Here is a 71,056-nt window from a genome sequence, read left to right on the forward strand (position 1 = left end):
TTATCACAAGGGCGGGGAGGGTGTATTGTCACAAAGTCAATTGATCAGTTAGGGTGGGGCAGGAACAAATCACAATTGTGGAATGTCATCAGTTCAGGCAGGAACTGGCTATTTTCACTTCTTTTGTGGGTCTTCAATTGCTTCAGGCCATCTGGATATATGCGTGCAGGTCACAGGGGATATGATGGCTTAGCTTGGGCTCAGAGGCCTGCCAGGCACTGCTTGCTCATTGATGAGTCTCCGTTGGGGCTTACTTCCAGGATTCCCTCAGCTGGGGATTTTTCTGCTTCAAGGGCTCACGCTGGGCACATACAAACATCTACATGAATCTGCTCTGGTTCCCATAACAAGATGACACCCACGGTGCAGGTTAGACAACAGAATTTTATTCTCTCCCAGTTCTGGAAGCCAGAAGTCTGGGATCAAGGTGTTGGAAGGGTTGATTCCTCCTGGAGGCTTTGAGGGAGATGCCTCCAAAAGGAGGAACTGACTCTCTTTGACCAACATCACATGAGAGCAACCTTCCAGGAACCAGGAACCAGAGGCAGCTATCCAACCAAAAGGCACCTGCCTCTTCCCCAGCTCCTGCTGGTTTGTGGGGCAACCCTGGGGCTTGTAAATGTGTTGTCTAGCTCTCCGCCTGAATGAGGCGTCACCTGCATTCTCCACCTGCGTTCTTTGGGAGAGCTTTGCAGCCTCTCAGGAGAGCTGCTCACCTGTCCTCCGTGCCCTGCTTATTGCCCAGTTGCCACGCAAACCAGTGTCCTGCAACGCTCCCCAAAGGCTGGTCCCTACCAACCCAGGTTGCCTCTTATTTCCTGCAACAAGAAAGCAAAAGAGGCTGCAGAAGGATCGCTTACCTTGTTTGGAAAGAAAGCCCACCCTTTCACCTCACTGGCAAACATTTTCTTGTGTCCTAATGAGAACCCCAAGGAATACCCCAGGATGTGAGGAGAGGGAGCGTCCGCCCGGCGGCTTGCCCCAAGGAGCCTGAGGCTGTCCTGCACACATCACCACACACACTGTCTGCATTCCAGTCCCATGTTTATAGAGAAGATTACAGGTGAGTTTCCAAAATCCCAGCCCACACTGCCCCTACCTGATGATGTTTGATTTCCGAATTTCTTTAATTTGGGCAAATGGATACTGGCTGTGGGTCAGCATAGATTTTTCCGGTTATTTAAACAACGTTTCAGATGCTTTTCCTGGCATCATTAGCTTAACGTTTCCACTGACAGCTGGAATCATTCAAACGCCTGAGACAAGAGAGTGAACCAGATGTTCGCTTGTTACCGCGTCTCCTCGCTTCTCAACCATCACCCCTGAAATTTGCAGAGTGCCACCCTGGGGAGCCTGTGAACGTGGCTGAACGCAAATGGATTTAAAACTTGACAGGTGTTTCAAGCACGGAAAGGAACAAGGACTATCACCACGAATAATAATAATAATAAAAGATAAATTAGGGATCAAGATCCAGTCTGTTTTTGTCTCATTTACAATCTTTTCTCCAAGAAGTTGTACGCTGGTTCCATTTCACTAGGTTAAAAGCTTACAGTGTCAAGAGGCGCTAAGCTTTGCTTCTGTCTCTTGCTTAGCAAGTCAAGCTCTGAGTCTTTCTGGAACCAACAATTGTGTGTGGGCATTTTCTTGTTTCTGGGGTTCTTTGCATGCGTAGGGGGTGATCTTTGATATCTGCTCTGGACTCCTCTCTGCAAACCTCTGGACATGCCACGGACAGCAGCTGCAACGTAGTGAGGTCAACCTGCTTACAACCCACATACCAACCCCATGGAGGTGATTGTGGTATGATGAAGAGCAGGCAGTTAAGGAGAAAGTCATGCTTTACAAACGAGTCTGTGACTAGAAATCACAGGACCTGGTGAATCCCTCAGAAACCCAAGAGGGATGGACTCACATTGAGGGGGTTGTGGACTGTGCAGCTGTGCAGGGACAGTCTCCAAGAAGCAGCTTTAGACACAATGGTGAATTCTGCAGGCACTAGTTTGCATGCATATTTACGGGTAGATATTCAAATGCATGAAGGATGTCAGTTTTCTTTTCTTTCTTTTTTCCTCCTTCCTTCCTTCTTTTCTTTCTTTCCTTCCTTCCTCCTTTCTTTCTTTCTTTTTCTTCCTTTCTTTCCTTCCTTCCTTCTTTCTTTCTTTCTTTCTCTCTCTCCTTTCTTCCTTCCTTCCTTCCTTCATTTCTTTTTCTTTCTTTCTTTCTCTTTCTTTCCCTCCTTCCTTCCTTCCTTTCTTCTTTCTTTCCTTCTTTCTTTCTTTCTTTCTCTTTCTCTCTCTCTCCTTTCTTCCTTCCTTCCTTTCTTTTTCTTTCTTTCTTTCTCTCTTTCTCTCTTTCTTTCTTCTTTCTTTTCTTTCTTTTTTTTTGAGAGTCTTGCTCTATCATGAGGCTGGAGTGCAGAGGCACGATCTCGGCTCGATACAACCTCCACCTCCCGGGTTCAAGTGATTCTCCTGCCTCAGCCTCCCGAGTAGCTGGGATTACAGGCGCATATCACCACGCCCAGCTAATTTTTGTATATTTAGTACAGACGGGGTTTCACCATGTTGGCCAGTCTGGTCTTGAACTTCTGACCTCGTGATTCACCCACCTCAACCCCCCAAAGTGCTGAGATGACAGGCGTGAGCCACCTTGCCCGGCCAAGAGTACCAGTTTTCCAAACATGGGCACACATTTTATTTAATCTACAAATGTTTAAAAATGAGATGTGCAGCCTGGCACGGTGGCTCACGCCTGTAATCCTAGCACTTTGGGAGGCCGAGGAGGGTGGATCATGAGTCCAGGAGATCGAGACCATCCTGGCAAACACGGTGAAACCCCGTCTCTACTAAAAATACAAAAAAATTAGCCGGGCGTGGTGGCAGGCGCCTGTAGTCCCAACTACTTGGGAGGCTGAGGAAGGAGAATGGCGTGAACCCGGGAGGCGGAGCTTGCAGTGAGCCGAGATCGGGCCACTGCACTCCAGCCTGGGTGACAGAGCGAGACTCCGTCTCAAAAAAAAAAAAAAAAAAAAAAAGAGATATGCAATAGAGTTAATAACAATTTACTGTGTTCTTGAAAACTGCTGACCATAGATGTCAACTGTTCTCACCAAAGGAAAGTGGTAAGTATGTGAGCAAAGGCCGATGTTAATTAGCTCAATGTATCCGTTCCACAATATTTATACACATCAAAACTTTACGTGGGGCCAGGCATGGTGGCTCATGCCTACAATCCCAGTGTTTTGGGAGGCTGAGGTGGGCAAATTACCTGAGGTCAGGCGTTCAAGTCCAGCCTGGCCAACAAGGTGAAACCTCGTCACTACTAAAAATACAAAAATTAGCCAGGCATGGTGGTGGGCACCTGTAACCCCCAGCTACTCGGGAGGCTGAGGCAGGAGAATCTCTTGAACCCGGGAGGTGGAGGTTGCAGCGAGCTGAGATCGTGCCACTGCACTCCAGCCTGGGCGACGAAGCAAGACTCCATCTCAAAAAACAAAAAAACAAGAAAGCAAAAAATAAAATTATGTGCTGCACCTGAACATATGCAATTTTTATCTGTCAATTAAAAAATGAAGTGTGCTCAGGAGGCTGAGGCAGGAGAATCGCTTGAACCCGGGAAGCAGAGGTTTCAGTGAGCCGAGATCACACCTCTGCACTCCAGTCTGGGCGACAGAGTGAGACTCAGTCTCAAAAAAAACAAGTGTGTAAACATTTCCAAAATGTACCCAGTTGCAGGGAGAACTGTTGCATATGTTTAATCCCAGCACTTTGAGAGACTGAGTCAGGAGGACTGCTTGAGCGTAGGAGTTTGAGACATAGCAAGACTTCATCTCTACAAAACATAAACAAAAACATTAGCCAGGTGTGTGGCTGAAGTCCCAGCTCCCCAGGAGGCTGAGGTAGTGGGACTGCTCGAGCCGAGGAGTTCAAGCCTGCAGTGAACCACGATCATGCCATTGGACTCCAGCCTGGGCAACAGAGCCAGATCCCATTTCTACAAAAATAAAAAATTTAGGCCGGGTGCAGTGGCTCATGCCTGTCATCCCAGCACTTTGGGAGGCTGAGGCGGGTGGATCATGAGGTCGGGAGTTTGAGACCAGCCTGACCAACATGGTGAAACCCCGTCTCTACTAAAAATACAAAAATTAGCCGGGCGTGGTGGCACGTGCATGTAATCCCAGCTACTCAGGAGGCTGAGGCAGGAGAATTGCTTGAATCCAGGAGGCAGAGGTTGCAGTGAGCCAAGATTGTGCCATGGCAATCCAGCCTGGGTGACAGAGAGAGACTCTGTCTCAAAAAAAAAAAAAAAAAAAAATTTTAACCAGGCATGGTGGTGCATGCCTATAGTTTCAGCTACTTGGGAGGCTGAGGCAGGAGGATGACTTGATCCCAGGAGATGGAGGCTGCCGTGAGCCATGATCAGGCCACTGTACTCCAGCCTGGGCAACAGAGCAATACCCCATCTCTACAAAACTAAAAAATTCAACCAGGCATGGTGGTGCATGCCTGTAGTCCCAGCTACTTGGGAGGCTGAGGCAGGAAGATGACTTGAGCCCAGGAGTTCGAGACTGAAGTGAGCCATGATCAGGCCACTGCACTCCAGCCTGGGCAACAGAGCAAGACTCCATCTCTACAAAATAAATAAATAAATAAGTAAATAAATAAATAAATAACCAGGCATGGTGGTGCATGCTTGTAGTTGCAGCTATTTCGGAGGCTGAGGCAGGAGAATGACTTGAGCCCAGGAGTTTGAGACTGAAGTGAGCCAGATCAGGCCACTGCACTCCAGCCTGGGCAACAGTAGAAAGACCCCAACCCTACAAAACTAAAAAATTTAACCAGGCATGGCGATGCATGCCTGTAGTCCCAGCTACTTGGGAGGCTGAGGCAGGAGGATGATTTGAGCCCAGGAGTTGGAAGCTGCAGTGAGCCATGATCAGGCCACTGCACTCCAGCCTGGGCAACAGAGCAAGACCCCATCTCCACAAAACCAAAAAATTTAACCAGGCATGGTGGTGCACACGTGTAGTTCCAGCTACTTGGGAGGCTGAGGCAGGAGAATGACGAGCCCAGGAGTTGGAGGCTGCCGTGAGCCATGATCAGGCCACTGCACTCCAGCCTGGGCAACAGAGCAAGACCCCATCTCTACAAAAATAAAAAATTTAACCAGGCACGGTGGTGCACACCTGTACTCCCAGCTACTTGGGAGGCTGAGGCAGGAGGATGACTAGAGCCCAGGAGTTGGAGACTGCCATGAGCCATGATCAGGCCATTGCACTCCAGCCTGGGCAACAGAGCAAGACTGTCTCTATTAAAAAAATAATAAAAATAAAGATAAAATGTACCCAGCTGATGATATTCCACAATCACTTCAGTGAAAATCTGGTTTCCTTTGAGCAGCCTAGATTTCTTTTTCTGACAGAATCCTTCCTTTTTCCAACATGCTTACTGATCTGACTGAATTCTACATAAAACTCTCACCATTTTTTGTTTGTTTGTTTGTTTTTTTGAGACAGAGTTTTGCTCTTGTTGCCCAGGCTGGAGTGCAATGGCTTAGGGCTTGGAGGGAAGCTCCTAATGAAATATTCTTAGAAGCTTGTCAGTAGCCTGGGCAACCTAAGATAATTGTGTGTGTATATACATACATACATACTGCATATATGTGTATATATATAATTGTAAATAATATATAGTAATATATAGCATATATTATAGATAGATAATATAATTTGCATATAAATTACATATATAGTGTAATATACTATACATAACATATAGTATATACAGCATACATTATATATAATTATTCACATAATTATGCACACATAATATACGCTATATGTACTATATGTTATGTACAGTATATTACACTATATAATATGTTATATTCTATAGTGTATATACTATATATTATATATACAATATAATAGTTATATATTATATATTATCTTATATTATGTGTATATTATATAGAATAGTTATATATACTATCATATAATATATACTATATATTATATATAGTATATATTATATATAATATATAGTATATATTATAAGATAGTATATTATACATAATATATTTTATATATAATATACATTATTATATATTATATATTATATATTATTATATATAATATAGTATATACTATACATAATATATAGCATATATTATATGTATACACACATATATGTGTATGTGTATATATACAATAATTACATATGTAATTCCAGGCTAATACATAATATATATGTTACATATATAATTATATATAATTCTAGACTAATATATGTTTGTATAATATATACAAATGTTTGTTCTGTTTTTTCTATATATAATATATATTCTAAGCTAAAATATATTTCTGATATATAATATTTTATATATGTATATATTATATATTTATAGTATATAATTTATCTACATAGTATATATTTATAACATATACTTAATTTAATTTACAATATAATATACTTAATTTACAATATATAATATATTTAATTTCTAACATATCATATATTTACATATTAAATATATTTATTATATATGTAGTAATATATATATATTTCGGCCTAGAGGACAATTATCTTAGGGCGCCCAGGTCACTGACAAGTCTCTGAAGATATTTCTCATATATATATACATTTATCTATGATTTGAGACAGGATCTCACTCTGTCCCCCAGGCTGGAGTGCAATGGCACAATCGCAGCTCACTGCAGCCTCGACCTCCCAAAGCTCAGGTGATCCTCCTGCCTCAGCACCTCCGAGTAGCTGGGATTACAGGCACCTGCCACCACACCTGGCTAATTTTTGTACTTTTAATAGAGACGGGGTTTCACCATGTTGCCTAGGCTGGTCTTGAACTCCTGACCTCAGGTGATCCGCCCACCTCGGCCTCCCAAAGTGCTGGGATGACAGGTGTGAGCCGCCTCTCTTGGCCTGGGCTGAACTATATTTCAGGGTCTCTGCAGTTCTGCCTGAGGATCAGGAAGACAGCTCAGTTGAAAAGCCATGGGCCAGCGTGCATCTCTCCAGATTTCCAAGGCTTGGGTCAAATCTCTGCAGAAACGTTTGTCTGTTTTTTTTTCTGGAATCTTCTTTTTCAGCTGCTGTCCCCAATCTCAGGCCTGATTTCATGCACTTTTATGCACTTTTAGAGGTGCACGAAAGGGACCAAGAGAAGTCTCATTTGCAGCTGAGGACAGCCCTCAGCAGCTCATTAAACACCCGTTTAATGCCCAGTGGTTCCAAATTTGATTATGGCTCGAAGTGGGGGGATTTATGCTGTGAAGGCACCATCCTCCCTTAATCCAAAGCTGTCACCTCGGATGCTACGACGGTGTGTGAAAGTCACTTGGGAGCGACAGAACCCAGGGCCACACGGTCGGCAGAAACGAAATGAAGAAATTACAAGAATTTTCTAGTTTAACGAGGTCGCGTTCCTTCTGTTGTCATTCACCAGCTACAACGAGAGGAGCCCATATTTTCTGCCCCTGCCATTTTTTTTTTAAACAGAATTTCATATGCAAACAAAAATAGATCACTCTAAAAATGAGTGTTTTGGAGGTTTTCAGTACAGGCAGGTGGGAGGGGAAGAGAGGTTTTCAATCAGGAGAGAAGGCTCACTTTGGAGACCTTGTTTCTGCGTCTCGTGAATGAATTCTTTTTTTATTACCACTTTTCAATTTTTATGGTTTTAGAGACAGGGTCTGGTTCTGTTGCCCAGGCTGCAGTGCAGTGGTGCAATCATAGCTCACTGCAGCCTCAACTTTCCGGGTTCACGTGATCCTCCTGCCTCAGCCTCCCGAGTAGCTGAGACCACAGGCGCCCACCACCACACCCAGCTAATGTTTTGGTTTTTTGTAGAGATGGGGACTCTCTATGTTGCCCAGGCTGGTCTTAAACTCCTGGTCTTAAACAATCCTCTTACCTCAGCCTCCTAAGACGCTGGGATTGCTATCTTTGGCCTGGTTATCTTTTTAGTTTATCAATACAAAGGTATGCATTTTGCAGATACCTGGCTTGTAGCTTTTTGGGGTTATTTTGAGACGGAGTCTCACTCTGACACCGAGGCTGGAGTGCCATGATGCAATCTCAGCTCACTGCAGCCTCTGCCTCCCCGGTTCAAGTGATTCTCCTGCCTCAGCCTCCCGAGTAGCTGGGATTACAGGTGCCCGCCACCACGCCCGGCTAATTTTTGTATTTTTAGTAGAGACGGGGTTTCACTGTGTTGGCCAGGCTGGTCTCAAACTCCTGACCTCAGGTGATCCACCCACCTCAGCCTCCCAAAGTGCTGGGATTACAAGCGTGAGCCACTGCACCCGGCTGCTTGTAACTTTTATAGAGATGGGGTCTTGCTCTATCTCTCCAGCTGCTGTGCAATGGCTTGGAGCTGCTCCAGGTCGTCTCGGTCATCCAAGTCCATATAGCACCAATATCTTCCTGAGCTCAGAGAGCACTGAAGGCAAATAGAGCCACTTCCCTTCCCTTCCCTTCCCTACCCAGCTCTGCCCTTCTCTTCCCTTTCCTTCCCTTCCCTTCCCTTCCCTTCCCTTCCCTTCCCTTCCCTTCCCTCCCCCTTCCCCTTCCCGTCTCCCCCTCCCCCTCTTCTTTTCTTTTCTTTTCGATGGAGTTTCACTCTTGTCGCCCAGGCTGGAGTGCAGTGGTGCAAACTCAGCTCACAGCTTGGGCAACATAGCAAGAGTCTATCTCTACAAAAAAATACAAAAAATTACCTGGGCATGGTGGCGCACACCTGTAGTCCCAGGTACTTGAGAGGCTGAGGTGGGAGGATCACTTGAGCCTGCAGTGAGCTATGATCATGCTATGGCACTCCAGCCTGGGTGACAGAGCAAGACCCTGTCTAAAAATAATAATAATAAAATAAAATGAATGTGTATGTCTTTCCTTTATGTATTTCCCCTTTACATATATATATAATGGAGATATACAAAAATATATAAATATAAGAGATAAATAAATATCTAAAGGATGTAGATATATTTATTTTATATTATTATATAAAATACATATAAAGGATATCTATCCTTTATAGATCTATATTATCTATATTGTACTGTCTATATTATGATCTATTATTATGTTATATCTATAACTATTATAGATATATCTACATTATATTATATCTATATTATCTGTCTGTTATAATCTATTATCTATATCTATTATATTATCTATATCTATATTATCTGTATCTATATTTCTTATATTATTTATATATATGCTTTATAGATCTATCTATATTATTTATCTATCTACCTATATTATCTATGTATCTACCATCTATCTATTTATCTATATCATCTGTCTATCTACCTATATTATCTATCTGTCTTGTCTATCTTATCTATCATCTATCTATCTAGGTATATCTTGATATATCATGTAGGCCGGGCACAGTGGCTCACGTCTGTAATGCTAGCACTTTGGGAGGCTGAGGCAGGTGGATCATGAGGTCAGGAGCTCAAGACCAGCCTGGCTAACTCAGTGAAATCCAGTCTCTTCTAAAAATATGAAAAATTAGCCAGGTGTGGTGGCACGTGCCCGTAATCCCAGCTACTCGGGAGGCTGAGGCAGGAGAATCGCTTGAACCTCGGAGGCAGAGGTTTCAGTGGGCCAAGATTGAGCCACTGCACTCCAGCCCGGGCGACAGAGGGAGACTCCATCTCTCAAAAATATATATATAAATATATATATATGTGTGTGTGTGTGTGTGTATATATATATATATCGTCATATATATGTCATATATATAGATACCTATATATATCATGTCATATATATGTGATCCAATTTGCTAACATTTTAGATGTATCTTTATAGATAAGACACACACACACACATACACACACACACATATATACACACACACACACATGACCCAATCTGTTAACATTTTATGAAGGATTTCTCTCTCTGTGTTTGTGGCTGATGCGGGTTTCCATCTCTTTCCACAGTGTGTTTGCTTTTTTGTGGTTTTGGGGTTGAGGTCCTACGGGCCTCCCAGAATGGTTTAGGGAGTGCCTCCAACCCTCCGCTGCTGAAAAAGTTTGTGAAGGTTTGCTGTGTTTCCTTAGACAGAATTCACTAGACAACCTGTGCCTGGAGATTTCTGTGGGAGCAGACTCTTCATCACAGCCCCAATTTTTAAATGCTAAACAGGACTATCCACATTTTCTACTTCTTCTGATGTCAACTTTGGTGACTTGTGTCATTCAAGGAATTTGTCCATTTCACATCAGTTAAATTCATTGCCATAAGGTTGTGGATGAAATTCCCTTGTCATGTTTTGAATAGTGATGGGATCTATAACTTCTCTCCATCCTAAAACACTGTCTTTCAGAGTCATCTTCTCTTGGTTTTTCTCCTACATCCCTGGCCACCCCCTCTCAGCCTGCTGCATCCCAACCTTTGTCTCACCCTATAAACATTGCACTGCCCCGGGCTCAGTGGACAGACCTCTCCTCTTCCCTATGCACGTTTAAGCCATGGGGGATCTCATCCAATCCAATGTAATAATTCCCAAATATATCCACGTCTATCTCATCCCGGTCTCCTCATGGAGCTCCCACTCACCAATCCAACCAATGACTCCACATCTCAGAGGTCCTGTAACCATCACAAATAAAACAAGCCCCAAATAGGCCACCTTTCATCCCCCTAAAACTCCCCTTCACATCCTCTGCCATTTTGGTGAACGCACAACATTGCATGTGGCCATACACTTAGGTCACTGAAGCCCTTTGGTTACTTCTGAACATGAAAGGTTTATTCCAGCCTCCTGTCTCTCCTTGCTTTTTTTTTTTAATTAAAAAAAATGTTTTCATAGATTTAGGTGATACAAGTGACTTTGTTACATGGATGTGTTGTGTAGTGGTGAGGTGTGGGCTTTTAGTGTAACCATCACCCAAATAGTGAACATTGTACCCAATAGATAATTTTTCAACCCTCAACCCCTCTTCCACCCTCAGGCCCTCTTGACCTTCCTAGTCTCTAATGCCTGTTATTCTACTCTCTGTGATCATATCCACACATGTTTGGACTCCCACTTACAAGTGAAAACATGCGGTTTTTGGTTTTCTGATTCTGCATTAATGCACTTAGGGGCTGTGATGAAAAGCCTGCTCTCAGGTGCATGGATGAAGGCCTCCAGCTGCATCTATGTTTCTGCAAATGACTTGATGCCATTCCCTTTTCATGCCTGCATATAGTATTCCATGGTGTATAGATACCAGATTTTTCTTTTTTTCTTGAGACAGAGTGTTACCCTGTTGCCCAGGCTGGAGTGCAGTAGTGCCATCTCGGCCCACTGCAACTTCTGCCTCTCAGTTTCAAGCAATTCTCCTGCCTCAGCCTCCTGAGTAGCTGGGATTACAGGTGCACACCACCACGCCCAGCTAAGTTTTGTATTTTTAATACAGACAGAGTTTCACCATGTTGGCCAGGCTAGTCTCAAACTCCTGACCTCAGGTGATTCACCCGCCTTGGCTTCCAAAAGTGCTGGGATTACAGGCATGAGCCACTATGCCTGGCCCAATTTTTTTAATCCTGTACATTATTGATGTACACTGAGGTTGATTCCATGCCCTTGCTATTGTGAATGGTGCTGTGGTCAACATCCAAGTACATATAATGACTTCTTTTCCTTTGGGTAGAAACCCTGTCTGAGGATGGCTGGATGGAACACTAGTTCTACTCTTGGTTGTTTGAAAAATCTCCATACTATTTTCCATAGAGGTTGTAATAATTTACATTCCCACTGGCGGTGTACAGCGTTGCCTTCTCACCATATCATCACCAACATCTGTTGTTGTTTGACTTTTTAATAATGGCTATTCTGCTGGTGTGTGATGGTATCTCATTATGGATTTGTTTGGAATTTCTCCTGTCCTTGTTTTATCTGCTTATTAGGAGACCCTTCCCTCCAGGGTCTCATAACCTCTTCCCTCACTTCCCCAAGATTCTGCACTAAATGTCACTTTAACTTCCAACTCTTTCTTTTTTCTTTTCTTTTCTTTTTGAGACAGTCTCAAAAAAAGCCAGGCTTGAGTGCAGTGGTGCAATCTCGGCTCACTGCAACCTCCACCTCCCAGGTTCACGTGATTCTCCTGCCTCAGCCTCCCGAGTGGCTAGGACTACAGGTGTCCGCCACCAGAGCCAGCTAATTTTTTTGTATTTTTAGTAGAGACGGGGTTTCACCATATTGACCAGGATGGTCTCGATCCCTTGACCTTGTGATCTGCCCACTTCAGCCTCCTGAATTGCTGGGATTACAGGCATGAGCCACTGCACCTGGCCTGTTTTTTGACTTTTAAATAATGGCTATTCTGCTGGTGTGTGATGGTATCTCATTATGGATTTGTTTGGAATTTCTAATGTCCTTGTTTTATCTGCTTATTAGGAGACCCTTCCCTCCAGGGTCTCATAACCTCTTCCCTCACTTTCCCAAGATTCTGCACTAAATGTCACTTTAACTTCCAACTCTTTCTTTTTATAAAAAAAAAATTATTTCCATAGGTTGTTGTGAACAGGTGTTGCTTGGTTACATGAATAAGGTCTTTTTTTTTTTTTTTTTAACAACAATCGTTGGCATTTATTGACCACAGATAGTATACCAGGCAAGTCAACAACGGCATCATAAATATTAATGAAGTCCTTCCGTAAACACTATATGTTATCAGCGTTATTTCCCCAGTACATCTCTATGAAGACCAATATTGAGTCATAGCAACGAGTGAGTCAGTATAATTCCGGAGCCTGGACCACTAACGACTTAGCTATAATTAATTTAGTAAGTAAAACAATTTTCCATTTGAATTTGTTTCTTTGGTTATTAGTGAGATGAATACATTTGTAATATTTTAGTAGAATGTTTGAATCTTTTAATAAATGACCCTCTCAACACATTTTCATTAATCTGTTGCAGTGATTGTTCATTTTATACTGACATGAGTAATTTCTTTAGTGGCGATTGGTGAGATTTTGGGGCACCTATCACCCGAGCAGTATACACCAAACCGTATTTGTAGTCTTTCATCCCTCACCCTCTTCCCACTCTTTACCCCATGTCCCCAAAGTCCATTGCAATCTTTTTTTTTTTTTTTTTTTTGAGATGGACTCTCGATCTGTCGCCCAGGCTGAAATGCAATGGTGCGATCTTGGCTCACTGCAAATCCCCAAAGTCCATTGCATGATTCTTTTGTTGTTGAGACAGAGTGTCACTCTGTCACCCAGGCTGGAGTGCAGTGGCGCAATCTAGGCTCATTGCAACCTCTGCCTCCCGGGTTCATGCCATTGTCCTGCCTCAGCCTCCCAAGTAGCTGGGATTACAGGTGCCCGCCACCACGCCTGGCTAATTTTTTGTATTTTTAGTAGAGACAGGGTTTCACCGTGTTAGCCAGGATGGTCTCAATCTCCTGACCCCATAATCCACCCGCCTTGGCCTCCCAAAGCGCTGGGATTACAGGCGTGAGACATCGCACCCTGCCTGGTCCATTGTATCATTCTTATGCTTTGCATCCTCATAGCTTAACACCCACTTATGAGTGAAAATGTACAATGTTTGGTTTTCCATTCCTGAGTTACTTTACTTAGAATAATAGTCTCCAGTTCCATCCAGATTGCTAAAAATGCCATTAATTTGTTCCTTTTTATGGCTGAGCAGTATTCCATCATATCTTTGACTCCCAGCTCCTTCTAAACAGCTCCTGCACCCAATCTCTTTCTCTCTCCCTCCATCTCTCTTTCTCTCTCTCATTTTCTCTCTCTCTCTATTTAGAAACAGGATCTCGCTCTGTCACCGAGGCTGGTGTGCAGTGGTGCAATCACAGCTCACTGAAGCCTCAACCTCTTGGGCTCAAGCAATCTTCCCACCTCAGCCTCCTGAGTAGCTGGGACCACAGGTGCACGCCACCACGCCTGGCTAATTTCTAGTAGAGAGGGAGGGTCTCACTATGTTGCACAGGTGGGTCTTAAACTCCTGGGCTCAAGTGATCCTCCTACCTCAGCCTCCCGAGTATCTGGGACCACAGGTGCACGCCACCACGCCTGGCTAATTTCTAGTAGAGAGGGAGGGTCTCACTATATTGCACAAGCTGGTCTTAAACTCTTGGGCTGAAGTGATCCTCCCACCTCAGCCTCCCAAAGTGCTGGGATTACAGGAGTGAGCCACTTCACCCGGCCCCAATCACTGTCAGACTCCCAGCCTTTGAGTCCACTTACCGCCTTGTGAGATTGTATCTGATTTTCGACTGATGTACTTCCTGATTGGCTGTGTCCTCCAGTAAGACGGGAGCTCGGTGGGAATGGAGAATTTACTTCTGTATTTCCTGCTCGTGTGCCTGGAAGACAAGCAGGTGCTCGTCTAAGTGGGTGGATGTGTTTCTTCTTGCTGCTGTAAAAAGTGATCCTAAATGCAATAGTTCCAAATGGCACCTCTTCATCATCCTACGGTCACCGTGAGTCAGACGTCAGGCACAGCGTCGCCCGCTGCATCCCCTCCTCAGAGCCTCCTATGGCCACAATTACGGGATCCACCCAGCAGGCTCTGACTGGGGGTCCTAAGAGATGGTCCACGTCTGCATTCAGGCAGGTCGTTTGCCAAACTCAGTTCCTTGGGGTTGTAGGACTGAGGCTCCCAGTGCAGGACCTGGCTTTGCTCTTGGAGGTGCTTATGTTCCTTCTCCTGCCCCCACCTGGGGCCCCTGTAGCAAGGGCAGGCTGAGTTTCTCTACGCTTGGAGCCCTCCTGATGCCGTCTTCTCCTCGTCTCTCTGACTCCAGGCACAGAAAGTTCTTTGCTATGGAGAGCACATGTGATTAGATTGGACCCACCTGGATCACGTCTCTATTTTAAGTTTGGCAAACTTAATCCCATTTTTAAAATCCCCTTTGCCATCCAAGGTCATATTGAAGCTTAGAAAATCATACCCTGAATGAAGGCTTCATCAGCAGCCTGAGAGGCAAATGTTTCTCTCTTTGACCTTCTCTTATCCTCGTGCGTCTCAGTCCCATTCTCCTCTGAGACACCACCAGAGAAACTAGAATTTTTCTTCCCCCGACATGGGTCTTAGAAATCAGAACCTCTTTTCCTCAAACACATCATAGAAACTAGAATCCCTCTTCCCCAACATGGGTCCTAGAAACAGGAGCCCCCAAGCCAGGCGCAGTGGCTTACAACACCTATAATCCCAGCTCTTTGGGATACCAAGGTGGGCGGATTGCCTGAGGTCAGGAGTTCGAGACCAGCCTGGTCAACATGGTGAAACCCTGTCTCTAGTAAAAATACAAAACCCCCAGGCGTGGTGGCAGGTGCCTGTAATCCCAGCTACTGGGAAGACTGCAGTACGAGAATGGCTTGAACTAGGAAGGCAGAGGTTGCAGTGAGCTGAGATTGTGCCATTACACTCCAGCCTGGGTGATGGAGCAACACTCAGTCTCAAAAAAAAAAAAAAAAAAAAAAAAAAGAGAGAGAAAGAAAGAAAGAAAAAAAGAAACAGGAGCCCTTTTTCCCCAAAGACACCAGAAAAACTAGAATCTCTCTTCCCAACACGGGTCCTAGAAAGAGGAGCCCCGAAGCCAGGCGCCATGGCTCACACCTGTCATCCCAGCACTTTGGGAGGCCAAGGTGAGCAGATCACCTGAGGTCAGGAGTTCGAGACCAGCCTGGCCAACATGGTGAAATCCCGTCTCTACTAAAAATACAAAATTTAGCCTGGCGTGGTGGCAGGCGCCTGTAATCCCAGCTACTGGGGAGGCTGAGGCAGGAGAATGGCTTGAACTCGGAAGGCGGAGGTTGCAGTGAGCTGAGATTGTGCCATTACACTCTAGCTTGGGTGATGGAGCAAGACTCAGTCTCAAAAAAAAGAAAAAAAAAGAAACAGGAGCTCTTTTTCCCCAAAGACACCAGAGAAACTAGAATCCCTCTTCCCCAACATGGGTCCTAGAAACAGGAGCCCCCAGGCCAGGCACAGTGGCTCACACCTGTCATCCCAGCACTTTGGGAGGCCGAGGCGGGAGGATCACCTGAGGTCAGAAGCTCGAGATGATCCTGGCTAAAACGGTGAAACCCCGTCTCTACTAAAAAATACAAAAAATTAGCCAGGCATGTTGGCAGGCACCTGTAATCCGAGCTACTAGGGAGGCTGAGGCAGGAGAATCGCTTGAACCCGGGAGGCGGAGGTTGCAGTGAGCCGAGATCGCGCCATTGCACTCCAGCCTGGGTGACAGAGCAAGAGTCAGTCTCAAAAAAAAAAGAAAAGAGAAGAAAAGAAAAACAAAAAGAAGAAAGAAACAGGAGCTCTTTTTCCCCAAAGACACCAGAGAAACAAGAATTCCTCTTCCCCCATATGGATCCTAGACACAGGAACCCCTTTTCCCCAAAACCAGCCATAAAACCCAAAAATAAGACTCTAGCTTTCCCTCTATTGTATCTGTATAAAAACTGGTCATAAGGAAATTCGCTGACATACATTGTTCGACTGAAGGTCCTAAGACCCCCATTTCAGAGAAGACCCTGCCCCACGCCTAGAAGAAAGGAATGCTGCTCAGAGAGGCCGAGAAGATTCTAGACAGATAGGCCTGGCTGGGTTTCCCCACTTACTCCACTAGCCTTAGATCAAGCCCTTTTTGTGCAATCTTGTTTCTACGGGGCTTTGTTAAACCAAAGCCCAAAAATGGATAATTTCCCTTGTATCTTTGGGTCTTCCTTCTGAAGGCTCCTGTGTATACACGTTAAATAAATGTGTATGTGTTTTCTCCTATTCTTTTTTTTGGAATCGGAGTCTTGCTCTGTCGCCCAGGCTGGAGTGCCGTGATGTGATCTCAGCTGACTGCAACGTCTGCCTCCCGGGTTCAAGCGATTCTCCTGCCTCACCCTCCCGAGTAGCTGGGATTACAGGCATGAGCCTCCACCACGCCCGGCTAATTTTTGTGTTTTTAGTAGAGACGGGGTTTCACCATGTTGGCCAGGCTGGTCTCGAACTCCTGACCTTAGGTGATCCGCCCGCCTCGGCCTCCCAAAGTGCTGGGATTGCAGGCATGAGTCAGCGCGCCTGACCTCTCCTAGTCTTCTGCCTTTTGCAAATTAATTTTTCAGCAAATTTTCAAAGGGCGAAGCTCCCTTGGCCCCCACAGTAAGACAGTCACAGCTTCTGAGGATGAGGGTCTGGACGTCTCTTTTTTTGGGGGGGTGGGGGAAATGGGGGCTGGAGTGATTCCATCCCCCACAGCGCTCAGGTACTATTTCATCACTCGCAGAATCCGCAAACAGGACCCTTTCACAGCTGGCTTGGTCCTGATGCCTACCTGGGGGCAGTGATGGCTTCAGAGCTCAGTGAGTCTTTTTCCTCCGGGGGACACAGGAGTGTCTCCAGCACTCTGGGAAATCAGATCCTCCTAAAGCACCGCAGCCCATTTTGCAGCAGAAAGGATTTTGGAAAGCAAATGAGCAGAATAAAAGCTGCAGAGTATCAAAATGATGGCGTCTCCCTCCAGACCGCAATGGTGTCGTGTACCCTCCAGACCCCCAGGTTGTCACCTCCCCTCCAGACCCCCACGTTCTCATGTCTCGTGTCCCCTCCACACGCCCACGCTGTCATAGCCCTGGGCATCGTGGCCTGTGTGCAGAAGAACCTCTCGTCCTTGGAGACCCAGAGTCCCCAGGTCACCTGGCCACACGGGGGACCCCAGTCTACCTGGTCCAACCTGGCTGTACCCTGAAGTCACGGAGACCTAGAGACCCCAAAACATGTCCCCCAAAGACACCTTACTGAGCCCTGGTGCAAGAGGCCTCACTCCCAACCTGGAAAGCTGCCTTCCTGACTCCCACACAGACCCCAGACCTGCTGAGAAGGCCCTGGGCGTTTCAGAACCCCCCTGGCCGAGCTCCTGCAACTCCAGGAACTCTGTGACTCCTCTGAAAACAGGGGTGGGGGTCACTCCCACCTCCCCGCTGCCAGACCCAGGGCTACAGGGTCACGGAGGCAGCCTCAACAGGTGTGAGAGGATGACAGCTGAGGGACACAGCAAAATGAATGAATGAACGGATGGATGAATGAATGGATGAATGGATGAATGAATGAATGGATGAATGGATGAATGAATGAATGCATGCATGAATGAATGAATGGATGGATGAATGAATGGATGAATGCATGAATGAATGAATGGATGGATGAATGAATGAATCAATGGATGGATGAATGGATGAATGAATGAATGGATGAATGAATGAATGAATGACTGGATGGATGAATGAATGGATGACTGGATGAATGAATGAATGGATGAATGAATGATGAATGACTGGATGGATGGATGAATGATTGAATGAATGGATGGATGAATGGATGAATGGATGGATGAATGGATGAATGAATGAATGGATGAATGAATGAATGAATGACTGGATGGATGTATGAATGATTGGATGAATGGATGAATGAATGGACGAATGAATGAATGGATGGATGAATGAATGAATGAATGGATGGATGAATGGATGAATGAATGGATGGATGAATGATGAATGAATGGATGGATGAATGGATGAATGAATGAATGAATGAATTGATGAAAGAATTAATGAATGAATGGATAATGAATGGATGAAGGAATGAATGAATGAATGGATGAATGAATGAATGAATGGATGAATGAATGAATGAATGAATGGATGGATGAATGGATGAATGAATGGATGAATGAATGAATGAATGAATGGATGGATGAATGGATGAATGAATGGATGAATGGATGAATGAATGAAGTGAACCCAGGGCAGTCCCCTGCCTGCAGTATCTCCTCACACACCCCAGGGCTTTTTTAGCTCCGGGGAGCAGACGAGGTGCCATGAGCTAGACTCCTTGAGTAACCAATGCAGACAGCTGTCTGCTCAGATCCCCCGGGACCCTCAGCCAGTGGCACACAGTAGCTCTCCTGCCTACGCCTGCAGAAGAAGACATGCCCGGGTGGTTTATCCTGCGTGGCTGGGGGTGTGGGGGTGGCTGGACTGTCCCTTGCTCCCACCCCTACCCCGGGTACGCCCCCTGCCCCGTGCGCTGCGGGGGAGAAGCGCGGGGAGGTGCAGAGCGCAGAGCTGGGCTCCGGGCGAGAGTCCAGCCGGGTCGAGCTCAGGTCTCTCGCCCCAAGCTTCGCCTCGGGCCAGGAGGCTGAGCTGCGGGTGGAAACCCCCCTCCCCTGCCCCGCCCCGGGGCCCCCTCCCCCGCACTCCGGCCCGGGCCGGCGACGGAGCTCCCCAATTAGTCCGGCTGCACTCGGACCTCCCCCAAATCCCTCCCCCGGATCCCTGCCCCGCACGCTCCTGCCTGGAGACCCCGCGCCCTCTGCGCTCCCCGCCTTCCCAGCCACCGGGCCAAGTTCCCCAATGCGCGCAGGGCATGACCCGGGCGCATCCCCGGCCCCCCCACAGGCAGCCTTGGGCGGTCAGCGCGGGCCCCTCATTAGTGGGGTAGGATGAAGGGTCCCCCGGAGAGACGCAAGGCGAGCCCCCCCACCCACTCACCGAGGGCCTGAGCAGGGATAAGCGCCCCCAGTCCGGGCACCGTGGGGGAACCCTCGGGTAGTGGCCTCGTGGGCTGGTCCAGGAGCGCCCAGGAGCCAGGGGCTGGGGTGACGGTGGGGGTACCAGGACTGGCACGTGGGGGCCCCAGAGCCCCTGCGCTCACCCGCGGGGTCGAGCTGTCTCTCCAGAAGCTGCCCTTGGTCAGGACTTGGGCCTGGTCCCCACGGAACTTCGGTTCCAGGGCAGCCCCTGGAGGCAGGAGGATGGGGAGGAGGCGGCCAGGTCTGCTGCACAAATTAGGCAATTAATTCATGCCTGCTCCTAGAGAAGGCAAAATTTCTGTCCTGGAATATGTTTCCAAAGACACAGCTTCTGGGAGTGGAAGGCAAAGGATGGAAACACTGCGCCGTGCTGATTCCACCTGACAGGCAATGCTCGCGTTCCTTGGAGTGGGAGGGGTGGGGGCGATGGGAAACCTCTGGGGGATGGGGCAGGTGGACACGCGCGCTCGGAGCTGTCCAAGGCCTGGTCTCCCGGGCGATGACCCTACCCAAGCGTCAGGTCCCCACCTCAGGCACTGCTCGCGTTCCTTGGAGTTGGGGGGATGGGGGCGATGGGAAACCTCTGGGAGCTTGGAGCAGGTGGATACGCGCGCTCTGAGCTGTCCAAGGCCTGGTCTCCCCGGCGCTGGCCCTACCCAAGGGTCAGGTCCTCACCTCAGGCCTCAGCCGGGGAGGAAGGCGGTGAACCAGGCACCTGTGCGCGCTCCTCGCGCCCCGGAGGCTCGGGGGGCCCCCGTGTCTCCGCCGCGCCCCTGGGTGCCATTCGCGTTCTGCCGAAGCTTCTGGTCTTGGGAAGCAAAGTGTGCCTCTTCCTGGCTCTGCGCGGTGGATGTCTTCGTTCCTTTCATCTGCGTTTTGACGTTGGAGAGACGTGGCCAAAGATTGGGAGCCTGTTTGGGAGTCCTGCCAATTTCTTAAGCCAGTGCGTCCTGGGGACGCGAATCCCGGGTGCGGGGCACGGGCAGGAGGAAGGAAGGACCAGTTCTTCTTCTTTCCCCTTGCGGAGGCCCGTGCCAGAAGTGGAAATGACTATCGAAATACACCTCCACGATGTATTCCTCAGAACATGAATGACCGCAGAAAGGGGGCTGAATTTATTCCTGGCGAGGGAGGGCCGCCCCTTGTTTGTGTAGCGTTTGCCTCCAGCAAACGGCCTTCCTGGGTTTCTTCTTCGTGACAAACGCCTTGGCTCCCTGAAAAAAATAACGTTTTTCTTAAACAAATAAGAGTTTTCTTAAATAAAACATAGAGGCCCTGTGATTAAATCCGAAAGGAAAGAGGTCTAATGCCCACCATATGTTGCAAAGTACATGCTAAGGTTTAAAAGAGAGAGAGAGAGAGAAGCAAATTCCACAGAAGGTCCCTGAGAAAAAGCAAACAACGTTTTCTCCTAGGAAGTTTTACTTTAAAAATTGCAAGTTTGCATATGGTGGGGTATTTTAGAGGCACCCCCTCCCGCACACACACACTTAGGTACTAGGACTTGTAGAAAAAATGAGATAAAATGAAATGAACAAAAACCAAAAAAAAAAAAAAAAAAAAAAAACCCACACAAAAACAAAGCTACATTCCCAAGGCAGGTCCTTAGACACATATGGTCAGCCAGGCCTCTAGAGAGAAGAAAAAACCAACCAGGGCCTCTACGTGCCCTTTTTAAATATTATAGACGTTGCGCTTGTCCGCTGGATCAATCTCAGTCATTCAGGAGCCAGATTGACAAACCTCACTTTAATGAAAATCTATTAGCTTCACGCGGGCAACGTGGATGTTTGCGTAAATCAATAAACAGCGTCGGAGGGAGTACAAATCCAGGTTTCTAAATTTAAAAGAAGTGGGGGGAGAAAAAACAACAACAACAAAAACAAGAGTTCGTCTAGGAAACGTGTTGAGACGTCTGTAAAATTCTGAATCCCTAAATCGATCCTTATACATATTTAATGTGCGGGGAGGGGTTGGTGGTTGTTGTAGGGGCTGAACCTTGGTCAAAAACCATTAATAATACCCACCCTTCCGTGCTTATTATTAATAGAAATGGCCTTTCGAATTATGTGGTTAAAAAAAAAGTGGACCGCACGGAAGGGGTATGGCTTGAAATAGCTTTAGGAGAGATATACCTAATGCTAAATGGCGAGTTAATGGGTGCTGCGCACCAGCATGGCACTGTACCCTAAAACTTGAAGTATAATAATAAAATAAAATAAAATAAAATAAAATAAAATAAAATAAAATAAAATGAAATAAAATGAAATAAAATAACAGTGTTTCTTCCCTGGCTGGAGGACCCAGGAGGAGGTCCCGGTTGGCTGGCGGGGGTGGACGTGGAGTAGGGGCGGGGAAGCGATGAGGGCCTTAGGTTCTGCGCTCAGGACGGCTGCAGGCCCCAGAGGGCCCGTACAAATGCCGCTCTGCAATTAAGAGCTCTGGGCGTGAAATTCGATTTAAAGTAAATACATTAGGTTCCAGAGAGCGGAGCTTCGTTGGAGCTAAAACTGAAAAAATATAATCAAAGCCATACTTTTCGGGAGTTAAAGAAATCAAGTGTCCAGTACTTGAACGTTCACGGCTTCTTTTCCCCTTGGTGTTGCAAAGGAGAGAGAGACAGAAAAGAGAGAAGAGAGAGAGAGAAGACAGACACAGAGAGAAAGACAGACAGAGAGAAGAGAGAGAAAAGAGAGAGAGAAGAGAGAAGATAGAGAGAGAGAGAAAGACAGAGAGAGAGAAGAGAGAGAAAAGAAAGAGAAGACACAGAGAGAGAAAGACAGAGAAGAGAGAGAGAACAGAGAGAAAAGAGAGAGAGAGAAAGACAGAGAGAGAGAAGAGAGAGAAAAAAGAGACAGAAGAGAGAGAAAGACAGAGAGAGAGAAGAGAGAGAGAAGACAGAGAGAGAGAAAGACAGAGAAGAGAGAGAGAACAGAGAGAGAGAAGAGACAGAAGACAGAGAGGAGAGAGAAGACAGAGAGAGAGAAGAGAGAGAAAAAAGAGACAGAAGAGAGAGAAAGACAGAGAGAGGAGAGAGAAAAGAGAGAGAGAAGAGAGAGAGAGAGAAAGAGAAGACGGAAAGACAGAGAGAGAAAGAGAGAGAGAGAAAGACAGGGAGAGAGAAGAGAGAGAAGAGAGAGAGAACAGAGAGAAGAGAGAAGACAGAGAGAGAGAAAGACAGAGAGAGGAGAGAGAAAAGAGAGAGAGAAGAGAGAGAGAAGAGAGAGACAAGACACAGAGAGAGAAAGACAGAGAGAGAAGAGAGAGAGAGAAAGAGAAGACAGAAAGACAGAGAGAGAAAGAGAGAGAGAGAAAGACAGAGAGAGGAGAGAGAAGAGAGAGAGAAGAGAGAGAGAAGAGAGAGACAAGACACAGAGAGAGAAAGACAGAGAGAGAGAGGAGAGAGAGAAGACAGAGAGAAAGACACACAGAGAGAAAGACAGAGAAGAGAGAGAGAACAGAGAGAGAAGACAGGACAGAGAGAAGAGAGAAGAGAGAAGAGAGGAGAGAGCGAGCGAGCAGATGACTTATTCCTTAAAATGTACCTAATTCACATACAAAAAGCCAGATTATTTTATAAAGTGGACCAGTCTCCGAGTTCCTTCCTGTCCGCAGCCATCCTAAGCGTGTCCCCCGTGTTTCCCCCCAGGAGACGCCTTCTAGAAAGGGCCGGTCAGGACGCACGGCTGCCTTAGATTTCTTGGGGATGGGAGTGAGAGACGCCTGGACGCCCAAGCGGAACTCTTCGGCCTCCAAGGTCCCAGAACAGATACAACAGCTACCGAGTCTCCTCTCTCGTTTCTTTTCTGCACTTCGGGAGAGAAGAGACAAGGGGAGAAACTTCACCACCCACAGCTGCTCCCAGCCAGCAAGACGCACTGCGCGCGGGGAGGCCGCTGCTGGCCGCCTCCTGCAGCTCCTGAGCTGCGTGTCTGAGCTTCCCAGCCCCGCCTGCGCCTCCAGGGCTATAAATCAAAAGCAAATCTTGCTGGGACCAAGTTCAGGTCGGGGAACTCCGGGGCCTGCAGCCTCAGCCCTGCTGCGCTCCCCGCAGCTTCGGGCCTGTTGGGGGGAACTCAGGGAAGGGGGGGAACCAGGCCGGGATAAGAGGCTCCAGCTTCGTGGGGGCTGCATGAGGGGTGCAAAGGCGAGGAGAAGCCCCTGGGGTCCTCCCTCGTCTGCTGCGGGGCCCCCAGCTCCGGCGGGCGGACCGCGGAGAGCGCTGTCCCGGATCCGGAGATTCGCTTTTCCTTTGCAACTGCGGGGCTGGCGCGCGCGCGAGGGGTCAGGACCCCGGGCACTGGGGTCAATGCAACCAGGCCGGGTCCCTGGGGGGCCCCCAGGAGCCAACAGGGGTGTTCAAATCACCCTGCGGCCGCCTCCTTTTGCCTGGGACCCTTCCCTCGTCCTGAGAACAGGGTCTCCCCACATTTTTTTGGTTTTGTTTTTATTTCTTTTCCGCCTCTCTTTCTACTGCAAACAGAAATGGGACGATGGAGAGCGGGGTAGGAGCGGATCAGACGCCCAGAACTCAGCAGCCCGAGTCCGCACAGGGTTTGCAGGTGGTGGTGACCGCGCTGGGGACGCCAGGACGCGAATCAACCTCCGGGGCGCGCTCGGGGCCTGCGCTCAGAGCTTGGTGAGATCGGTTTTGAAACTTTCCTTTTCTTTTCCAGAAAGTTTTCCTTTCCTCCATCCCTCCCTCCTTCTCTCCCTTCCTTCCTTCCTTTCTTCTTTCTTTCTTTCTCTTTTTTCTTTCTCTTTCATTTCTTTCCTCTTTCTTCCCTCCCTCCTCCCCCTTCATCCTCCCTCCTCCTCCTGCTCCTCCTTCTACTCCTTTTCCTCCTCTTCCCTCTGCCATTTCTCTCTCCCCTTCGCGTTTTTATTCGCAGTCGTTGTTCTTGTCTATCCACTAGCTTCTCTGAAACCTGATTCTTTTGGGACACTTGGCAAAATGCATTTCATACAGGGAGGTAACCACATGCTAACAAGATACGGTGAGATGTAAAAAGTGTCTTTTCATCAGCTTGGTGTGCTGGTCTCTTCTCTCTCTTGCTTTCTCTTTCTGTCTGTCTCTCTGTCTCTATTTTTCTCTGTCTCTCTCTGTATCTCTTTCTATCTCTGTCTCTCTGTCTCTCTGTCCTCTCTTTTTCTCTGTCTCTGTCTCTCTGTCTCTCTCTCCTCTCTCTCTTTCTCTGTCTCTGTATCTCTGTCCATCTCTGTCTGTCTCTCTCCTCTCTCTCTCATCTCTCTCTCTTTTTCTCTGTCTTTCTCTGTCTCTCTGTCTCTCTCTGTATCTCTTTCTATTTCTGTCTCTCTTCCTCGCTCTCTTTTTCTGTGTCTCCCTGTCTCAGGGAAGCATCAATAAAATCTCAAGAGAGGTGCAGACCCTGCCTTCTGCCTGCAGCCGCCTGCTGTAAAATGTCAATGCAGAAATATTTCATAAAATCCACCCACTCTGCAGACTGGAGCTGCGGCCTTGGACAGCGTCTTGAATTCGCAACGAGAAACGTTGTGTGGTGGAAAAAGGTCTTACCTCGATTTCTAACACATTATCAAGCACGCGAATACTAGGTGTTCCCTGCCTGTCTTTAAACGGAAGGACAGGGAAAGAATTTAAGCTCTGCTGAGAGAGGGGAAAGGGCTTTATTTAGGTGAGGGGGTGAGGCCGCCGCCGTGCTCATCCCTGAGAAAGAGTTGGAGTTTTACAGAAAGATCATGTCTTTTACGTTGCCAGAAACTCTTACGAAAAGCGGGTGTTGGGAAGGCGGGAAACTGTGTCAGGAATTGGACGTGCCTGATTTCAAAGCCATTCGTCTGCAATGAGAATCACAACTCGGGCTTCAGTTGAAAAAGGGCCTTTGCTTTTTCTCCGAGGCTGAGGGGCCTTGAATAGCCACAGCTCCTGACTGGTGCCCCCGTTCTCGTTCCTGGGGGCTCGGAGACCCAGGTAGAGGGGAGTTTCCTACGAGGCAAAGGGGTCCAGGTTGCAGCCCAAGAAGGAACCTCAGGTCTGGGAAGGCCTGGGCCTCGCGGGACCCCCGGGAAGGTCTGGTCCTTGGAGTTGGAGAAGACACAGCTGAGCTGGGAGGACGGAGGGTTTTCGGTAGGGAGCCAGAGAGCAGCTTTGAGGGGTTTACTGAGCAGTCCCTGGGGACCAAGTTTCCCAGCAGAGGAACAGATGGGGAGGCCTTTAGAGGCAGGAAAGTTACCCGGCCTGGGAGGACCCCAGAAAGTTGCTCTAACCCAGAGATCCTTCTCCAAATCTCTCTCTCTGTCTGTCTCGGTCTCTCTCCCTCTTTCTCTCCCCCCTGCCTGTCTCCCTCTGTGCGTCTCTGTGTGCCCTGTCTCTCTGTCTCTCTTTGTCTCTCTCTGTATCTATCTCTGTCTCTCTTTTTCTCTCTCCGTCTCTCTGTCTCTCCGTTTCTCTCTCTGTCTCTCTCTCCCCGTCTGTCTCTTTCTTTCTCTCTCTCCATCTCTCTGTCTCTCCCTTTCTCTGTGTCTCTCCCTGTGTGTCTCTCTCTTTCTCCATTTCTCTGTGTCTCCTTGTCTCTCTGTTTCTGTATCTCTCTCCATCTCTCTCTCTCCGTCTCTGTGTCTCCCTGTCTGTCTCTCTCTTTCTCTGTCTTACTCACACCCTCAACCCACCGTCACTCATGTCCCCCCATTGCTCCACCATCTCACCCAAGTACACAGCTCAGCTGTCATCCTGGGTCCCCAGGCCCCGCTGGGGAGGAAGATGCGCCCTGGGGTTACGGGAGGAAGGGGACTCCCGGGCTCCTGGAGCCACACCCGCGCCCCTGTCCCCACCCTCCCGGCCTCTTCCCGACAGCGACGACCCGGCGAGGCGCCTTTGCATAATACATGGAGCTGTTTGTAATTCTCTGTGATATCTGGCGGCCCCCGCTTTGATGCGAGGGCGCAGTGACAAAGACCTGTTTGTTAACTTTCGAGGGCGTCTTTGACTTTGGTTTTGAAGTCTGGGGAGGTGGCAGCCCCCGAATTACTGGGAGGAGAAGGGGGAGGGAGGGGGGAGGCAGAAAAGGGGGAGAGGCAGACAGGAGGGGAGGGAGGTGGAGGCAGAGACGGAAAGAGGAAGAGGGAGCGGGAGAAGGAGGTGCAGGAAAAAAAGGCAGAGACTGAGGAAGTGAGGGAGGGAGACAGATAGAAAGAGAAGAAGAAAGAAAGGAGAGAGAGAGGAAGGAAAGAGGGAGATGGATGGGGAGAAGGATGGAGGGGAAGAGAGAGAAAGGAGGGAGGAAAAGAGAGAGGAAGGAGGGACGGGGGGAAAGAAGAAGGAGAGCGGATGTGGGAAGGAGAGAAAGAGGGGCCGACAGCAGGCCTGGGGGCAGGGGTCTCGGGGAGGGAGGGAGGGAGGGAAAGAGGGACGGAAGGAAGGAAGGAAAGAAGGAAGGAAGGAAAAAAGAAGAGAGGGGAGAAAGGAGAAGCAGGAGAAAGTAGAGAAGGAAGAAAGACAAGAGAGGAAGGGAAAGGGGAGGAAGCAAGGAGGGAGGGAGGGAAACAGGAAAGCACGAAGGAAGGAGGGAGGGAGGAGGAGGGAAAGAAGGACGGGAGGAGGGAGGGAGAGAAGGGAGAAGGGAAGGAGGGAGGGAGGGAGAGAAGGAAGAGGAAGAGAAGGAAGAAAGAAGCAGACAGCAAGGGAAGGAGGCAGGCAGGGAACAGCACAGCGGTTTCTCCGGCTCCTCAGCTCCTCCCCCTTCCCCTCAGCGCCTGACCCCCCAACCTGAACCTGACCGAGGCTGCTGGGGGCCCCTTCCCTGCGCCCTGGGGTCCGGGAAAATGGCTCACTTTCTTTCCGCTGAACGAGACCAGGGCCCGGCTCCCGAGCGCCAACCCCGGGCGCCTTCGAGGCTGGGCGGTCCCTGGAATCTCCCTCAAAAAACAGTTAAGGGAACCTCTCCAAAAATCACACCTCCCTCAGGACACTCCCCAACTCCAAACGCGATGGGAGAAGGAAAATGAGAGCATTTGATAGAAAATGAAAGAAAGGAAATAAGAAAGAAAGAAAGAAAGAAAAAGGAAAGAAAGAAAGGAAGGAGAGAGGGAGAGACGGAGGGACACAGAGAGAGGAAGAAAGAAAAAGAAAGAAATAAGAGAAAGCAAAGGAAGGAAGGAAAGAAGAAACAAAGAAAGAAAGAAAAAGAAAGAAAAGGAGAGAGAGAGGGAGGGACAGAGGGAGAGACACAGAAAGAGATAGAAAGAGAAAGAAAGAAAGAGAGAAAGAAAGAAAAGAAAAGAGGGAAAGGGAGAAAAAAATCCACTTTATTTGCAGAAGGTCCTTGGCAGGAACCGTGACGCGTTTGGTTTCCAGGACTTGGAAAACGAATTTCAGATCGCGATGGCGAACACCGGCTTCCCCTGAAGCACATTCAATAGCGAGAGGCGGGAGGGAGCGAGCAGCAGCACATCCCACCATGAAAACCAAAAACACAAGTATTTTTTTCCCCCAGTAATTACCCCAGACGCCAGGGTGACAGCGCGGCGCTAAGGAAGGAGGCCTCGCGCCGGGGTCTGCCGGGGTCCGGCGCGTGCAGAAAGAATTGATCTTTACGAACCGGATCTCCCGGGGACCTGGGCTCCTTTCTGCGGGCGCTGGAGACCCGGGAGGCGGCCCCGGGGATCCTCGGCCTCCGCCGCCGCCTCCCAAGCGCCCGCGTCCAGGTTTGGGGACACTCGGCCGCTTCTTCTTACTTTCGGGGATCCTCCAGCCGCGTTCCATCTCACCAACTCTCCATCCAAGGGCGCGCCGCCACCAAGTTGGAGCTCATCCTCTCCCAAGATCGTGCGTCCCCGGGGCGCCCGGGTCCCCCCTCGCCATCTCAACCCGGGCGCGACCCGGGCGCTTCATGGAAAGATCCAGGCGCCGGGCTCTGCGCTCCTCCCCGGGGCGAGGGGGGCCGGACGGCTGGGACCCTCCTCTCTCCAGCCGGGAACTCCTGCTGTCTCTGTCTCTCTCTGGAGGAAAACTGGAGTTTGCTTTTCCTCCAGCCACGGAGAGAACGCGGGTAACCTGTGTGGGGGGCTCGGGCGCCTGCGCCCCCCTCCTGCGCGCGCGCTCTCCGTTCCAAAAATGGGATCTTTCCCTCTTCGCACCAAGGTGTACGGACGCCAAACAGTGATGAAATGAGAAGAAAGCCAATTGCCGGCCTGGGGGGTGGGGGAGACACAGCGTCTCTGCGTGCGTCCGCCGCGGAGCCCGGAGACCAGTAATTGCACCAGACAGGCAGCGCATGGGGGGCTGGGCGAGGTCGCCGCGTATAAATAGTGAGATTTCCAATGGAAAGGCGTAAATAACAGCGCTGGTGATCCACCCGCGCGCACGGGCCGTCCTCTCCGCGCGGGGAGACGCGCGCATCCACCAGCCCCGGCTCCTCGCCAGCCCCGGCCCCAGCCATGGAAGAGCTCACGGCTTTTGTATCCAAGTCTTTTGACCAGAAAAGCAAGGACGGTAACGGCGGAGGCGGCGGCGGCGGAGGTAAGAAGGATTCCATTACGTACCGGGAAGTTTTGGAGAGCGGACTGGCGCGCTCCCGGGAGCTGGGGACGTCGGATTCCAGCCTCCAGGACATCACGGAGGGCGGCGGCCACTGCCCGGTGCATTTGTTCAAGGACCACGTAGAGAATGACAAGGAGAAACTGAAAGAATTCGGCACCGCGAGAGTGGCAGAAGGTAAGTTCGTTTGCGCGCGGGCTCCAGGGGGGCCCTCGTGGGGTTCGGCGCCTCCTCGCCACGAAGTCGGCCCCGCGCGCCCCTCGCTCTGCACATTTGCAGCGCCCGGCTCGCCAGGGTAAGGCCCGGGCCGTCAGGCTTTGCCTAATAAAGGAAGCAAGGCAGGAGTGGACCCGACCGGAGACGCGGGGAACTCTTGGGGAGACCGGCCAGGGGTGGCGGGTGGGGAGGTGCGGGGGGACCCAGGGAAGGTCGCAGCGGGGGCCGCGCGCGTGGGCACCGACACGGGAAGGTCCCAGGCTGGGGTAGATCCGGATGGCTGTGCCTGAAGCTGTAGGGCCTGAGATATCTTTTTCATTTTCATTTTCTTTTCTTTCCTTTTTTTGTTTTGTTTGCTTGAGACGGAGTCTCTCTCTGTCGCCCAGGCTGGAGTGCAGTGGCGCGATCTCAGCTCCCTGCAACCTCCGCCTCCCGGGTTCAAGCGATTCTCCTGCCTCAGCCTCCCGAGTAGCTGGGATTACAGGCGTGCGCCTCCAAGCCCGGCTAATTTTTGTGTTTTTAGTAGAGACGGGGTTTCCCCATGTTGCCTAGGCTGGTCTCGAACTCCTGACCTCAGGTGATCCACCCGCCTCGGCCTCCCAAAGTGCTGGGATGACAGGCATGAGCCACCGCGCCCGGCCTGGGTCCTGATGGCTTAGGATGTGGGTTTCTGTCTCTGCCTGTCCGCCTTGTATTTACGGTCACCCAGACGCACAGACGAGGTGTCTCCACGCGCCTTCCCAGCGCTCAGCGCCTGTCGGGCTCCCCGAGATCACGGGAAGACTCGAGGCTGCGTGGTAGGAGACGGGAAGGCCCCGGGTCAGCTCGGTTCTGTTTCCTTTAAGGAACGCTTCATTCTTACTTTCTTTTTTTCCTTTGAACCTCGAGGCTTGATCTTGGTGAAAGCTGTTGGGTCCATAAAAACTACTCCCGTGCCCGCAGGTGGCCGGGATCTGGATGGGGCGCGAGGGGCCCGGGGAAGCTGGTGGCTTCGCGGGCGCGTCCTAACTCAAGGTTGTCAGAGCGCAGCCGGTTGTGTGGGGCCCAGGGGAGCTCCCCTTTGGCCCTTCTTCCTGAAACCTCAGTGGTGGATCGTCCCGTGGTGGAAATCGGGGAGTAAGAGGCTCAGAGACAGGGGCTGGACCCGGGGATCTCCGTGCAAACAGGACAACTGGGCGGCATGCATCTTAAGAATAAAATGGGCTGGCTGTGTCGGGGCACAGCTGGAGACGGCTATGGACGCCTATTATGTTTTCATTACAAAGAGGCAGAGAATCTAGCCTCGGCTTTTGCTGATTCCCAGAGTTGAGGTGCGAGGGTGAATTCCCCAAAGGTAATTCTTCCTGAGACTCTGAGGCTACCTGCTCTCCGGGGCCCTGCATTTTGGGTGAGGAGTGGCCCCGGGAAATAGCCCTTGTATTCGTAGGATGCACCAGGCAGCTTCCCAAGGCCCTGAGTTTGTCAAAGCGGAAAGCTCGCTACGGTTTACAAAGCAGTCCCCGGTTTCTGACCGTCTAAGAGGCAGGAGCCCAACCTGCCTTACCTTAAGAGTTCTTCTCTACACACTGCTGCGGGCACCCGGCACTGTAATTCATACACACAGAGTTGGCCTTCCTGGACGCAAGGCTGGGAGCCACTTGAGGGCCTGCATTTAATTTAAGAGGGTTCGCAGTGCCCGGCCGCCCGTTCTGTGGGGTTGCTTTTTGGTTGTGCTTCGCAGACACTGATTTGCTGCTCTGACCATGTGGCCGCGGACACAGGAGAGCAAAGTGTCCTGCAGGCCTTTCGAAAGTGAGAGGAAAATAAAGACCAGGCCAAAGACCCAGGGACACAGGAGAGGAGACAGAGAGTCCCCGCTACATTTTCCCCTTGGTTGGATGCAGAAAGACCCCCGGGCCAGGACTGCTACCCAGGCTACTATTTATTCATCAGATCCACGTGAAATGGAGGTTGGAGGACAGGGGAGACTCTGAGGGGAGTTTTTGGGAACAGCGTGTCCCCGCCGAGCCTGGGAGCCCGTGGATTTTGCAAAGCCTGCGGGTGCTTGAGGACTTTGAAGACCAGTTTGTCAGCTGGGCTCAATTCCTGGGGTTCAGACTTAGAGAAATGAAGGAGGGAGAGCTGGGGCCGTCTCCAGGAAAAGATTCACTTGGGGAAAGGAATGGAGTGTTCTTGCAGCCACGTGCCTTTTAGGAGGTGAAAGAGAAGGTGAAATCCACTTTGGAATAAGCGTCCAGCACTGAATCTAGCTCGGGGTGGGGTGGGGGGGACCCTGGTGTGGGTGCTGGAAGGAGGGAAGACAGAACAGGGTGCTAGTATTTACCCCGTTCCCTGTAGACACCTTGGATTTGTCAGCTTTGCAAGCTTCTTGGTTGCAGCGGCCTTGCCTGTGCTTCTTTGAGACTGTTTCGAGACTAAACTTCCAACTGTCAGCCCCTTACCCTTGACAGCAAGGGACATCTAATTAGGGCATCGAGTGCTTTTCATCTGTGCTCAGCAGGCCCGAGAGGGGCATTGGAGATGCCACTTCCACCAGCCCTGGGTTGAAGGGGAGCGAGGGAGACACATTTTACTTAAACCCCTGAGCTTCATCAGGGGCTGAATGTCTAAAATGAGGAAGAAAAGGTTTTTCACCTGGAAACGCTTGAGAGCTGAGTTTTCTGCCCTTCTGACTCCCCCAGCCAAGACAGACAGGCCACCATTATTGGAGATGAGAAAGTGCCATTTCTGGCACCCTGGTGGGTTGGGTGCCCGACCGCGTGTGAAAAAGTGGGAAGGAGAGATTTCTGCGCACACGGTTCACCCCCCTCCAGGCGCGGTGGTGCATTCAGGTACTCAGACACGGTTCTGCTGTTCTGGTGAGAAACAGGCTTCGGTAGGGACTCCTAGCTCCGCCAAATCCCGGAGGGACCCCCAGCCCTCCTGCGCTGCAGCGGTGGGGATAGCGTCTCTCCGTAGGGCTAGAATCTGCAACCCGCCCCGGGCCCTCACCGTGTCCTTCCCGGGCGTCCCGCCGGGGATCCCACAGTTGGCAGTTCTTCCTGAAATTCTTTCCCTTAAAAATATGAGTTGACAACCCACTCTCCTTAAAAAAAAAAAAAAAAAAAAAAAAAGAAGAAGGAGAAAAAAAGGTTAGGTTATGTCAACAGAGGTGAAGTGGGTAATTGAGGAAACGATTCGGAGATGAGGCCAAGAAAACAACGCTCGTGCAAAGCCCAGGTTTTTGGGAAAGCAGCGAGCATCCTCCTCGGCTTTTGCCTTATGGATCCCACGCGGTTTTTGCGTCAAAGCGCATTGGTTTTCGAGGCCCCCCTTTCCACCGTGGGATGCACCAAGGGGTTCGCCACGTTGCGCAAAACCTCCCCTCATCGCGCGCCACGCTGCCTGCGCGGAGGACCCCGCGGGCCGTGCTGGGGGAGGCGGGCGCGGGCGGAGAGGACCCCGGGAGCCTTTGGTGAGGCGCTCCCGGCCTCAGCCCTGTGCCCTCCGCTCCCCACGCAGGGATTTATGAATGCAAAGAGAAGCGCGAGGAGGTGAAGTCGGAGGACGAGGACGGGCAGACGAAGCTGAAACAGAGGCGCAGCCGCACCAACTTCACGCTGGAGCAGCTGAACGAGCTCGAGCGACTCTTTGACGAGACCCATTACCCCGACGCCTTCATGCGCGAGGAGCTCAGCCAGCGCCTGGGGCTCTCCGAGGCGCGCGTGCAGGTAGGAACCCGGAGGCCCGGAGCCATCGCCTGGTCCCCCGGAGCGCACAGCACGCGTACAGCCACCTGCGCCCGGGCCGCCGTCGTCCCCTTCCCGGAGCGCGGGGAGGTCGGGTGAGGGGCGGGCTGGGGTTCCTGGACTTATGGAGACGCCTGAGGCCTGTAGGATGGGTTCATGCGTTTGTTTGCACCAACAGCAAACAAATATATATATACATATATATGTTATACAAATAACAAATAAATACATGTTATACAAATATATATATATTGTGTAGATTATAGATATTTGTTTGTCCTTGGTGCAAACACACCCGGTGAACCCGTATATTGGCCCCTGACTGCCTTCGGTTCCCGTGGGATTGGTTACAGGGGCCAACACATGCAAACAAAACTTTCCCTGGATTATACTTGGGAGATGAAGCTACAGATGCGTTCGATGCAGAGTGTTTTACAAGATTTTTCATTTAAAAAAATGTATCTTTTGGCCCCTGATTCCCCTCCGTCTTCCCGTGTGGCTGCACTGAAAAGGTTTCCTTAGGATGAAAGGAGAGGGGTGTCCTCTGTCCCTAGGTGGTGAGAAATAGGGTCTTCTGTTTCCTCCCTTTTTTCACCCACCGTTTCTATCTCCCTCCTGCCCTCTCCAGCCTCGTCCTCTGCTACAAAGCACCCCCTCCTCCCTCCGGCTCTGGGGAGCGCAGGAGCGCGTTGGGCATCTGGATGAGCAGACACCATTAGCGGGGCACGGGCTCCCCGAGGAGCGCGCGAATTCACGGTGTCCCATCAGACCAGGCACTGGGGGGCGGAGGGGCCCTGGGTGTGCGCAGAGGGACAGAGGCCTCCTCGGCACTCTAAACATTAACTTAAAGGTATGAATTTATTTCAGGGGTGCTGGTGGGGGAGCCTCCAAATGGCTGTTTCCAGCCCCTACCTGACAGGTCAGCTCCCCTGGAAGGTCAGCTCCTCTAGTCCTTTCTCCTGGTCCTGGGCAGGACGGAAGTGGGGGGAGACAGAGAGAGAGAGAGAGAGAGGGAGGGAGGGAGAGGGAGATGGCCAGGATCCCCGGACCCTGGGGACCCCGTCAAAAATAAATGAAATTAAGATTGCCGACCAGGGAGAGAACCGTGACAAAGCAAAGGGCGTTCAAAGCAAAGAGATGCATTGAAAGCCCGTTCCCGTAGGATTGGTTATGAGATCAACACATTCAAACACAGCTTTCCCTGGATTTTGCTTAGGAGAGGAAGATGCAGATGCGTTTGATGCAAAGTGTTTTACATCTTTCATTAGATGTGTATATATATAAACTTATGTAAATATACATAAACATACATAAATATATAAACATATATAAAGTATATAAACATATAAATATATATAAACATACATGAATATATAAACATATATATAAAGTATATAAACATATAAATATATAAACACATATAGAATATATAAATATATAAACATATATAATATATAGATATATAAACATATATAATGTATAAATATATAAACATATGTAATATATAGATATATGAACATATATAATATATAAATAAACATATGTAATATATAGATATAGAAACATATATAATATATAAATATGTAAACATATAATATATAAATATGTAAACATATATAATATATAGACGTATAAACATATATAATATATAAATATATAAACATATATACAGATATATATAAGCATATATATAAATGGATATATAAACATATATATAAATATATAAACATATATAAACAGATATATCAATATATATAAACATATATATATATATATATTTTTTTTTGGCCCCTGATTCCCTTTGGTTCCCGTGGGACGGTTATCCAGTCAACACATTCAAACACAACTTTTCCATCGAGGTTGCTTAGGAGATGAGGATACAGATGCGTTTGATGCAGAGTGTTTTACAAGCTCTTTCATTAAAAAATATATATATAGGTAGACATTTTGGCTCCTGATTCTCTTCCGTCGTTCCATGTGGCTGCATTTTGAAAGGCCTCCCTACGATGGTTAGGATTAAATAAACCCTCCCCAGGCATCTTTACCGAGGGCTGTGGTCCCCAAAACGATACAGCCCAGGAGGGAGAGAGGTTTTGGGGACTCGGAGGAAGGACCGTGTCCCTCCTTAGGGCGTCTGTGGCATCAGCGAGGGAAGGAAGCTGCATCAGACAGGGGTTTCCTCGCTGTCCAGCCCTCTGGCAGAAGATGGATTGGACTGCCCCGTATAAATTAATGAAAAGATTAAAGTTTCGCTAAAGGGGACATCAAGTTTATGTCATCTCCTGGTGTCTGTGGGCCTGGGATCTGTAATATATCCCAGCCCTTGATGTACTGTTTCTATAAAAATAAATTACTTGTAATTTAATTGCACACTCTTTCTTTCCGTAGTCTATTACCGACTGGAGCCCCTTAGTTCAGCTGCAGAAAATTGGTTGTGGGGTGTGTGCACAGACCCCGAGAACACACCCTAAAATAAAGACAAATCGGGGACAAGCCGGGGGTTATCGATTCAGGGGCCGCATGAAAATTTAACGACGGTCAAAATAATCATAAAAACAAACATGGGAATGGAATAAAAGACATAATTCTCCATCGCCGCGGGGGAAAATGATCCTACAATAAAGGCGAGCGGGCTTTGAGTGGTCGTAATAATCAATTAGTTCAAACACGGACGTCCCATGTTGAGGGGAAGGGGATGAGCAGGGACAGAAAACCAACCGTATTTTAATCTCATTTCTTCGGGAATGTGTTTCAGGACAGCCTGTCCCGTGCTGTGAGCGGATAGAGTTTCAATTTACTGCGAAAATGTGCTGTAAATAAATTGAGCATCCGATGGAAGCTGTTCCTGATTAACCTTTTATTTTTAGCGTAGCCCTGCAAAGTCCTATCACCCAGCTGTCAGGGTTCTAATCGAAAGTTATGAGACCACGGTGAGGGGCAGCCGGTAATTGAATTACAACAAATATCTTCGGGTTGATGGCGCAGAGCTAAATTAAATATCATTACTCACTGTCTGTAATGGAAATCAAAAGGAAATCGCATTACGGCATTTGTGAAAGAAAGCGGGGAGTGCTGTTTAATGAAGAAATAACTGTCTTAACCAGTGTCACACACTTCACTTACCATATTCGGGCCTAATTGGAACGGATCGTGAATCACTCCAAGACTGATTTATTAGCGCTTAACGCAGCGGCTAATTCATCACTTGGATTCTTCATCATTTTTTTTTTCCTCTCTCCGTGTTGAAGGGAGAGTGAATGAGGCTTTCCACGTTTCAGTAGGATTTTCTTTTTTGAAAAATGCCCTTCCAGAGGGCTTTTGGGTGGCTGGCTTGCTTTCTGGAGCCTGGAGGACACAGGCGGAGAGCGCAGGTGCCCACGGAGGACGCACAGTGACAGTCACTTGGACGGTCAGTGGAGGTGCAGGTCTGAAGGCACGAGCTTTGGAAATTATGGGTGAATTTCGATGTCAGCAGCAGGCAGGGGCCTTTTTGGCGGGGGGTGAGGGAGGGTGACTTTGCTGGGAAACAGGATCAGGTCTTCCAGGCGCGCTGCAGCCCGGCGGGACCCACTCTGGAAATGAAAAGCCACTTCCGAAAGGTGGGCGGGAGGCTCGGTGTTGGGTTCAAGACCAAGCTCACGTTGCGTTGTGTAGACCCCTGGGTGCTCCCAAACTCTGAGGGTTTTCCGAGGTTCCCCTTCATAGGGACACTGGCCCCGGGCCATGCACAGTGGGTAAGGGTGGCTGTGGACCGAGGGACCCAGCACGTGTCTTGCCCACAACAGCTGGAGTGACTAGTTCACTCACTGCCTTGGCTGAGGACGCCTGCCTGTGTACGAATTATTTCTCTTGGGCAGTGACTGCCTTGTGGGTCAGGGTGCAGGTTTTCTGCCACAGAAAACCTGTTAGGAGGAGTTAAGCAACTAAGACTGTCAGGGAGGTGGCCAGATTACCAGGCATAGGCTCAACTCCCTGCATTCTCCAGCTGGTCTGTCTGGGGAGGAGGGGATTGTCAATACTGGGAGAGCGGAGGAGGATTGTAGGAGGTGAGAGGTGGGTGGAATTTGCACGCAAATCTTGACAGGAGGCCTGTGTGAATTTCTCCAGCCTCCTGAGGATCCACTGCTCTATTGCACTCAACTTCTTGATAGCTTCCCCCAAGACTCAGAAGTCTTCAGAGGGTCAGAATACCCCTACCACAAAGCCTGCTATACTTGGGCGTCCTCATGACCTTCGGTCATGAATGGGGACCCTTGGTCATGAATGGGACTCCTTCAGCTCCCCAGGGCTTCCGAGGAGGCCGAGAAGGGCAAGACATTTTCTGGGCTTGGTGTGTCCAGAGCTAGATTGGAGAAGGGGCTGGATTTGGAACTCTTTAGCCATCAGCTCGCCCTCTGTCTTCATGGTTAAAGTCGGAAGGTGGAAAGTTGGGTTCTCCTACAGGGTCTACAGGAGTTGGGGGACGGTGCGCCCACATAGAAAGCTGGAAAGTTCGACAGTCCACTTCCACTGTCTCGGAACTCACTTTTTCACCTTAAATTCATCAGTGTTAACGCACAGGTCTCACTTAGGCAGGGCACGGAGGGTTTAACAATTTCTAGTTCTAGGTCAGGTGCGGTGGCTCACACCTCTAATCCCAGCACTTTGGGAGGCCCAGGCAAGTGGATCACCTGAGGTCAGGAGTTCAAGACCAGCCTGGCCAACATGGTGAAACCCCGTCTCTACTAAAATACAGAAATTAGCCAGGCGTGGTGGTGCATGCCTGTAATCCCAGCTACTTGGGAAGCTGAGGCTGGAGAATTGCTTGAACCTGGGAGGTGGAGGTTGCAGTGAGGCAAGATACTGCCACTTCACTCCAGCCTGGACGAGAGAGCAAGACTCCGTCTCAAAAACAAAAAAAAAGCAAAAACAAAAAACAAGAGACCAGCCTGGCCAACACGGTGAAACCCCGTCTCTACTAAAAATACAAACATTAGCCGGGCGTGGTGGTGGGTGACTGCAATCCCAGCTACTCGGGAGGCTGAGGCAGGAGAATCGCTTGAACCTGGGAGGTGGAGGTTGCAGTGAGGTGAGATCGTGCCACTGCACTCTAGCCTGGATGAGAGAGCAAGACTCCGTCTCAAAAACAAAATAAAACAAAAACCAAAAAACAAAACCCAATTTCCAGTTCTAGGCCAGGTGCGGTGGCTCACACCTCTAATCCCAGCACTTTGGGAGGCCCAGGCAAGTGGATCACCTGAGGTCAGGAGTTCGAGACCAGCCTGGCCAACATGGTGAAACCCCATCTCTACTAAAATACAGAAATTAGCCGGGCGTGGTGATGCACGTCTGTAATCCCAGCTACTCGGGAGGCTGAGGCAGGAGAATTGCTTGAACCTGGGAGGTGGATGTTGCAGTGAGGCGAGATCGTGCCACTGCACACCACCCCTGGTGACAGAGCAAGACTCGATTTCAAAACAACCACCACAACAAAGCAAAAGAAACAATTAAAAAACCCCCCAGTTTCCAGTACCAGGTAGTCAGTGATGCAGGGCTGGAGACAGAGGGGCGGTAAGTGTCTGGGCACCCATCATCAGTCACCTCCCGGCTCCCAGAGGTGCAAAGTGCTTGGTTCATCCTCATGGGAAGGATGCTCTCTGGGGAGGCTGGGCTGGGTTCACAGGGCTCCACATCTCTCTCTGCTTCTCCCCAAGGTTTGGTTCCAGAACCGGAGAGCCAAGTGCCGCAAACAAGAGAATCAGATGCATAAAGGTGGGTGTCGGGACTGGGGGGACCTGAAGCTGAGGGAGCCTGCTCCAGGAGGGATGGGGGGCGACGAGGTGCTGGCTGAACTCAAGACCACCAAACTGACACCTGCTCCCTGTCGACACAGGCGTCATCTTGGGCACAGCCAACCACCTAGACGCCTGCCGAGTGGCACCGTACGTCAACATGGGAGCCTTACGGATGCCTTTCCAACAGGTAGCTCGCTTTTTCTTCCTCTGAGGATCCCTAGGGACCCGCCGCTCCCCTCCCCTTTCCCCTATTTGCTTCCCCATCCTGACACTCCTAGTCCCTCCCTGTCCCTGCAGACTTCTCAGCTGGCCCTCAGAAAAAAAGCAGTAGCTTTTCCAAGGAGCCATTTACAGACACCTTGGCACATATTAAATCAGGCTGGGCCAGGCGGGGTGTCTCACGCCTGTCATCCCAGTACTTTGGGAGGCTGAGGCGGGTGCGTCACCTGAGGTCAAGAGTTCAAGACCAGCCTGGCCAACTTAACGAAACCCCGTCTCTATTAAAAATACAAAAATTAGGCTGGGTGCGGTGGCTCAGGCCTATCATCCCAGCACTTTGGGAAGCCGAGGTGGGAGATCACGAGGTCAGGAGTTCGAGACCAGCCTGGCCAACATGGTGAAACCCCGTCTCTACCAAAAACACAAAACTTAGCCGGGCATGGTGGCGCACACCTGTGATCCCAGGTACTTGGGAGGCTGAGGCACGAGAATCACTTGAACCTTGGAGGCGGAGGTTGCGGTGAGCCAAAATTGTGCCACTGCACTCCAGTCTGGGTGACAGAGTGAGACTCCAAGACTCCGTCTCAAAAAAAAAAAAAAAAAAAAAAAAAAAAAAAAAAAAAAAAAATCAGGCTGTAAAACTCCACTTTTGGGAAGGTGAACACACACAAGCCCAAACAGAAATCTGGCAAAAACCAGAGGGGTGAAAAGTGCACCCAGTCAGGCACCCGCACCTGGCTTGCTGCCTGGTTAAGAAGGGCGGGTGCCTGCGCCTGGATATCAGAGATGGGACAGACACACATTCCCTTTTCACCACCACCCCGGAGTGCCCGAGGGCCTGGGGCGTCTGCCTGGCCCCTGGCCCCTGGCCTGGGCTCTGCACCTCCGAGCTGGAGACACCCTACTCAGCTCCCCTTACTTTGAAGTGAGCAGCGCTTGGGTGCCCAGCTTGGATTTGGGGCTTCCAGGGAGTCACGGGTCGGTCGCGGAGCCCAAGCTTCCCAAGGGCGCCCCAGCCCTGCTCTGGCTTAGTAGGGGGGATAGGATGGGGGGAAGCGGGGAGCTGCGTGGAAGGAGGTGAAGCGTCACAGGAGGAGAGAGCGCAGCGCCCACGTGCTCCCTGCCTGAATGCGCAGGCGCCCCTTGCCCCTTAGGTCCCTAATTTGGGGGTCGGGAGTGCATGCGCGGGCGGAACGGGGTTGGGGGGGCTCTGGCAGGGCGGACGTTCTTCACCTCCGTTCTTCACCGTTTTATTCCAAGGGGACAGGCTGGGGTTTGTATTTGGGAGCGTGTTCGGCGAAGGGCCGGAGGTCCCACCCCTCTGGCTGCAGCCTCAGGTGGCTGAGGGTGTAGGGGCTTGGGGGGTGGCGGTGGGGAGCGGAAGGTATAAACGTATAAATCATAAATGAACAACTCAGAAATGGGCCCCGAGCGCTGGTCGCCGCGAGCTCTCCAGCTGTCCCTGGCCCAGGCCCGAAGGAGAGGGGTCCGCATCCCTCCTCTCCTGGGTACCTGGCCTCGAGGTGGGGGAGCCAGCCCACTTCTTGTACCGTCTCTTGCCGACGGCAGGACCCAGTGAAATTAGGCCGTTGGAGCCCGCAGGCCTGCCTGGCTTTGCGCACCGGAGTCTTGGGGACCTGGTGTTCCGGGAGAGACTTGGGGACCTGGTGTCCTAGAAGAGGCTTGGGGACCTGGTGTCTCTGGAAGAGGTTTGGACACCTGGTGACCCGGGAGAGCCTTGGGGATCTGCTGTCCCGGGAGAGCCTTGGGGACCTGGTGTCTCTGGAAGAGGCCTGGGGACCTGGTGACCCAGGAGAGCCTTGGGGATCTGGTGAACCGGGAGAGGCTTGGAGATCTGTTGTCCCAGGAGAGGCTTGGAGACCTGGTGTCCCTGGAGAGGCTTGGGGACCTGGTGACCCGGGAGAGCCTTGGGGACCTGGTGACCTTGGAGAGGCTTGGGGACCTGGTGTCTCGGGAGAGCCTTGGGGGCCTGGTGACCCGGGAGAGCCTTGGGGACCTGGTGTCCCTGGAGAGGCTTGGGGACCTGGTGACCCGGGAGAGGCTTGGAGACCTGGTGACCCAGGAGAGTCTTGGGGACCTGGTGTCTCTGGAAGAGGCTTGGACACCTGGTGTCCTGGGGAGAGGCTTGGGGACCTGGTGTCCCATGAGAGCCTTGGGGACCTGGTGTCCCGGGAGAGGCTTGGACAACTGGTGTCCTGGGGAGAGGCTTGGGGACCTGGTGTCCCATGAGAGCCTTGGGGACCTGGTGTCCTGGGAGAGGCTTGGGGACCTGGTGTCCCATGAGAGCCTTGGGGACCTGGTGTCCCGGGAGAGCCTTGGGGACCTGGTGTCCCGGGAGAGGCTTGGGGACCTGGTGTCCCAGGAGAGCCTTGGGGACCTGTTGTCCTGGGGAGAGGCTTGGGGACCTGGTGTCCCAGGAGAGGCTTGGGGACTTGGTGTCCCGGGAGAGGCTTGGAAATCTGGTGTCCCGGGAGAGGTTTGGAGACCTGGTGTCCCAGGAGAGGCTTGGGGACCTGGTGTCTCGGGAGAGCCTTGGGGACCTGGTGTCCTGGGGAGAGGCTTGGGGACCTGGTGACCCGGGAGAGCCTTGGGGACCTGGTGTCCTGGGGAGAGGCTTGGGGACCTAGTGTCCTGGGGAGAGGCTTAGGGACCTAGTGTCTCGGGAGAGCCTTGGGGACCTGGTGTCTCGGGAGAGCCTTGGGGACCTGGTGACCCGGGAGAGCCTTGGGGACCTGGTGACCTTGGAGAGGCTTGGGGACCTGGTGTCTCGGGAGAGCCTTGGGGAGCTGGTGACCCGGGAGAGCCTTGGGGACCTGGTGTTCCAGGAGAGGCTTGGGAACCTGGTGTCCCGGGAGAGCCTTGGGGACCTGGTGACCTTGGAGAGGCTTGGGGACCTGGTGTCTCGGGAGAGCCTTGGACACCTGGTGTCCCTGGAGAGGCTTGGGGATCTGGTGTCCCAGGAGAGGCTTGGGGACCTGGTGTCCTGGGGAGAGGCTTGGGAACCTGGTGTCCCCGGGAGAGGTTACGGGAGCTGGTTGGAGGAGAGAACGTTGGGAGCCGAAGTCCCTGAATCCCTGCAAAGAGAGCGCATCTGGAGCTCCCCCGAGGGCGTTCCAGATGTGGGCCCCCCTCCCATGCGCTTTGCAGGGAGCTGTTCGGATTCCCCTGGCCCGGCTCGCATCCAGAGGCAGCGCCAGTTCTGGGCCAGGGGGAAGGAGAAAAGTCGGGTGTGGGGTCGTCTCCAGGGCTGGAGAAGGGGCAACACTCCCTAGGGGAGAAGAGGCACGTTGGGGGTTTCCGGGGGCGCGGGGCGGAGCAGGCCCCCCAGTCCCCATCCTGCGCCCTCACCCCGCCGGGTCCGCTCCTGCAGGTTCAGGCTCAGCTGCAGCTGGAAGGCGTGGCCCACGCGCACCCGCACCTGCACCCGCACCTGGCGGCGCACGCGCCCTACCTGATGTTCCCCCCGCCGCCCTTCGGGCTGCCCATCGCGTCGCTGGCCGAGTCCGCCTCGGCCGCAGCCGTGGTCGCCGCCGCCGCCAAAAGCAACAGCAAGAATTCCAGCATCGCCGACCTGCGGCTCAAGGCGCGGAAGCACGCGGAGGCCCTGGGGCTCTGACCCGCCGCGCAGCCCCCGCGCGCCCGGACTCCCGGGCTCCGCGCACCCCGCCTGCACCACGCGTCCTGCACTCAACCCTGCCTGGAGCTCCTTCCGCGGCCACCGTGCTCCGGGCACCCCGGGAGCTCCTGCAAGAGGCCTGGGGAGGGGGCTCCCGGGACAGTCCACGCACGACCCAGCCAGACCCTCGCGGAGATGGTGCAGAAGGCGGAGCGGGTGAGCGGCCGTGCGCCCAGCCCGGGCCTCTCCAAGGCTGCCCGTGCGTCCTGGGACCCTGGAGAAGGGTACACCCCCGCCTCGCTGCGTCTTCCTCTGCTATACCCTATGCATGCGGTTAACTACACACGTTTGGAAGATCCTTAGAGTCTATGAAACTGCAAAGATCCCGGGGCTGGTCTCCGAGGAAAATGCCATTTCTTCGTTGCCAGCGATTTTCTTCACCACCATACTCCTTCCTTCATCCCCAGAGGCTGCGGAACGGGTGTGGATTTGAATGTGGACTTTGGAATCCCAGGAGGCAGGGGCCGGGCTCTCCTCCACCGCTCCCCCGAGCCTCCCAGGCAGCAATAAGGAAATAGTTCTCTGGCCGAGGCTGAGGACGTGAATGGGGGCTTTGGAAAGGGAGGGGAGGGAGACCCGAATCTCCCACGCTGTGAATCCCACGTTCCGGGGACCCGAATGAGGACCATGATGCTCGTGTACACGTCTGGCCCCACACAGCACCGGACAGAGCTGGGATGCCTTGTGGCATAGAACAGGCGACTTTATAACTTTTCCAGTATTTGATTCCCAAATTGGGTTTGGTTTTGTTTTGCATTGGTTTTTTTTTGTTGTGTTACAGGATTCAGACGCAAATGACTTGCATAAGAGACGGACGCGTGGTTGCAAGGTGTAATACTGATGCAGCATTAACTTTAGTGACATGGAATGAAGTGCAATATTATAAATATTATAGATTAAAAAAGAAAAATAGCCGTGCACTCTTGACCCCGTCAGCGTCCAACGTGTAAAAGGCGTTACCTCTTCTCGCAGCGCTGGCCGCCTGGCCACTGAGGGCCCCTTGCAAAAATCACGGGTGTAGAGATTGCCGTGGGCGCGGTGGCAGTGTGCTTGTGTTTCTGAAGGGAGATAAAAGAGAGCAGGGTGGTGTCAAGATATCAGTTTGGTACCTGAGCTGTTTGTGGTTGGGAAGAGTAAAAGCTAGGGAGAGATTCAGAGAGTTTTAAAGTTTTTGCAGATGGAGGTGGTTCCAGCTTTTCTTTCTCCCCTACTCCATCTTCTGCATTCTCCAGTTTGTTCTTTTGTTTGTTTCTTTGTTTTTTATTTTTGAGACAGAGTCTGGCTCTGTCACCCAGGCTGCAGTGCAGTGGCCTGATCTCGGCTCACTGCCACCTCCGCCTCCCGGGTTCAGGCGATTCTCCTGCCTCAGCCTCCCAAGTAGCTGGGATTACAGGCACCCACCACCACACCCGGCTAATTTTTTGTATTTTTAGTAGAGACGGGGTTTCACCGTGTTGGCCAGGCTGGTCTCGAACTCCTGACCTCAGGTTGATCTGCCCGCTTTGTCCCTCCCAAAGTGCTGGGATTACAGGCACCTGCCACCAGGCCTGGCTAACTTTTTTGTATTTTTAGTAGAGACAGGGTTTCGCCGTGTTGGCCCGGCTGGTCTCAAACTCCTGACCTCAGGTGGATCTGCCCGCTTTGTCCCTCCCAAAGTGCTGGGATTACAGGCGCGAGCCACCGCACCTGGCCTGAATCTGAACTTTTAAAAGGGAGTTACTTATTCTCAACTGTGTGGGGACGCTTGGGCCTTCAGGCCTGCCAGGAGGAGGCCTCCTTGTTTCAGTTTGATTTAATATGGAAAGAGGGCCAAGTTTCACCCTCACAAATGGGTCCCCGAAGCAGATCAAATGCAGAGAACTGTGTGGGTGGGACCCGAGTGTCTGTCGAGACCGGCTGTCTTTGGCTTTTCTCCTGCGAGAGAAGTTGGGTGAGTTTCTGTAGGTGGATGAGTGATCCCCGAATGAGTGCGGGGTATGTGTATGCTAGCTGCTTCTTTCTCCCTGAAACTCTGGGATGGAAGAAATAAGAAATTCAGCCTGGGCTGCGACCAGTTCTCACCACCAACGTCCTCTTCTCTCTCCCTTCCCTTCTCCTTCCTTCCTTCTTCTTTCTTTCTTTCTTTCTTTCTTTCTTTCTTTCTTTCTTTCTTTCTTTCTTTCTTTCTTTCTTTCTTTCTTTCTTTCTTTCTTTCTTTCTTTCTTTCTTTCTTTCTTTCTTTCTTTCTTTCTTTCTTTCTTTCTTTCTTTCTTTCTTTCTTTCTTTCTCTTATTTCTTTCTTTGATGAAGTCTCACTCTGTCACCCAGGCTGGAATGCAGTGGTGTGATCCCAGCTCACTGCATCCTCCGCCTCCCAGGTTCAAGCAATTCTCCTGCCTCAGCCTCCCGAGTAGCTGGGATTACAGGCACCTGCCACCATTCCCGGATAATTTTTGTATTTTTTAGTAGAGACGGGGTTTTGCCATGTTGGCCAGGCTGGTCTTGAACTCCTGACCTCAGATGATCCACCCGCCTCGGCCTCCCAAAGTGCTGCGATTACGGGGTGAGGCACTGCGCCCGGCCTGCTCTCTCTTTTTCTGGGATGTTTAGGAGGGACTGGGGTGATGAGGACCCTATGTATGCGTTGTGCGTGGGTTTGGTTTCCTGGAAGGCCCTCCAGAGATACGTCTGCGTGAAGGTTCAGTGTGGAAATGGCACACATTTCCCCACAGGATGTGAGAAATTGAATTTACGGGGTGGGTGTACGTTGGCAATTCTTGGTGCTTTTTGCTCAAAACAAGGTTCTTCTCAAAGTCACGTTCCTGCTTTCCCTGTAGCTTTCTGGTGAGCTCGCTCGCCAAGCAAGGAATAGCACGCAGATAGCAAAGTGGGCTGTGTTTCATTGTAACACGCCATTGCAGAGAGAGGGTTTGGTCTGTGAGATCCGTAGCAGCTCTAGCATCTCCCCTCCCCAAAACTTGGCCAAATAGTCTGTGGAGGGTTGTCAGTCGCCCCGGTTGAGCAAAACACACTTCTTCCTTCGTGTGGGTGTTCTGGTGAAATCTATTTCTGACATATCCACTTTTCTCTCTCTTTTCTCTCTCACTGTGAAGCACCCACAGGCAGAAGGAATTGGATGTATGGGATGTTGGTATTAGATTTGCTTTCTCCGGTCGAGTCTCTGGCTGGTGCATACTTTGAAAAGGTCTGCTCCTGGAAATTGCCAAGAGTTAGAAAAATGCACCTTCTCTGGTGGGGGTGGGGTGGGGATAGGGGTGTGACTTCACAGTCAGTGGTGACAGGGACCCTTGACCGTGGCTTTCTTCTCCAGCGCCGTGAATAAAGAGATGGGACAGATTCCGTGCCTGTACGATTTAGAGCGTAACTGACCACATCCAACACCCATTTTTCCAGTGACAAAGTTGGTGGTCCGATGGGCTTGGCGTCTCCCGTACGGGAAGGAGGCCTTTTGGCTGCTCCAAAGACGCCCTGGCGTAGGAATGGCCTCTCCACCCCGCCGAAGTCCAGCCAGGCCCATTTCCTTGGAAGCCTGAGTTTCTGTTCTGGTCTTGCTGCTGTCCTCGGCCACGTCAGCACGTGTGACCGTCTGTGGATACTGCAGAGTCTGGGGACAGCTGGGCTTTTAACTGAAATGAAGCCGAGACGGGTTTCAGGTTGGTGCCAAGCTCTGCTCAGGATGAAAGGAAAATACCAGAGTCCTCTGTCCTCACCTCTGGGTTTCATGCTGACGTTTCTAACATTTTTTTTCCCGTAAGAACAAGCAGAACCCTCAGCTCCCTTTAGCTCCAGAGTTTTCCCGGGGACATAGAGAGGATGACGCACGGCGGCGACTGCAACAACACACGTTTCGGAGGCACTTTGCTGAAAGTCGCTTGTCTCCTCCAGCTTTGGGAGCTCTGGGGGAGGAGAGAGGCTTTTGGTGGACACGTTTGACATTAAAAAAAAAAAAACAAAAAAAACTGGTGCCTAATTTATTAAAGAGAATTAGCTTAGCGAGTTTGCTGATTCTTCAACACACGTGGATACGTTGATGCAATTTATAAATGTTTTATTGAAATTTGATATTTAATGAGAAGCCGGTTAAGGAATGTAGAGAATATCAAGTTTCAAAGCTATGAAATGTGCTATTTATTGAAAGGGGATGGCTTCACGAGTTCAGCCCATTGTATGTGCAGGTCCTGTGGGAAGGAGGCAAAAACCCCTGCTTCTTACTTTGTGATGTGTGTGCATTTGTTATTTATTTTTTTCCTTGGTCGGACATTCATAAATATGTACTATTTTAATTATGTCGAGTGTAAATTTGACATCGCGTTGCATTTATTTTTATATTTCTGAAAACTGTTGCTTTTTTCTCCCCCCCATTTACGAGGAGCCCGTTATGATTTACGACATAGCAGCCCCCGCGTTCGGGTTACGAATGCATCTACAGATATTTTCAGGGATTGCTTCAAATGAAAAGAAATCACGCACCGTTTCCCAAAGCAACAGTCTTCACATTTCTATCCCTCTGTTATCGTCGGCGGGCAGTGAGGTGTAGGAAAAAAAAAACAAAAAACACCCTGAGTTTCTCTGGTGACGCCGTCATTCTCCTAACATTCAATATCCTTAATGTTGAGTTGCAGCAACAGACTGTATTTTGTGAGGCCCCGTGGTATGAATGTACATCTTGTAAAACTGAGATATAAATAAACTTATAAATATTTGTATTCAAGTGTTAAAAAAAAAAAATTCTCACCTCGCCCCTGAGGACAGGCTGATTGGAAAAAAAAAATCCTGAGTCGGCCGTAGCTGAAAACAGAGTGTTGTTCTGGGACCAGTAGCCCGGGGTGCTCCGTGCATTTCTGGGGGGTACCTGGTGTTACCCCCCCAGCCTTACATTGGGAGGTACCCTTGACTTTTGCTTGTATCCCATCCCCTTTCTTTACTGAAATGTACCTCCCGGCTTCTCAGCCACGTTCCCCCAGAAGGTGGGAAAAAACCAGAGGAAAAAGCCCTCGTTTGAATCAAGTCAGAGCTGCTAATTTTCCACTTTATTTAATTAATTAATTTATTTTTTTTGAGATGGAGTCTCGCTCTGTCGCCCAGGCCGGAGTGCACTGGTGCAATCTCGGCTCACTGCAACCTCCGCCTCCCGGGTTGAAGCGATGCTCCTGCCTCAGTCTCCGGGGTCGCTGGGATGACAGGCACCCGCCACCACCACGCCCGGCTACTTTTTGTATTTTTAGTAGCAATGGGGTTTCACCATGTTGGTCAGGCTGGTCTCGAACTGCTGACCTCGTGATCCACCCACATCTGCGCCCGGCCGGTGATGTGCTTTTAACTTTTATTTTGTTCCAGTTTTCGACAGTGGCACGGATTTTCCAGCACGGTCTCGCAAGGATGATTGAGTCATTTTTGAGACAAATAATAATAATAATAATAAATATTATTATTAATAAATATTAATATAATTTAATATTATTATTAAAAGTCGAAAAAGAAATCGACTTTTAAAAACGACAACTTTTTGGGGGGGGGTGCACAGATTTTTCTCTCTTTCTGTAAAGGAAAGTTCATGATTGGATTTGGCCGGCCTGACTGCTTCCCGGCTGTGATAAAAAACACATGTGAGCTGGGAGGGAAGTGGGGGAGGGACACAGCCGCCCACACAGGGTTCCCACCGCAGTGACAGGGTGAGCAGCGCTGGGGAAGCTTTCCTTGTGGGGGGCTCAGAGCCTGAGCACAGGTGAGCCTCTCCGATACCTCCCCAGTTGCCTTGAGTCTAAACGGTCCGTTGTCTGTACCGTCCGTTCTTCCTGCTGCCTCCTGGTAGTTCGTGAAAGCTTCTCTCGGCCAGAGAAGGGGTTTCGGAGGCCGTGTGTCCAGGCCACTCTCTCTCGGCCGGAGAAGGGGTTTCAGAGGCCGTGTGTCCAGGCCACTCTCTCGGCCGGAGAAGGGGTTTCAGAGGCCGTGTGTCCAGGCCACTCTCTCGGCCAGAGAAGGGGTTTCAGAGGCCGTGTGTCCAGGCCACTCTCTCGGCCGGAGAAGGGGTTTCAGAGGCCGTGTGTCCAGGCCACTCTCTCGGCCGGAGAAGGGGTTTCAGAGGCCGTGTGTCCAGGCCACTCTCTCGGCCGGAGAAGGGGTTTCAGAGGCCGTGTGTCCAGGCCACTCTCTCGGCCGGAGAAGGGGTTTCAGAGGCCGTGTGTCCAGGCCACTCTCTCTCGGCCGGAGAAGGGGTTTCAGAGGCCGTGTGTCCAGGCCACTCTCTCGGCCGGAGAAGGGGTTTCAGAGGCCGTGTGTCCAGGCCACTCTCTCTCGGCCGGAGAAGGGGTTTCAGAGGCCGTGTGTCCAGGCCACTCTCTCTCGGCCGGAGAAGGGGTTTCAGAGGCCGTGTGTCCAGGCCACTCTCTCGGCCGGAGAAGGGGTTTCAGAGGCCGTGTGTCCAGGCCACTCTCTCTCGGCCAGAGAAGGGGTTTCAGACGCCGTGTGTCCAGGCCACTCTCTCTCGGCCAGAGAAGGGGTTTCAGACGCCGTGTGTCCAGGCCACTCTCTCGGCCAGAGAAGGGGTTTCAGACGCCGTGTGTCCAGGCCACTGTCTCGGCCGGAGAAGGGGTTTCAGAGGCCGTGTGTCCAGGCCACTCTCTCGGCCGGAGAAGGGGTTTCAGAGGCCGTGTGTCCAGGCCACTCTCTCTCGGCCAGAGAAGGGGTTTCAGACGCCGTGTGTCCAGGCCACTCTCTCGGCCAGAGAAGGGGTTTCAGACGCCGTGTGTCCAGGCCACTGTCTCGGCCGGAGAAGGGGTTTCAGAGGCCGTGTGTCCAGGCCACTCTCTCTCGGCCAGAGAAGGGGTTTCAGAGGCCGTGTGTCCAGGCCACTCTCTCTCGGCCAGAGAAGGGGTTTCAGAGGCCGTGTGTCCAGGCCACTCTCTCGGCCGGAGAAGGGGTTTCAGAGGCCGTGTGTCCAGGCCACTCTCTCTCGGCCAGAGAAGGGGTTTCAGACGCCGTGTGTCCAGGCCACTCTCTCGGCCAGAGAAGGGGTTTCAGAGGCCGTGTGTCCAGGCCACTGTCTCGGCCGGAGAAGGGGTTTCAGAGGCCGTGTGTCCAGGCCACTCTCTCGGCCAGAGAAGGGGTTTCAGAGGCCGTGTGTCCAGGCCACTCTCTCGGCCCGAAAAGGGGTTTCAGAGGCCGTGTGTCCAGGCCACTCTCTCTCGGCCAGAGAAGGGGTTTCAGACGCCGTGTGTCCAGGCCACTCTGCAAAGTGCAACTCGACCGTTCTTTTCCTCTTCTGGCATCCGTAGTGCAAAATGCATCTGAAGCTCAGAGCTCTCTCTTCACCCAGCCTGTGTGTGTCTTGCCAGACAGAAGAAAAATGGTGCTTTGCGTGTTAGCAGAGGTGCTTTTTCGTGGCTGACCACAACACGTCAATCTCCGGCCTTGACCAAGCTGTTTTTTAGGGGCAAACGCAGGCAGGTTCTGTCTTTGCAGGCTACGCGTGTGGCCTCGGTGAAAAGGTGAATCCACACAGTTATTTCATGGTGAAAACGTTCAGCTTTGGCCGGGGGCGGTGGCTCACGCCTGTCATCGCAGCACTTTGGGAGGTCGAGGCGGGTGGATCACCTGAGGTCAGGAGTTCGAGAGCAGCCTGGCCAACCTGGTGAAACTCTATCTCTACTAAAAATACAAAAATTAGCCGGGTGTGGTGGTGGATATCTGCAGTCCCAGCTACTCAGGAAGCTGAGGCAGGAGAATCGCTTGGACCCAGGAGGCGGAGGTTGCACTGAGCCCAGATCGCGCCATTGCACTCCAGCCTGGGCGACAGAGCCAGTCGCTGTCTCAAGAAAATGAATAATAAAATAAAATAAAATAACATTAACTAAATAAAATAAAACGTTCAGCTTTGTTCTGCAAATCCACTCCTATTGTTTCAGGTGGTTTGAGACACCCTTTCCCTTAGAAATCGATAGCTTGCTGCCAATTGTAACGAATCTGTTTCAAAAATGAACAGAATATTCAAATGGTTTGAGAGACCTTTCCCTTAGAAATAGTTGCCAATTGCAACGAATGGTTTTCAAAAATGAACGGAATCTTCCTGGATGTGTCTTCCAGATCTTCATTTTTTTTGCATAGTTCAACCTGAAAAGTAAGTGTCTCAGCCCTGAATTTCTTTCCGATTTTTCCATGGGTTCTCTTGCAGACTTCTCTGGACTTGACCACATTTAAAAAAAAAAAATTAACTTTTTCACATGGACACAGTTTCAACAGGAATGAGATCTTTGAGTTTTTATGTAACAGATTCTTACCATCAGTTCTCAGATTCCCAAATTACACACAAAAAGCCACTGACTTCTGTTGGTGTTAGACTTTCATGTTTAATAGCAGACAATGTAGGGATTTAAAGAAAAATGCAGAGAAAGCAAAAACACTGACCAAACACACGGAGATAAGCTTTCTAAAGCCTTTGTTCGTGGAGCTGTCGTTAAAAAAAAAAAGTTGTTTTAAACTTCGCAAGCATGCCTATATTGAACTCATAACGAAGAGAGCAAGAAAAATAGTGTCAGTCATCTACTCTACACGTTTTCCCAAAACCGACGTATTTTAATTTCTTTTGTTTGAACTCAGAGATGCTGAGAGTTAAAAGTTAAATTTTTGCCATTAACAATAATGGCCAAAACCACAATTACTTTTGCACTAGCATTATAAGAAAAATACAGGCTGGGCTCGGTCGGTGGCTCACACCTGTAATCCAAGCACTTCTGGAGGCGGAAGAGCCAGATCCCTTGAGCCCAGGAGATTGAGACCAGCCTGGGCAACATAGCGAGACCCTCATCTCTACAAAAAAATCAAATAATTAGGCAGGCATGCTGGTCTTCTCCTGTGGTTGAAGCTACTCTGCAGGCAACAGGATACTTTGTTTTTGTTTTTTAATTTTTTTTGAGACAGAGTCTTGCTCTGTCACCAGGCTGGAGGGCAGTGGCCTGATCTCAGCTCACTGCAATCTCTGCCTCCCGGGTTCAAGCGATTCTCCTGCCTCAGCCTCCCGAGTAGCTGGGATTACAGGCATGCACCACCACTCCTGGCTAATTTGTTGTATTTTTAGTAGAGATGGGGTTTCACTGTGTTAGCCAGGATGGTCTCGATCTCCTGACCTCATGATCTGCCAGCCTCGGCCTCCCAAAGTGCTGGGGTGACAGGTGTGAACCACCACGCCCGGCCTTTTTTTTTTCAGATGGAGTTTTGCTGTTGTTGCCCAGGCTGGAGTGCAGTGGCGTGATCTCGGCTCACTTCAACCTCCACCTCCCGAGTTCAATTGATTCTCCTGCCTCAGCCTCCCGAGTAGCTGGGATTACAAGCACGCACCACCAGGCCCAGCTAATTTTTTGTATTTTCAGTAGAGACGGGGTTTCACCATGTTGGTCAGGCTGGTCTCGAATTCCTGCCCTCAGGTGATCCACCCGCCTCAGCCTCCGAAAGTGCTGGGATGACAGACATGAGCCCCTGCGCCCGGCCTTTGTAACTTTTTAAATTTTAAATTTTTTTTTTTTTTTAAGAAAGACAGAGTCTTGCTCTGTCGCCCAGGCTGGAGCACAGCGGTGCGATCATAGCTTACTGCAGCCTCAAACTCCTGGGCTCAAGCGATCCTCCCACCTCAGCCTCCTGAGTAGCTGGGACTACAGGCACCCACCACCACACCCAGCTAATTTTTTTGATTTTTACTAGAGGCAGGATCTTGCTTTGTTACTGAGGCTGGTCTTGAGCTCCTGAGCTCCAAAGATCCTCTCACCTCCACCTCCCAAAGTGTTAGAATTACAAGCATAAGCCACTGCCTGTGGTCTCCAAAAAAAGGACTGTTATGTGGATGTTCTAGCTTTCTGTTCTCGTCTTTTCTTTGTTAATTGTACAGTTTGAGGGTGTGTGTGTGTGCAGTCTCCTGATTTCATTTCATGTATTTAATTGTTATTACCATTACCTCCATCTCTCATTCCTTCTTACCCTCACTGTAAAGATACATGTTGTTTTAAAATTTTATTTATTTATATTTATTTATTTTTATTTTTGAGACAGAGTCTCCCTCTGCTGCCCAGGCTAGTGGCACGATCTCGGCTCACATCAACCTTTGCCTCCTGGGTTCAAGCGATTCTCGTGCCTCCACCTTCCGAGTAGCTGGGATTACAGGCACGCGCCACCATGCCCGGCTAGTTTTGTTTTGAGACGGAGTCTTGCTCTGTTGCAGGCTGGAGTGCAGTGGTGTGATCCCGGCTCACTGCAACCTCTGCCTCCCGGGTTCAAGTGATTCTCCTGCCTCAGCCTCCCGAGTAGCTGTGATTACAGGCACCCACCACCACACCTGGCTAATTTCTATTTGTAGTAGAGATGGGGTTTCTCCATGTTGATCAGACTGGTCTTGAACTCCTGACCTCAGGTGATCCACCCACCTGGGCCTCCCAAAGTGCTGGGATGACAGGCGAGGGCCACCGCGTCCAGCCTGCTTCTTCTTTTATTTTTTTTTAAGATGGAGTCTCACTCTGTTGCCCAGGCTGGAGTGCAATGGTGCAATCTCGGCTCCCTGCAACCTCCACCTCCCAGCTTCAAGCAATTCTTTTGCCTCAGCCTCCCGAGTAGCTGGGACTACAGGTATCCACCACACTCACCTAATGTTTGTACTTTTTGGTAGAGACAGGGCTTCACCACATTGGCCAGGCTGATCTTGAACTCCTGACCTCAGATGATCTGCCCACCTCGGCCTCCCAAAGTGCTGGGATTACACGTGTGAGCCACCGTGCCTGGCCAGACGTCATTTCTTAGGAAATCAGAAAGTGGGTAGTTTCCGCACTCTGAGGAAAAAAAAAATAATCGTGCAGAGACGTCCAGCGAAGAGAAAGGAGAGTGAAAGGATGTCTCCTCGTCTGTAGCCTGTTCTCAATCGTGAGTGAGCCAATTGCCAGAAACTGAGGGTGCGTCATTTGGCCAGGCAAGCTGGGAAGCTCTCCAAGCTACTGCACTCCAGCATGGGTGACAGAGCACGACCTTGTCTCAAAAAAATTAATCAATTAATTAATTTAATTAAATCATACTGAACCCAGGAGACCGCTGGGGTGGGTGGGGCTGGGGTTGGAAGAGAACATAAAATACGGTGCAATGGACTTTTCATTCCAGTCTCCCTCCCCATCTCTTCTCCCCAAAAGCCTCTGCAGGGACCATGGGGAAGATGCTTTGGGAATCTGTAACTTCTTGTCTTGTAAACGGAATATCTAAGTAATTGTTAATGCTGAGAAGTTATAGATTTCCAAAGCCTTTCTCCAGGCTACAGTCAAGGGTCGTGAGTAACTCAATGTTACAGAAAGAATGACATGGAGATGTTTGTTACATCTTAAGGAACCATGAAGGGCCAGAGTATTTTACTCTGAGTGTAGATGGTACATTGGCCATGCCTGTCCCAACACCACCAACGGTGGCACCTAACTTTTGTGTTCGTGCCCCACATTTCTTCTTCTTTTCCGACATAAATACAAGTGATATTCCTTGGAAACCATGCTGCAAGAGGCCATCTGACTATTAGTGATACCCTGTAGCTCACCTACAGCAGCTCACCCATAGCTCACTTGTAGCAGCTCACTGGTAGCTCACATGCAGTAAGTAGCTCACCAGTAGCTCACCTGAAGCAGCTCACTCATAGCTTTACTTGCAGCAGCTCACCAGTAGGTCAACTGTACCTCACCTGCAGCAGCTCATCTGTAGCTCACCTGAAGCAGCTTACCCGTAGCCCATCTGCAGCAGCTCACCCATAGCTCACGTGTAGCTCACCTGCAGCAGCTCACATGGAGCTCACCTGTACCTCACAGCAGTGAACCTGCACCTCACCTGCAGCAGCTCACTGGTAGCTCATCGGTAGCTCATAGCTCACCTGTAGCTCACCCATAGCTCACCCATAGCTCACCTGTAGCTCACCCATAGCTCACCTGTAGCTCACCTGCAGCAGCTCACCTGTAGCTCACTTATAGCAGTTTACTGGTAGGTCATGTGCAGTAGCTCACCAGTAGCTCACCTGCAGCAGCTCACCTGGAGCTCACCTGTAGCTCACCTGCAGCAGGTCACCCGTAGCTTGCCTGCAGCAGCTCACCAGTAGCTCACCTGTACCTCACCTGCAGCAGCTCACCTGGAGCTCACCTGCAGCAGCTCACCTGGAGCTCACCTGCAGCAGCTCACCTGGAGCTCACCTGCAGCAGCTCACCTGGAGCTCACCTGTACCTCACAGCAGTGAACCTGTACCTCACCTGCAGCAGCTCACTGGTAGCTCATCTGTAGCTCACCCATAGCTCACCTGTAGCTCACCTGCAGCAGCTCACCTGTAGTTCACCTGCAGCAGCTCACCTGTAGCTCACCTGCAGCAGCTCACCCGTAGCTTGCCTGCAGCAGCTCACCAGTAGCTCACCTATACCTCACCTGCAGCAGCTCATCTGTAGCTCACCTGAAGCAGCTTACCCATAGCTCATCTGTAGCAGCTCACCCATAGCTCATGTATAGATAACCTGCAGCAGCTCACATGGAGCTCACCTGTACCTCGCCTGCAGCAGCTCATCTGTAGCTCACCTGAAGCAGCTCACCGGTAGCTGACCTGCAGCAGCTAACCCATAGCTCACCGGTAGCTCACCTGCACCCTGATTTCCACTGGGACACAGTAGGAGTGTCTTGGGCCCATCATAACAAGTGACTAAAAGCTTGGTGGCTTAAAACAACAGAGACGTATCCTCTCCCAGTCTTGGAGACCACAAGCCTGAGATCAAGGTCTCTCAGGGCCAGGTTCCCCCCAGAGGTTCTACGGGAGGGCCCTTCCTGCCTCTCCCAGCTCCTGGGGGCTCCAGGCGTCCCTGGGCTTGTGGCCGCGTCACTCCAGTCTCTGCCTCCATCTCCATGTGGCCTCCTCCTCTGTGTCTGTGTCTCCTCTTCTGTCTCTTACAAGGACACCTGTCATTGGACTTTGGACCCAGATAATCTAGGATCATCTCCTCATCTCAAGGTCTTTCATCTCACCAGCAAAGCCTTTTGCCAAGAAGATGACTCTTCCAAGAGTCCCAGGTATCTTTGACATCTGTTACGCAGACAACAGTGGCCGCCCTCTGTAGCAGACCTCTGGGCTGGGGTGGATTGTCCTGCAAGCTGCGATTTGCATGCGGGTCCACTTCATTCTGAGCTGGGCTGAGTTTCTGAAAGGTTGAGGATGGTGTTGAGTGACTGATATCATTCCTGAGATTTTCTCTTCTTACCTAAGCTATGTGCGGGGTGAGGCTGAGTACAGTGACTAAAAACACACGGTTTGAGCTTCAGGAAAGCACGTGGTTCTGTGGACCATAGGACCCTTGCAGGGAATTCTCATTGGTTTATTGGAGACTCGTAAAAGGCTTCTCCATACACAGCCAAAGTGCTAACTTCTGCCTAATAAGTATTTCAGATAATGCCATAGAAAAGAGAGCCGACTGGGTGCGGTGGCTCACACCTGTCATCCCAGCACTTTGGGAGGCCAAGGCGGGTGGATCGCCTGAGGTTGTGAGTTGGAGACCAGCCTGACCAACATGGTGAAACCCCGTCTCTACTAAAAATACAAAAAAATGAGCCGGGCGTGGTGGCAGGTGCCTGTAGTCCCAGCTACTCAGGAGGCTGAGGCAGGAGAATGGCGTCATCCTGGGAGGTGGAGGTTGCTGTGAGCCGAGATCGTGCCACTGCACCCCAGCCTGGGCGACAGAGCCAGACTCCTTCTCAAATAAATAAATAAATAAATAAATAAATAACAAAAAGCAAATTTAAAATTGTCTCAGACATCCCACGGGATATTGGATTTCCCTCATGCCTATTTGATGAGACTTTCGATGTCTGGGGCTCCGTGCCTATTTTCTGGGGCTCCCAGAAGCTGCTGTTCTGAAAGTGTGGCTCTCGGGGACATGGCACAGGCGTGGATATTTGTTTTAAATGTCAGGCGTTTGGACGTTGAGGAACGTGAGGCTGAAGGTCTCCTTTGCCGACCCCCTGACTTTAGGGCCCTGCCTTTTAAATCTTCCCAGCACTCTGTGTTAACTCAAGCGTCCCATCTGTCCGGGTGGCCGTGCCGTCTGCATCTGTCTCAAACCTTCACAGCTTTGCAGAATATCCTGTTTCTCAATATGGATGGAGAAATACAAGACGCGTTTTCTGGGTTATTTTAGTCGTCACAGAGAACCCCAGACTCATGTGTGCTAATGACCTCATTAATTATACGCTGAGGCAGAGAGCCCTGCCTGATCTTAAGAACATTTTTTTAATTTCTTTTTTTTGTTGTTGTTACAGTATAATTCATATAATGTAGGAAACTGTGATCAGTAGCTTTTAGGATATTTGCAACAGGGTAGGCTAAAAAGAAACCCCAAAGCCCATTCATCCATCAGTCTCAGGTTTCTACATTTAGCCTGGGCAACCATTAACCTGCTTCCCATCTCTCTATACCTCTCCCTACTCTGAATATGTGTATATATATAAGTGTGTATACATATGTGTATATATGTGTATATATGTGTGTTCATATATATGTAAATATATGTGTATATATGTAAATATATGTGTATATATGTATATGTGTGTATATGTGTGTATATAGTGTGCATATATCTGCATATCTGTGTACATATGTATATATTTGTGTGTGTATATGTGTATATAGTGTGTATATATGTGTATATACGTGTCTATGTATATATGTGAGTATATATGTATATATATCAGTGTATATATGTGTATATATGTATATCTGTGTATATATGTGTGTATATATGTGTATATATGTATATATAGTGTATATATGTCTGCTTATATGTATATATGTGTATATATGTGTGTTTATATGTATATATATGTATATATATGCACTTTTTTTTCCCCATTCAGCCTATAAGTATGAGGCAGGCCATGTTCATTTATATTAAGAAATATGTAGACTGCCAAATGGAGCAATCGTATTTCTGAAGCCATGTAAATATATGTGTATATATGTGTATATATGTGTATATATGTATATATAGTGTATATATGTGTGCTTATATGTATATATGTGTATATATGTGTGTACATATGTATATATCAGTGTATATCTGTGTATATGTGTATATATCTGTGTATATGTGTGTATATATGTATATATAGTGTATATGTGTATATATGTGTATATATGTGTGTATATGTATATATGTGTATATGTGTACATATGTGTATATGTGTATATATGTGTGTATATATGTATATATGTATATATGTGTATATATGTGTATATATGTGTATATATGTGTATATGTGTATATATGTGTATATATGTGTATATATGTGTATATATGTGTATATATGTGTATATGTGTATATATGTATATATGTGTATATGTGTATATATGTATATATGTGTATATGTGTATATATGTGTGTATATATGTATATATGTGTATATATGTGTATATATGTGTATATATGTGTATATATGTATATATGTGTATATGTGTATATGTGTATATATGTGTGTATATATGTATATATGTGTGTATATGTGTATATATGTGTATATATGTGTATATATGTATATATGTATATATGTGTATATGTGTATATATGTATATATGTGTATATGTGTATATATGTGTGTATATATGTATATATGTGTATATATGTGTATATATGTGTATATATGTGTATATATGTATGTATATATGTGTATATGTGTATATATGTATATATGTGTATATGTGTATATATGTGTGTATATATGTATATATGTATATATGTGTATATATGTGTATATATGTATATATGTGTATATGTGTATATATGTATATATGTGTATATGTGTATATATGTGTGTATATATGTATATATGTGTATATATGTGTATATATGTGTATATATGTGTATATATGTATATATGTATATATGTGTATATGTGTATATATGTATATATGTGTATATGTGTATATATGTGTGTATATATGTATATATGTGTATATATGTGTATATATGTGTATATATGTGTATATATGTATATATGTATATATGTGTATATGTGTATATATGTATATATGTGTATATGTGTATATATGTGTGTATATATGTATATATGTATATATGTGTATATATGTGTATATATGTGTATATATGTATATATGTGTATATATGTGTGTATATATGTATATATGTGTATATGTGTATATATGTGTGTATATATGTATATATGTGTATATGTGTATATATGTATATATGTATATATGTGTGTATATATGTATATATGTGTATATATGTGTATATATCTGTATATATGTGTATATATGTATATATGTATATATGTGTATATGTGTATATATGTGTATATGTGTATATATGTGTGTATATATGTATATATGTGTGTATATGTATATATGTGTATATATGTGTATATATGTATATATGTGTATATGTGTATATATGTGTGTATGTATGTATATATGTATACGTGTATATATGTATATATGTGTATATATGCATATATATGTATATATGTGTATATATGTATATATATGCACTTTTTTTCCCCATTCAGCCTATAAGTACAGGCAGGCCATGTTCATTTATATTAAGAAATATGTAGACTGCCAAATGGAGCAATCGTATTTCTGAAGGCAGCTAATGTAAACCCTCATTCTTTCACAAGGGACGTCTCCCAGGCAAAAAGAAAAAAAATAAAATAAAAAGTCAACTTCACAAGATGGCTTACTATGAGCATAAAATGCAGTTAACAGAGCCGGCCAGCCAGGCTCCCGAAGGTGGCATGACGCGTGGCGTGGACGACGCTGGGAGAACCGCGGGGAATACGGGTGATACGCTATTCCTTCTAATTGACACCTCTAGGACGTTGCCACTGGTTCGAACGGCCTTTGCCGATTTTCTCTGCACAGAGCAGCGTTTGGCTTCACATTTCTGCCTCTTAACTTCATCCACTTGGTCTGTTTCTGAAAAGCACCTTCTCCTCTGGCATGGAGCTTAGAATCTTGTGGCGGGTCATGGGGTCTGTCATTTTCTCTTATTTTATTTATTTATTTATTTTTGAGACAGAGTCTCGCTCTGTCGTCCAGGCTGGAGTGCAATGGCGTCATCTTGGCTCACTGCAACCTCTGCCTCCCGGGTTCAAGCGATTCTCCTGCTTCAGCCTCCAGAGTAGCTGAGACTACAGGCACCTGCCACCACGCCCAGCTAATTTTTTGTATTTTTTTTGTTTTTTTTTGAGATGGAGTCTCGCTCTGTCGCCCAGGCTGGAGTGCAGTGGTGTGATCTCGGCTCACTGCAGCCTCCGCCTCCCAGGTTCACGCCATTCTCCTGCCTCAGACTCCTGAGTGGCTGGGACTACAGGTGCCCGCCACCACGCCTGGCTAATTTTTTTTATTTTTAGTAGAGACGGGGTTTCACTGTGTCAGCCAGGATGGTCTCGATCTCCTGACCTCGTGATCCACCTGCCTCAGCCTCCCAAGGTGCTGGGATGACAGGCATGAACCACTACACCCGGCTACTTTTTGTATCTTTAGTAGAGATGAGGTTTCACCACGTTGGCCAGGCTGGAGTCGAACTCCTGACCTTGTGATCCACCCACCTTAGCGTCCCGAAGTGCTGGGATTACAAGTGTGAGCCACCGCACCCAGCCCAGGCTCATGGAGTTTTTAGTAAGAGCCCATGCTCACAGCCTGTCTTAGGGGAGACGTTCTCCCCAGGAAGACTCTGGGTCCTTCCACTTGGAGTGTGTCAGTTCATCACCATAACCTTTTGTTGAGGTACGTTGAAAACATCTACAGCGAAATTCTACGGGAGGAATGGGATGAAGACTCTAAGGTTCTGGACTGTTGTGATCTGAATGGTGGAAGGAGGTTTGCAGTTCCTGGTCTCAGAACCTGGGAATGGGACTTGATGTGGAAACCGGGTCTTTGCAGATGTCATTAAGGGAAGGATCTGAAATGAGGTCATCCTGGATTAGGGTGGGTCTTAAATCCAATAACAGGTGTCCTTGTAAGGGACAGAAGAGGACCATAAATCTAATGACTACTGTCCTCCTAAGAGACGGAAGAGGAGACATAAACACAGGCATAGACACAGAGGAGAAGGCCACGTAGAGACGGAGGCAGTGACTGAAGTGATCCGGCCACAAGCCCAGGGACGCCTGGAGCCTCCAGGAGCTGGGAGAGGCAGGAAGGATCCTCCCCTAGAGCCTCCAGAGGGAACTTGATACAGTTGAATTGGATTGAACTATGGTACCCCCGAAAAATATGTTCATATTCTACCTGTGAATGGAGGTAGAGACTGGAGTGATGCTGCCACAAGCCCAGGGACACCTGGAGCCCCCAGGAGCTGGGAGAGGCAGGAAGGATCCTCCCCTAGAGCCTCCAGAAGGAACTGAATACAAATGTAATGGGTTGAATGGTGACCCCAAAACATATGTTTATGTCCTACCCCCTAGAACCTATGAATGGGACTTTATATTTGGAAAGAGGGTATCTGCATATGTAGCAAAGTTAAGGATCTCAAAATAAGATCATGCTGGATTAAGGTGGATCCTACATCCAATGACAGGTGTCCTTCTAAGACACAGAAGAGAAGACACAGACACAGAGGAGGAGGCCACGTGGAGACGGAGGCAGAGACTGGAGTGATTCGGCCTCAAGCCCAGGGATGCCTGGAGCCCCCAGGAGCTGGGAGAGGCAGGAAGGACCCTCCCCTAGAGTCTCTAGAGGGAGCATGGCCCTGAGACATGTTGACCTCAGACTCCTGGTCTCCAGGGCTGGGAGAGGCAGGAAGGATCCTCCTCTAGAGCCTCTGGAGGGAGCACGGCCCTGAGACTCCTTGACCTCAGACTCCTGGTCTCCAGGACTGGGAGAGGCAGGAAGGACCCTCCCTTAGAGCGTCCAGAGGGAGCATGGCCCTGAGACACGTTGACCTCAGACTCCTGGTCTCCAGGACTGGGAGAGGCAGGAAGGACCCTCCCTTAGAGCCTCTGGAGGGAGCACGGCCCTGAGACACGTTGACCTGAGACTCCTGGTCTCCAGGACTGGGTGAGGCAGGAAGGATCCTCCCTTAGAGCCTCTGGAGGGAGCACGGCCCTGAGACACCTTGACCTCAGACTCCTGGTCTCCAGGAGTTGATGGGGATGAATTCCTGTAGCACGCACCATCGTTCCCGGTCCTTTGTTATGACTGATTCAGGAATGTAAGAAACTGACCTGCAGGGTTTAGCCCATCAGGGTGGTGGCTTTTCCAGCTGTGGATTTGTTGCTTTTCCATCTTCTCTGCGGCTGACACTCTTACGGGGAGTAAGGCTGCAGAGAATTTCGGTTGCCTCCCAGAGCTGCAGCCGGAAGACGCAAGGACCAACGAAAACCTTCGCATTGTGGCTGTGTGTAAGGAAGAGTCCTGCTGTGAAAGCATTTTTATTCCGAGAGAGGATCGTCTTCGGGAGCAGAACCGTGGAAAAGTCTCTTTCGGCAGCCCACGGAATGATGGGCCGGTCACATTTTGGATACACCTCATGCTTCTTACTGTTTTCAAATGTTTTTGGCTTGAATGGAATTCCAAGCTCGTTTTTTGCTTTCCTCTTTCCCAAGTACTTTTTGTTCTTGAGTCTTGCAATCCTATGAATTCCAAAGGAAGCTGAATCTGTATCTTTTTGATACATGGATGCTGTCATCCTACAAACAAAACCGTAGACATCTTTTGGGGGGTCGTGAACTTGGCTGTGAAGGTCGAACGTCTCCAGTGCTTCTGACATCCGAAGTCAGAGCCCAAATTTCTCCGTCAGTTTTTAACTCTGGCAAAAGAAGGTCTTGGGCTTGCTTGTTTTCCTGAAAAACAGGAAGTTTTATTTTGCCAAGAATGAATGGAATTGGAAACCAAAGCGTTTGATAGGCACAAGGGAAAAGGCAGGATTTCTTTGTGTGCAAAGTTTACGTGGGGCTACACACCCTATTTCCTCTCTCCTTACAATGATGCCATGAAATTGATTTTATTCCCTGTGGTACTACGTTTACAGTTCAAGTGCTGAATTTCTCCCCTCCCCCTCTCCCTTCCCCCTTCTCCCCTCCCCCACCCTCCTCCCCTCCCATCTCCTTTCCACCTCCCCATCCTTTCCCCCTCCCCCTCCCATCCTCCCCTCCCCCCCTCCCCTCCCCTCCCCCCCTCCCCTCCTCCCCTCCCATCTCCTTTCCACCTCCCCATCCTTTCCCCCTCCCCCTCCCATCCTCCCCTCCCCTCCTCCCCTCCCCTCCCCCACCCCCTCCCCCTCCCCCTCTCCTCCCCTCCTCCCCTCCCATCTCCTTTCCACCTCCCCCTCCCCTCTTCCCCTCCCCTCCCCCACCCCCTCCCCTCCCCCACCCCCTCCCCTCCTCCCCTCCTCCCCTCCCATCTCCTTTCCACCTCCCCATCCTTTCCCCCTCCCCCTCCCATCCTCCCCTCCCCCCCTCCCCTCCCCTCCCCCCCTCCCCTCCTCCCCTCCCATCTCCTTTCCACCTCCCCATCCTTTCCCCCTCCCCCTCCCATCATCCCCTCCCCTCCTCCCCTCCCCTCCCCCCCTCCCCCTCCCCTCCTCCCCTCCTCCCCTCCCATCTCCTTTCCACCTCCCCATCCTTTCCCCCTCCCCCTCCCATCATCCCCTCCCCTCCTCCCCTCCCCTCCCCCCCTCCCCCTCCCCTCCTCCCCTCCTCCCCTCCCATCTCCTTTCCACCTCCCCATCCTTTCCCCCTCCCCCTCCCATCCTCCCCTCCCCTCCTCCCCCCCCTCCCCTCCCTCTCCTCCCCTCCTCCCCTCCCATCTCCTTTCCACCTCCCCCTCCCATCCTCCCCTCCCCTCCCCCTCCTCCCCTCCTCCCCTCCCATCTCCTTTCCACCTCCCCATCCTTTCCCCCTCCCCTCCCATCCTCCCCTCCCCTCCTCCCCTCCCCCACCCCCTCCCCCTCCTCCTCTCCTCCCCTCCTCCCCTCCCATCTCCTTTCCACCTCCCCCATCCTTTCCCCTCCCCCTCCCCTCCTCCCCTCCCATCTCCTTCCCCCTCCCCCCTCCCATCTCCTTCCCCCTCCCCCCTCCCATCCCTCCCCTCCTCCCCTCCCCTCTCCTTCCTCCTTCCCCCCTCCCCTCCCCTCCTCCCCTCCCCTCCCCTTTCCCCCTTCCCCCTCCCATCCCTTCCCATCCTCCCCTCCCCTCTTCCCCTCCCCTCCCCTCCCCCACTTCTCACTCTCCTCCCCCCTCCCATCCCCTCCCCTCTTCTCTTCTCTTCTTTTCTTTCTTTTTCTTCTTCTTTTTTTTTTTCTGATGTTCTTCCTCTGTCACCCAGGCTGGAGTGCAGTGGTACGATCTTGGCTTACTGCAGCCTCCACCTCTCTGGCCCAAGAGATCCTTCCACCTCAGCCTTCTCATTCTGTTACTTATTTTTATTTTTAAAATTAATTAATTAGTTTTTTTTTTGAGACGGAGTCTCGCTCTGTCACCCAGACTGGAGTGCCGTGGTGCGATCTTGACTCACTGCAAGCTCTGCCTCCCGGGTTCATGCCATTCTCCTGCCTCAGCCTCCCGAGTAGCTGGGACTACAGGCGCCCGCCACCACGCCCGGCTAATTTTTGTATTTTTAGTAGAGACGGGGTTTCACCGTGTTAGCCAGGATGGTCTCCATCTCCTGACCTCATGATCTGCCCGCCTCGGCCTCCCAAAGTGCTGGGATGACAGGCGTGAGCCACCGCACCCAGCCCAATTAATTAATTTTTTACATTTTACTTTAAGTTCTGAGATACATGTGCTAATTAATTAATTTTTTAAATTTTACTTTAAGTAAGTCCTACTTTACCTAAGTAAAAGTAAGTAAATGTGCATTAAGTAAACACATTCTGGGGTTGATGTGCAGAACGTGCAGGTTTGTTATGTAGGTGTACACATGCCGTGGTGGTTTGCTGCTCCTATCAACCCGTTATCTAAGTTTTAAGCCCCACATTCACGAGGTATTTGTCCTAATGCTCTGCATCCTCTTGCCCCTCATCCCCCCATCCCCCCACAGGCCCTGGTGTGTGATGTTCCCCTCCCTGTGTCCCTGTGTTCTCATTGTTCAACTCCCACTTATGAGTGAGGACATGCAGTGTTTGGTTTTCTGAGGATGCAGACAAAGAAGAACGCTTTTCCACTGTTGGGGTGAGGGTGAATTCGTTCAACCATTATGGAACACAGTGTGGTGATTCCTCAAGGATCTAGAACCAGAAATACCATTTGACCCAGCCATCCCATCACTGGGTATATACCCCAAGGATTATAAATCATTCTACTAGAAAGACACATGCACATGTATGTTTATCGCTGCACCGTTCACAACAACAAAGACTTGGAACCAACACAAATGCCCATCAGTGATAGACTGGATAAAGAAAATATGGCACATAGACACCATGGAATACTATGCAGCCATGAAAAGGGATGAGTTCATGTCCTTTGCAGGGATATGGATGAAGGTGGAAATCATCATTCTCAGTAAACTAATACAGGAACAGAAAACCAAACACCACATGTTCTCACTCATAAGTGGGAGTCGAACAATGAGAACACATGGACACAGGGAAGGAAACATCACACACCAGGGCCTGTCGGGGGGTGGGGTCTGGGGGAGGGACAGCTTTAGGACAAATACCTAATGTAGATGATGGGTTGATGGGTGCAGCAAACCACCATGGCACATGTATACCTATGTAACAAACCTGCACATTCTGTACATGTATCCCCACAACTTAAAGTAAAATTAAAAAAAAAAACAACAAACAAAGGCCAGGCATGGTGGCTTACACCTATAATCCCAGCACTTTCGGAGGCCGAGGTTAGGAGTTTGAGACCGGCCTGGACAACATAGCAAAACCCTGTCTCTACTAAAAATACAAAAAAAAAATTAGCAGGGCGTGGTGGCGGGCACCTGTAATCCCAGCTACTTGGGAGGCTGAGGCAGGAGAATCGCTTGAACCCAGGAGGCGGAGGTTGCAGTGAGCTGAGATCGTGCCACTGCACTCCAGGCTGGGCAACAGAGCGAGACTCTGTCTCAAAAAAAAAATAAATAAATAAATGTAAACAAATAAAAATAGGCCAGGCGCGGTGGCTCACATCTGTAATCCCAGCACTTTGGAAGGCCGAGGTGGATGCATCATGAGGTCAAGAGATCGAGACCAGGCTGTCCAACATGGTGAAACCCCGTCTCTACTAAAAAATACAAAAATTAGCCGGGTGTGGTGGCAGGTGCCTGTAATCCCAGCTACTCGGGAGGCTGAGGCAGGAGAATCACTTGAACCCAGGATGCGGAGGTTGCAGTGAGTCGAGATCGCACCATTGCACTCCAGCCTGGGGGACAAGAGCAAAACTCCATCTCAAAGTAAGTAAGTAAGTAAATAAATAAATAAATAAATAAATAAATAAATAAATAAATAAATTTCACTTTAGAAACAGACCCCGGCCGGGCGCGGTGGCTCACGCCTGTAATCCCAGCACTTTGGGAGGCCGAGGTGGATGCATCATGAGGTCAAGAGATCGAGCCCATGCTGTCCAACATGGTGAAACCCCGTCTCTACTAAAAATACAAACATTAGCCGGGCGTGATGGTGCGTGCCTGTAATCCCAGCTACTCGGGAGGCTGAGGCAGGAGAATGGCTTGAACCCGGGAGGCGGAGGTTGCCATGCGCCGAGATCGCGCCATTGCCCTACAGCCTGGGCGACAAGAGCGAAACTCCAGCAAAACAAAACAAAACAAAACAAAACAAAAAAACCCCGAATTTCTCTAAAACGTTTGTCTGCTGGCAGAGACGGTTTGAAAAAAAAATCACTTTGAGCCGGACGCGGTGGCTCATGCCTGTAATCCCAGCACTTTGAGAGGCTGAGGCAGGTGGATCACCTGAGGTCAGGGGTTCGAGACCAGCCTGGCCAACATGGTAAAACACCATCTCTACTAAAAATACAAAAATGAGCCGGGCGTGGTGGCGGGCTCCTGTAATCCCAGCTACTCGGGAGGCTGAGGCAGGAGAATGGCGTGAACCCGGGAGGCGGAGGTTGCAGTGCGCCGAGATCGCGCCATTGCCCTCCAGCCTGGGCAGCAAGAGCAAAACTCCGTCTTACAATAAATAAATGATAAATAAATAAACAAATAAATTTTCCTTTAGAAACAGATTCCGGTCTGTGTTTGTCTTTTCACCTTTCCTGCAGGGAGAACAAAACGTAAAATGTCAAGCCAAATCGTAGTGATTTCATTCTGGGAAAAACAAAGAAAGTGGATGTTTGCCTTCACCCTTTCTCGTCCTTCCTCTGGTGTTCCTCAGGCCCGGGAGAGGGTGGAAAGTGAGAGGAAGAAAGACGGGGGGCGTCCGTGGGGACCGGGGCAGGCATGCTCCAATTTGCTGTCTTCACTTCAAAGGGGGGCCCCTCGCTCCGGAATGAGGCCTATGGTTTCCTTTCCCGAAGAGTTCGCTTTTGTGAGCTTACGGCTTCCGAGTGAACTTCGGTGCAACTTGTTATTAAAACACACAGAGGCTAATGCCAGCAAAAACACGCCCCTACCTCCTGGTTTCGGAGGGAAGAAAAAAATTCATAAGCACGGCCATGCTTTTCTAATAAAAATTCATTAAATAATGGTTATAAGGGATGAAGCTGGCGGGGAGAGAAGAGGAAAACAATCAAGAGACTTTCTTTGAACTTTTTCTCCCTGCTGCAAATACAAAGCAATCTTCTGTGGGCCTGGAGGGGGGGAGGGTTCCCCCTTTCTCAGCAGCCCATTGGGAAGAAGAAAATGCTTTCCTGAAGTTGCTGCAAAATTGTTTCTGTTTTTCTTTTCTTTTTTTTTTTTTGAGATGGAGTCTCGCTCTGTCACCAGGCTGGAGTGCAGTGGCGCAATCTCAGGTCACTGCAACCTCTATGTTCCTGGTTCAAGCCATTCTCTTGCCTCAGCGTCCCGAGTAGCTGGGATTACAGGTGCGTGCCACCATGCCTGGCTAATGTTTGTATTTTTAGAAAAGACAGGGTTTCCCCATGTTGGCCAGGCTGGTCTGGAACGCCTGGCTTCAAGTGATCTGCCTTTCTCGGCCTCCCAAAAGGCTGTGTTTCTGTTTTTCTTTTCCCCCTTTCTTAGCAGCCCATTGGGAGGAATAAAATGCTTTCCTTGAAGTTGCTGCAAAATTGTTTCTGTTTTTTTTCTCTTTTCTTTTTTTTTTGAGATGGAGTCCTGCTCTTTCACCCAGGCCGGAGTGCAGTGGCGTGACCTCGGCTCACTGCAACCTCCACTTCCCGGGTTCAAGCGATTCTTCTGCCTCAGCCTCCAGAGTAGCTGGGATTACAGGTGCTGCCACCATGCCTGGCTAATTTGATTATTTTTAGTAGAGACGGAGTTTCACCATGTTGGCCAGGCTGGTCTCGGACTCCTGACCTCAGGTGATCGGCCCTCCTCAGCCTCCCAAACTCCTGGGATGACAGGCGTGAGCCACCGCGGCCGGCCCTCTAACTCTTGACCAGACATAAAGTCTCCTTCCCCTTTCTAAATGTATATATTGTGTTTTTAAAAGTTAACAACAGGGATCCCACCTCATTGCCCGCTCTCTCCCCTAAGACCTGTCTTGCACGTTGCACACAGCAGGTGTGCCCTGGACATATCCCAAACCTACGCTGAAAGAAAGAGGGACTCACTACACCTGTGACATCTGTGATCCGTGGCTTCCAGGCAACATACCCATAAATAGGAATCTCATGTCTAACATGATACCGGGACCGTGTCTGGGAAATTCTGGGTGTGAGGTCCCAGCTAACCCCCCAGAGGCACCGTTGCATACCCTCCAGAAACTCCTCTGTCGTTCAAGCCAAAGACACAACACAAACAGCTCCGAGAGAGGGTGTCATTGAAAATCAATAACACAATAAGAGCACACAGCACCGTCTTTCTCTTTTGCCCATTGATACGCAATGACGAGTAATTTGCTAACGCTGACAGCTCGTGGCAAGAACAGGTCGTGTTGATACGGTTGACTCGTGAGGACCCATCTGTCTTCTGGGGTCTTGCCTGGAACAGAGATCGGAGTTCAGGGTGGCTAATAGAATCATTACTCACCTAGGGACACAGAATATGAGGGTTACCCCCAGTTAAGTGAGCACAGTCAAACGGACGGCTGCTCTGGAAAGGAGAGTGATGTGAAAAGCTTTTATGAAACGCCTAGATCTGGGCCTTCCATACCTGAGCCACTGTTCCAAAGCACCGGGCGTTTTTCAGATACTTTCATGAGAAATGTTGTTAACACCGGAAGTTTGTGGTACACAGTCTGAAAGATATTCTTTTGTATGTAGATGTCTGTAGATGCCCTGCAGGTGTGTAGATGTCTGTAGATGTCCTGCAGGTGTGGGTGTGTCTTTAGACACCCTGCAGGTGTGTAGATTCTAGACGCCCTGCAAGTGTGTAGACTGTAGATGTCTGGAAGGTGTGTAGATGTCTGTAGACACCCTCTATGTGTGTAGATGTCTGTAGATGCCCTGCAGGTGTGTAGACATCTGCAGACGGCCAGCAGATGTGTAGGTGTCTGCAGACGCCCAGCAGGTGTGCAGAATGCAGACGCCCTGCAGCTGTGTAGACTGTAGACACCCTGCAGGTGTGTAGATGCCTGTAGACACCCTCTATGTGTGTAGATGTCTGTAGACACCCTCTATGTGTGTAGATGTCTGTAGATGCCCTGCAGGTGTGTAGATGTCTGTAGACACCCTCTATGTGTGTAGATGTCTGTAGATACCCTGCAGGTGTGTAGATGTCTGTAGATGCCCGGGCAGGTGTGTAGATTGTAGATGCCCCACAAGTGCGTAGGTGTTTCCAGATGCCCTGAGGGTGTGTAGGGGTCTGTAGATGCCCTGCAGATGTGCAGATTGTAGATGGCTTGCAGGTGTGTAGATATCCATAGACACCTTGCAGGTGTGTAGGTGTCTGCGGACATCCTACAGGTGTGTAGGGTGGTATAGATGTTCTACAGGTGTGTAAGTGTCTGTAGACGCCCTGCATGTGTGTGGAACCATGTAGCTCTTGTTGTGTACTGTGTACATATCTGTGGATGGGCTGCACGTGTGTCTATAGATTTTTTTGCATGTTTGAGGAAATATGTTGCTGTCCTGTACTGTGTACACCTCTGGGGATGCAGTGCAGGTGTGTACATATATCTAGGTGGTCTGCCTGTGTGTGATACATTCCAGAAAGAAGAAAGAAAGAAAGAAAGAGAAAGAGAAAAGGAAGAAAGGGAAAAGGAAGGAAGGAAAGAAGGAAGGAAGGAAAGAAGGAAGGAAAGAAGGAGGAAGGGAGGGAGGAAGGGAGGAAGGAAGGGACGAAGGAAGGGAGGAAGGGAGGGACAGTTCAGGCCCTGGTGGCAACTGTGTAAGTCCCGGTTCCCTGATCTTGATAAATTCAGCCACCATCAGGGCCAAACCCAGGCTCCCCCGCGTCCCTGCGTTCCCCTAACCCTCCTGGACCATTTCTGAGTGGCCCCATTGCCTGGCTGTGGATTCCTCCAGGGATCCGCTGGGTCCATGTCCCAGCTCTGTGATAGAGCAGCAGCCCCAGGTTACCACACTCAGCCCTTTTTTTTCTTTTTCTTTCTTTTTTCCTTTTTGAGAGAGAGAGAGGGAGAGCCCTGTTTCCTGAGAACCCGTTACACATGTGGCGAGCTAATCTCCCTCCTGAAAGGAGAGCTGTGTTCCTGGAAGCCTGACTTCCGAGGTATACCTGGGCAAGGCCATTTTTTACTGTCGGCCCGGATAGATGATACCTTCCAAGGGTGGATTTAGAAGAAGGGTGCCACAACCTGTCTTCTCACAAGCTGCTTTGTTCTGCTGGAGAGAGCAGGCGCGTGACCCCCGGGTAGGGCCCATCCAGCGTCTGGAAGCCTTTTGTCTCTTTATGACGATGTGTCCGGGAGGGAGCTGGCTCTGGCTGCTTGTTGGAGGAGCAGCCTGTGTTTCACGAATGAACCTGACCATAAAAAACATCCAAGAGCGAGGGGAATTCGATCCAGTGCTACCTGAGGCCCCACAGGTGTGATGACGGCCACTTTAGGGCCGGGGCCCAGTTCCTTGCTGGGAAACTGAACAGAGAAGCAGATTTTTAAGGTCAGGGTGCAAGGCGCTTTTTATAAAAATGCAAGTGAGGGCCGGACACAATGACTCACGCCTGTCATCCCAGCCCTTTGGGAGGCTGAGAAGGGCAGATCACGAGGTCAGGAGTTCAAGACCAGCCTGGCCAAGATGGTGAAACCCCAACTCTACTAAAAATACAAAAATGAGCCGGGTGTGGTGGCGGGTGCCTGTAATCC

At 49.8% G+C, this 71,056-nt stretch overlaps 1 protein-coding gene across 2 annotated transcripts; it reads left to right on the top strand.

Moving 5' to 3' along the window:
• The first annotated feature begins 23,961 nt into the window (after positions 1–23,961).
• Positions 23,962–52,566, top strand: LOC100451197 (short stature homeobox protein). 2 transcript variants are annotated; one of them, XM_054544268.1, is made up of 6 exons: positions 23,962–24,224; positions 28,568–29,276; positions 32,817–33,025; positions 38,737–38,794; positions 38,916–39,004; positions 51,936–52,566. In XM_054544268.1, exons 2-6 carry the CDS (start codon positions 29,000–29,002, stop codon positions 51,978–51,980), a joined length of 678 nt encoding a protein of 225 aa, XP_054400243.1. In that variant the 5' UTR covers positions 23,962–24,224; positions 28,568–28,999; the 3' UTR covers positions 51,981–52,566. The 2 variants fall into 2 exon arrangements, with proteins under 2 accessions (XP_054400243.1, XP_002831369.3); XM_002831323.6 differs by lacking the exons at positions 23,962–24,224; positions 51,936–52,566 and adding an exon at positions 42,428–43,338 and having other exon boundaries at positions 28,586–29,276.
• The last annotated feature ends 18,490 nt before the right edge of the window (positions 52,567–71,056 follow it).

Source organism: Pongo abelii, chromosome X, assembly GCF_028885655.2.
Source record: "Pongo abelii isolate AG06213 chromosome X, NHGRI_mPonAbe1-v2.0_pri, whole genome shotgun sequence".
Taxonomy (NCBI): domain Eukaryota; kingdom Metazoa; phylum Chordata; class Mammalia; order Primates; family Hominidae; genus Pongo; species Pongo abelii.

What these genes read in the sequence shown, in the direction of transcription:
- LOC100451197 (XM_002831323.6), top strand. Translation starts at nt 29,000, where the DNA reads ATGGAAGAGCTCACGGCTTTTGTATCCAAGTCTTTTGACCAGAAAAGC. An exon ending in CACCGCGAGAGTGGCAGAAG is followed by an intron (nt 29,277 to 32,816) that starts GTAAGTTCGTTT and finishes CTCCCCACGCAG; the next exon opens with GGATTTATGAATGCAAAGAG. An exon ending in TCTCCGAGGCGCGCGTGCAG is followed by an intron (nt 33,026 to 38,736) that starts GTAGGAACCCGG and finishes CTTCTCCCCAAG; the next exon opens with GTTTGGTTCCAGAACCGGAG.